This window comes from Silene latifolia, chromosome 8, assembly GCF_048544455.1.
Source record: "Silene latifolia isolate original U9 population chromosome 8, ASM4854445v1, whole genome shotgun sequence".
In the NCBI taxonomy this organism is placed as follows: domain Eukaryota; kingdom Viridiplantae; phylum Streptophyta; class Magnoliopsida; order Caryophyllales; family Caryophyllaceae; genus Silene; species Silene latifolia.
The window spans coordinates 40,975,983-41,048,071 of NC_133533.1; the positions used below are offsets into that span (position 1 = coordinate 40,975,983).

At 38.1% G+C, this 72,089-nt stretch overlaps 4 protein-coding genes and 1 long non-coding RNA gene across 5 annotated transcripts; 4 read left to right on the plus strand and 1 right to left on the minus strand.

Moving 5' to 3' along the window:
• Positions 1-23,717: 23,717 nt before the first annotated feature.
• On the plus strand, positions 23,718-27,280 carry LOC141596752 (uncharacterized). The gene is made up of 4 exons (XM_074416992.1): positions 23,718-24,165; positions 25,529-25,768; positions 25,913-26,130; positions 26,809-27,280. Exons 1-4 carry the CDS (start codon positions 23,812-23,814, stop codon positions 26,993-26,995), a joined length of 999 nt encoding a protein of 332 aa, XP_074273093.1. The 5' UTR covers positions 23,718-23,811; the 3' UTR covers positions 26,996-27,280.
• A 2,222-nt stretch (positions 27,281-29,502) lies between these two features.
• LOC141595079 (uncharacterized) lies at positions 29,503-33,504 on the minus strand. Its single transcript, XM_074415052.1, has 3 exons — positions 32,242-33,504; positions 32,029-32,136; positions 29,503-31,251 (listed from the first exon to the last, which is right to left on the minus strand). The coding sequence occupies exons 1-3, from the start codon at positions 33,502-33,504 to the stop codon at positions 29,503-29,505; spliced, it is 3,120 nt and encodes a 1,039-aa protein (XP_074271153.1).
• Positions 33,505-34,486: 982 nt separating this feature from the next.
• Positions 34,487-35,530, plus strand: LOC141595080 (uncharacterized). The gene has a single exon (XM_074415053.1). It carries the CDS (start codon positions 34,487-34,489, stop codon positions 35,528-35,530), a length of 1,044 nt encoding a protein of 347 aa, XP_074271154.1.
• A 2,091-nt stretch (positions 35,531-37,621) lies between these two features.
• On the plus strand, positions 37,622-38,254 carry LOC141595081 (secreted RxLR effector protein 161-like). Its single transcript, XM_074415054.1, has one exon. It carries the CDS (start codon positions 37,622-37,624, stop codon positions 38,252-38,254), a length of 633 nt encoding a protein of 210 aa, XP_074271155.1.
• Positions 38,255-63,465: 25,211 nt separating this feature from the next.
• On the plus strand, positions 63,466-64,378 carry LOC141594298 (uncharacterized). Its single transcript, XR_012522106.1, has 2 exons — positions 63,466-63,641; positions 63,932-64,378. It is a non-coding gene; the product is annotated as an uncharacterized LOC141594298 (long non-coding RNA).
• The last annotated feature ends 7,711 nt before the right edge of the window (positions 64,379-72,089 follow it).

Genomic DNA, 72,089 nt, shown 5'->3' on the forward strand with positions numbered 1-72,089 from the left:
ACTCCATACAAAATGCAAACGCTTGTTCGTTCCCAAGCGCCCCCGTGGCCCATGTCCACAGTTTGGCGACTCCGCTGGGGATAATACACTTACGTGTAGCCAAGGGTGAAACTTGAACAAAGTTAGGGAATAGTTTGTACAAGACAATTGTCGGTTTTCATAACTCGGTCTTCCTAGACCGTTTTATTCAGCCTTCCTAGGCCCAACCCAACCCATTCGACCAATCGTCCCGTCTAAACGGTCCTATTTCTTATTTGGGCCTAAGGATGGATAGCAATTGACGTCATCCATACCATGATGCTTACTCTTGTTTGTATCAAGGGCCTTCACTACTTGAGGAAATGGACTAAGAATCGGCCTTACTCTTGTTTGGCACGAGCCTCTCCACAGACTTCGGGTTTGATGGTTCGGTATGGCAACCCACCCTTTAAACCAAAACCTTTTCTAAATGCACTCAGCATACCGTTATAATGCTTGTATAAAAGTGTATACCTTACGTGATCACCATTTCTAAACAAAACCATGACGATTTTTCAAAAAAAAAAACCAAAACCCATTTTCAAGCAAAATTTCGAAATGGGCTCTTAATTAGCGCAGAATCCGGTCCAAACTCTGTCCATTTGTCGTGTCAAAATTCGGGCCACAAGCCCATTTCAAAACCTCACTTCGAGTCCACTCCTACAACTACACTATAGTTGACTAGGACACACATTTTCAAAGACCTTGTCTTTCTTCAAAACTCACTCAACACAAGTGGCACACACCCACTTCACAAGTCAAAACTTTTCCTCTTTTTAGCAAGTGTGTTAGAATGGTCGATCGTGTTTTGGTTCGTCGCTGATATCTTATCCAGTTTCCAAGATGCCCGGATCAAGTGATGAAGCAAACTTCAACCAACTTCAAAATAGTAATGATCGAATCCTAGCCGCGCTAGCCCAAATGCAATCTACTCAAGAACAAACCTATGACCGCCTTGAGCTCATCGAAGGCCGTATCTTTGCCGTGGAGGGAAGGTTGCCTCCTCATGAAAGTGAAGTACTACGTGACTCTGACAACGAATCCAAGGATGAAAATCCTCTCATGGGAATAACTGTAGCTGAGAAAAGACTCCAATACCTAGAGGAGCAATTGATGTACCTTAAGGGTGATGACATTTATAAGGAGAACAATCGCAAGTATGAGGCCGTCAATTCCAAATTGCCAACTAACTTTAGTATGACGGATATCCCTAAGTTCAAGGGACACGAGAACCCTTTGAACCACATTCGTGCCTTCAAGGATTACATGTCTATCAAAGGCATCAAACCCGAGATGTTCTTAAAGATCTTTCCTTCATCTCTTGATACCATCCCAAGGCAATGGTTCTACTCTTTAGATCACAAGAAGGTCGCTACTTGGGAAGATGCCGCAATCGAGTTCTCCAAGCAATATGCGGATAATGCCGAGATCCAAGTCAACATGCGTACTCTAGAGGTTCTTACCCAAAATGACAAAGAAGGATTCACCGACTTCCTAAGTAGGTGGAGGAAGACTAGCACTCAACTAGTAGAACGCCCAGACGAGGCTACTCTTGTGGAGAAGTTTGTGGATAATCTCAAGCCCATCTATGCCAATCATTTGAGATACCAAAACATCAAGACTTTCAAAGACTTGACCGTACTAGGGACAAGGATTGAAGACGACATCCGTAAAGGGCTCTTGTCCAAAACGGTAGGTCGAGGATATCAAGGGTCCACAAGTCGTTCATACGGCTCTACTAGTAAGACCGATGAAGTTAACCTTTTCGAGCCATCCAAGAAAACTACCCCACCAAGGAAATTCACAAACCTTGGGGACACTTACTCCAACGCTCTAAAGAGGCTAATAAAGCAAGGTAAACTCCAACCCATTGGACCTACTCCCGAACCCGAAAGGAAGTCCAAGTTTTGGGACGACAACTCATACTGTGAATACCATAGGGGCAAGGGGCACGACACAGAAAAATGCTACAAGTTGAAAAACGTGCTTCAAGACATGATTGAAGATGGTCGACTCCCAATACCACCGGGAGGTAAGCCCAACAACACTCAGAATCCTCTTGGAGTTCTAGTGATCACAAGTGATGAATCTACCTTAGATTGCTCACACCTAATTTCTCCCATCGAAAATGAAATTCATGCAATCGAGAATGAAGGGCTCTACTCTACTATCTCCCCTACCATTTCCGACTTCATCACATGGGCAAGGAGTGTAGATAGGCAAGTTTGGGAACTAGAAAACATGGTAACAACCTTACGAGATCCCAACGCAATATCCGAAGAGCGTGTGCCGCTAATCTTCTCTCAAAATGCCACTATGCAAGAAATAATCACCGTGGTTGATAAACTAGTCGATCAAATCATACGACTAGAAGATGATATCGTGAGAATGAGGGAACTAGCTGCAATCAATGGGGTTTGGGCCGATGATGATGAGGACAAGTACCTCATTGAAAACTCCCTAGTCAAGGAAATAGTCCAAAATGGTGAAGACCAAGATGTGGACCACCTAACCCGTTCGGGTCGCCCATATCAAAACGCTACTCAAAATGGTCCAACCAACGTCGTCACACCAAATGACAACGAAGATGACTCCACTGATCATTTGCTCAAGCAATTACAGAAAACAAAGGCTGATCTTTCAGTTTGGCAATTAGTAGCAAGCTCATTCCCACATCGCCAAGCTTTACTTCAAGCTTTGGCCAAACTAAACGTAGCACACAACTCCACTCCTGAAGATGTAGTCAACTTGGTCTTCCAAGAATCACCTAAGCTAAGTAATCCTATTACTTTCTCAGACGAAGACTTGCCACCTTTTGGCGCTAGTCACAACCTTGCTCTATACATCACTGTCATTTGTCTAAAGAAGAATGTGCCAATGACCTTGGTGGATGATGGCTCCGCGGTCAACGTCATACCCCTCAAAACGGCATACAAACTAGGCATGAAAGAGTCGGATTGGACCCCTACCAATCAAGGTGTGCGTGCATACGATGGTACACGACGAAAGGTAGTAGGACTTGCTAACTTAACCATAGCCACGGGACCAATCGAACGAAAGGTTAGCTTCCAAATAGTGGACATTGAAGCTTCATTCAACATACTTCTGGGAAGGCCTTGGATTCATGCTTCCAAAGCGGTAACATCCACCCTTCATCAAAAGATCAAGATCCCACTAAAACGGCAAAGTAGTGACGATCACTTCGTCACCCATCAAGGCAATAATCGAAAAACAGTCGAACAATCAAGTCCTTGCGGATCTCGTATACGAACTTGGGGGATTCCAAAGTGTAAGCGTCATAGAAAGTGAGTTGGCACCCTTATACTATAATCCCTACTCTAACTTGGTGGTCAACCACATACTCAAATCCCAGGGATACTTCCCTCGAATGCCTTTGAACCCTATTCTGAAGAATACCTTCGCACCATACAAGGAAGGCAACTCAACAAGGATACCACTTGGACTAGGGTACAAGCCTACAAAGGAGGAGGTTCTCGAAATGCTTGCCCAAGTCCAAAACCGCAAGCACGTAGGAGTCCAAATGAGGCCATATCTCCCTACTTTAAATGGGTACTTTGTTCAAGAAGGAAGTCTAGAACTCTTTCACGGATTTCCCGAACCTTGGCATTATCTCGAGAGGAAGTTAGCCGGAATCGAGATCTTTCACGATTACTACTTCATCCCTCCAGAAACGGTTCCTACCGTCAAAACCCGTCAAACACCTTGCTTAGACGAACAAGCTGTTAGCCTATTGTTTGGAGAAGATCGATTTGTTAGGGCCGCGCAGGATGAGATCATTACTATGATACTTCAAGACGATCGCTTCAACCCCACCGCGTTAATCACAGAAACCGACGCAAGACAGCAGAAAGGATGGAGAAAATCTATCAAATGGACCAACAATCAAGGAAGACTCTTCAAGCTCACCACTGGAGAAGGAGAGATGTTCAAAGGAGAACCGGAAGACGATGAGTTCGAGTCGGAGTCGGAGTCAGAGTCGGAGTCTAGAGAAGTCATTAGAGAGTCTACTCCCGTCGTCATCCCCACTCCCTTCGTTTCTCCTAGCTTAGTCTCGAGTAGTCACGATGTAGTTCGGAAATGCCCCAACCATCGTCCCTTGCCGCCACCGACCATGGATCAGTTGGCTTCTTTGTTTCAACTTTACTCAAATTTTAATATGAATAAATCGGTTACGCTTACTCTTTTTGTTATCTTGAGTGCAACTTCACATTTACGATGATACGAGGATGACCAAGACCCAGACTCAATCGAAATACCTCCCAACGTAGCCAAAGAAATACTACAGGGGAAGGGGAAGGGGACCAAGAATAGAAGACACCGAACCCATCAATATAGGAACCGAACTAGAACCCCAAGAACTTAGGATAGGGACTACCTTGAGCTCTACCGAAAAGGCCGACTTCATAGACCTCCTAAATGAATTCAAAGACGTTTTAAGCTTGGTCCTACAAAGACATGCCAGGGATCGACAGGGGATATCGCTGAACATAGGATTCCGATTAAGCCGGTTTCAAACTCAGTGAAATGAAGCTTCGACGAATGAGAACAGAATGGGCTCTAAAGATTAAGGAAGAAGTCGACAAGCAATTCAAAGCCGGGTTCATCAAAGTTTCCGAGTATTCTGACTGGGTAGCTAACATAGTACCTGTACCCAAAAAGGATGGGAGAATCCGTGTTTGTGTTGACTTTAGGGACTTAAACAAAGCAAGTCCAAAAGATGACTTCCCTCTACCTCACATCGACATATTGGTAGACAATACTGCGGACCACGCATTACTATCCTTCATGGATGGGTATGCGGGTTATAACCAAATCAAGATGGCCATGGAAGATATGCACAAGACCGCGTTCGTCACCCAATGGGGAACCTATTGCTATACGGTAATGCCGTTTGGATTAATCAACGCCGGAGCTACATATCAACGCACCGCAACTACACTCCTACATGACATGATGCACAAAGAGGTTGAGGTATATGTAGACGACATGATTGTCAAATCTAAGGAAAGAGAGGGACATATCGCGAACCTTCGCAAGTTCTTCGCAAGACTACGAAAGTACAACATGAGGCTCAATCCTCAGAAATGCACGTTCGGGGTAACATCTGGTAAACTCCTGGGATACGTTGTTAGCCAACGAGGTATAGAAATAGATCCTTCCAAAATCAAAGCTCTGATCGAAATGCCACAACCCCAAACAAAAAAAAAAAGTCGAGGATTCCTAGGAAAAGTGCAATATATAAGTCGATTCATATCGAAACTTACGATGATTTGTGAGCCTATCTTCAAGAAACTCAAGAAAACAGACCACACCATGTGGGATGATGATTGTCAAAAGGCATTCGACCGGATAAAGGAGATATTGGCTAAACCACCAGTGCTCATGCCACCACAACGAGATCAACCTCTTGGTTTATATCTCACAGTAACCGAAACGGCCATGGGTGCCATGCTGGCACAAATTGTAGGAAGTGAAGAAAGAGCTATCTACTACCTTAGTAAGAAGTTCTTGGAATACGAGTGCAAATACTCACAACTCGAAAAGACGTGCCTCGCTCTTGTGTGGGCAACGAAGAAGCTACGCCATTACATGCTTAGCTACTCCGTCAAAATATACTCCAAAATGGATCCATTCAAATACCTCTTCGAGAAACCCGTCCTCAACGGACGTCTAGCAAGGTGGACCTTGATGCTCTCGAACCGACCTCAAATACGTGCCACTGAAAGTTATAAAAGGTCGCGCCGTCGCCGAATTCTTCGCAGAAAATCCTATCAATGACGCACAAACAATAGATACTTGGTCATTTCCAGACGAGGATATACTCCAAACTGATGTAGACTCCTGGGACCTGTACTTTGATGGAGCATCAAACTTAAGAGGATTCGGAATAGGAGTGTTGCTCATTTCTCCTGAAGGTGAGCATACACCAATTGCTGTCAAACTCGACTTCGAGGTGACAAACAATGCTTTGCGAGAATCGAAGCTTGTCTCATTGGACTACAAGCGGCAGTGAGCTTAGGCATTAAAAACCTCCGAGTACATGGGGATTCATCACTAATCATTAACCAAGTTACAGGATCTTGGAAAATCCGAAGCGAAAGCCTTGCACCTTATCAGGCTAGGATAGACCAAGTCGCTCAATTCTTTGATCACGTAACCTACCTACACCTACCTCGGGAGGAAAATCAATTTGCAGACGCTCTTGCGAAACTTGCATCATTGATTAATATGCCAGATCACATGGTGGAAATGCCTTTGTGCATCGAACGACGGTCGAGCTGAAACTTATGTCCACCAAATCACCGATGAAGAGGAAATCGCGCAGGAACCCCGGTTCCAAGCAATCCTGAATTTTAAGCTTAATGGTACATATCCACCAGATATGGACAAGAGGGGACAACGCGCTATACGCCTACTAGCTTCCCAATACATTCTCATGCAGGGAGAATTATACAAAAGAACACCTCTTGGTGTAGTCCTACGTTGCCTTGATCATTCACAGGTACGAAAGGTGATGGAAGAAGTCCATGACGGAGAATGCGGTCCTCACATGAGTGGGCCCATGATGGCAAAGAAAATCACACGTTTGGGATATTATTGGACCACAATGGAATCTGATTGCATCAAATACGTAAGACATTGCCACAACTGCCAAATCTTCGGGAATGTACAACATGTCCCTCCTTCATTGCTCTATACAATGACATCTCCTTGGCCATTTTCTGCATGGGGAATTGACATAATCGGGAAGATAACCCCCGCCGGAACAGGAGGTCATTGCTTCATTCTAGTAGCAATCGACTATTTCACCAAATGGGTAGAAGCGGCTTCCTACACTGGTCTTACAGCTAAAAATGTGGCAAAATTCATACAAAACAACATCATCTGTCGATATGGTTGCCCACATGAGATCATTAGCGATAACGGATCACATTTCCAAGCTGAAACCGAGCAATTGCTAGCCAAATACAAGATTAAGCATCACCACTCTTCGCCCTATAGACCACAGACTAACGGCGCGGTAGAGGCGGCAAACAAGAATGTTGTCACGATTCTCAAAAAAATGATTGACAACTATAGAGATTGGCCAAGCAAGATACCCTTTGCCTTATGGGGGTATCGTACATCTGTTAGGACGCCCACTGGGGCTACTCCTTTCTATTTGACCTACGGCATGGAAGTTGTACAACCAGTCGAGCTAGAAATACCATCCTTGCGTATTTTACTCGAAAGTCAAATCCCGGAAGCCGATTGGAAGAGGGATAGATACGAAGAGTTCATCCTCCTGGATGAACGTAGGCTGCGCGCCTTGCATAATGTCCAAACATATCAAGCACGTATCAAACGGGCTTTCAACAAAAGGGTTAGGCCAAGGAACATCAAAGAAGGAGACTTGATGCTTAAATCGGTTAGAGCTCTCTTACCTGTTGACCCACGGGGAAAATTCAAACCTAATTGGGCCGGACCATTTCTAGTCAAATCCATACTCCCAGGGGGTGCGGTTAGGATCACAGACCTAGATGGGAATGAGTTTTCAAACCCAACAAACCTTGATCAACTGAAACGATACTATGCCTAGAATAGGAATGAAAACGCGCCTCGCGTAACCCCACGTGTCGCTCTTGTGGCACTAAATAAACGGCCCCTGGCCAAGCTGAAATAAGCTAAATGTCATTGTGCTCTTGCATTTTGACAAATTTGTCATCCTCGTATCATCAAACAAACTAAATTCGCACCATCGGAGTAAGCAAAACCTCGTGCTTATTTTCTACGTTCATTACAAGCTCTTGCTTCGAACAATTATTCTTTTACATTTACTCAAACTACGCGCAAAGGTTTGATTTCGCTTTTTAAGTGAATACGTAGGCAATCCTTCACGGGATTCAACCCATTATATCTAAAATGTAAATAGAAGGACATTTGCATCGCATTTGAAATTTGACAAGAATAATAAATAGAAAATCACCACGGTTTCATAACCACTTAACCTTTTCATTTCATTCATTCATCTTCTAATAATAATACGCTACATAATAAAAATAGAATAGGCTAGGATTCTAAAAATCCCTCCTTTTTATTGCAACAACAATAACAATAATAATAAAGAGACTTGGGCTATTCCTCCATCTTCCCCTTGCCCTTGTCATACTTTTTGTCACGACCTCGAGCCGGACGCTCTTGCGCCACTTCAGACCTAATCACCAACGGCCTTTCTCGAGGTCTAGCTTTTCCATTCTTGCCAATCACCATCTCTGCGACAGGAGTAGTCTTCGGTTTCTTCGAAGGATGAACAACTTGAAACCCGGCTTCTTCTTCTCCCTCTGTCAGATGCTTCTCCTTCTCTTTCTCTCCCTCGCGCACCTTGTAGTAGATAGGCTCGCGCTTCCTCAATTTCTCCCGCTCTTCCGGAGTTGTAGCCTTTCTCCACCGCAGATAAGAATCCGACACCCATAAAGCATTGGCGGAGAAATTCAAGAACCACATGTTTCTTTGGGCCCATTTGATAGCCTACTCTCTTCGGCTCTCTGTAGTAAGTGCCATAGCGTCATGGGATCGGTATCAAGCCTCGGGATAGTCTGTTTCAACCCAACTTGTCTCATCAGCCTTTCCGGAAAGATGCATACCATAAACTCCAATCCGGGAATGCGCACCGACCTAGTGGGATACAAAGAAGACACTCCAGTGACGGATTTGAGGTGCCACCACGGTACGACCCACCTGATCAATGGGCCATCATCACTCTTCAGCTTGTTCTTCCAATAATCACAGACCCGCGTGAAGTCCACCATATACAACCTTGTCCTCATCGCGATTGAACGGGCATGATAGGAAAGCGCATGAACTGGGGGCTCGATCAATCGGAGCCGCTCCATAAGCCAAACCTACCAAAAGCAGGTATTAGACATCAAAAAAAAAAAACGAAAAAGAAAAAAAAGTGTCTTTTACCTGCAAAATGACTGGACTCCCCAAGAATGGCAGATCACGGTTGGATTTTCTATTATCCAAACCCAATATGATCTCTCCTAAGCATAAGCAAGCTGGGCTCCTGCGCAGCTCCATCTGCTCAACAAGGCCCAAAAGACGGGGATCACCTCTCAAGTCTTCATCAACATGCCCTTGGAAGACGTACACATGCAACAAGCAAAAGCCAAATGCCCTCCGCCTAGCAACATGATAAACGGTGGGGTCGGCCCTATTGATAAATCGATCTATGAAGTCCAACATTCTCACACCTTTTGAGGTAACTAGACGGTCCACCTCAAGTCTATTCAATCCGAGCAAATCTCTAAATTTGCTTTTGTACCCTTGAGAAGTGGAAGTAATGGCAGGCAAATGTTCGGGGTCTCATCCACCAATAGCAGCAATCTCTTCAGGAAAGGGGCAAATATCACCTCCAGGTAACGCAAAAACATGGTAATTTGGGTCCCAATAGTCAAGGAAAGCATCCAAGAACGGTTTCACAACCTTGATGAGTTTCAAACTCAACAACGATCCAAAGTTATAAGAGCCCATATCATGCTTCTCCATATTTGAAAACTCGTTGGTCCATTCCTTCAAGCGGATCTCCAAAGTATTCATGATGAGAAAATTTATTTTGAGGAATTTTATGTATTTAGACGAAGATGAGACGGAAGATTTGTGTGAATAAAAGCTCCATCGACGTTTCTATTTATACTAATTGCTGTTTCCAAAAATCCGTCCAACGGAACAACACAGGAACAGGCGCGCAAAGACTGCCGCGCCTCTTCAAAGGGACGCATCTCATGCTGCGCCTCTTCCTGAGCTTCACTTCTGTGATTTTCCGCGTTGGATCTTTCCTAATTCCATAACGAATAATTTCGTATTCCTACAGGTTATTATTTTGGTAAATACGGGAAGATTACCATGTTTCAAGTTTCCTAATTTCGCGGGCACGCATTTCGAGGCGACATCGACATTTCTGCCACTATATCACACTTGTTTATTTTCATTTTAGGAAATAAATTTCATTTTCATTTTAATTTCAACTTGTATATATTGATTTCTATTCTTTAATTTCATTTCTAAACTTATAGATTTCTATTTTTTCTTTTTTTAGGGGGTAACCCTCCCTACCGTCCGGTCATTTCCGGCAAAATTTTTGCATTTTTCGCATTCTTTTGAGTCTCTCATTTTGCGCTAATTAAGGCCATATGTATATAAAAATGTATGCTTTGCGTGTTTTTCTATGTAAATTTTGGCAGCATGACGGCGTAAACCGTCATCTACCAAAGCTGTTCGAAACTAACCTGCAGATACAAGCAACACAACCCAAAGAAAAAAGGCACTCGTGCCATCATATATATACCAAACGAAGGAAATGTACAACAAACTGGGGGCTCGAGCCCCAAACAAAGTCCGAAAATGTTCAAAATCAACGTACAAATGTATACTGCTGGGCGCCCTCCAACTCTGCAACTCTCGCCACAAGAACGGCGATCTCGGCGTCCCGAACCTCGAGCTCCCTCAACAAGCGAGCTGTCTCCTCCCGAGATCGGGTCGCCTCTCGCTCCGGCCATGGTCACCCAGTAAACAATAAATTGGCTCATGTCAATTGTTTCAAGCAAAATCAGAAAATCAAAAAAATCAAAAAAGGATAGGCGTAAGGTTCATACCTGACGACCTCGACCGCCGACAAGTGCTTCGACGGCAGTAGCTCGCAGCCGGTTGGCCACCCTCCACAACGCCACAAACCGAGACGGCGCAACCTACATTTTCAAAAAGAAATTCTCAAACAATTGAACAAAACCGAATGTGTTCTTACACAAAGGTTATACAAGTTAGAGGCTCACCCTCCGAATCAGATGCTGCCAGTCGTCCAAGCCAGCATCCGTCACCGCTACGTCAAAGTCACGCAGCTCGGAGATCGTCGTCCTCCCGGTCGCGTCAGTGTACTCGAGGGACTCGGGGTACTCTGGGGGCTCGATGCCCGCCGCCTCGACCTCCTACAAAGACAAATGTTTCTCATTAATCGATGATCTTTCATCATAAATCTCATAATCGAATCAAGAGAAAAAATAAAAGATACTCACCACTACCGGCCAGTACGCCAACCTCCCGTAAAGGAACGCCGAGTAGTCCTCGCCAGGAAGAAGAAGGGCGTCACCACTGGCACCAGCCAAGTCCGCCTCCCTCTCAGCCTCAGAAGGCTCCCTAAACATCGTCCTAGGAGGATCGACGGGAACCGTCAACACGCCCCGCGAGCACTGACAAGCCAAGCGCTCGCCCAAGTACCACACAGGACCCATCGACGTCCTCAACAGCAGTCGGCCCGAGCTCCTAGGTCGAAGGACCTCAGCCACAAAAGGAGGCGCTCCAGCGTACTCCGCCCAAGGTCGGGGCACCCACTGTGACAAGATAAAGAAAGGATCATTCCTACGATCAATTAAAAGCAAATATAAGAAGCACGAGCAAATATAAGTAGGATACTCACACTGCTCAGCTGAAGAGCGTTCACGTCCCGCCGGTAGACGTTGTGAGAAGAACGCTTGCTCTTCGTCCGGTACATCACCCAATCCCTCACCACGGGATAGGCCCTCTCCAGCGGCTCCGTCCTCTTGGGCGCGAGGCTCGGGAAGTAGGAGTACACCCACGCCTACAAAAACAAAATAATCAATGACGATCTTTCGTAATTTGATAAAGAAAAGGAATTTACTTTGGTCTAAAGGAAGGTTCATACCTCCGGCGAGAGTCCGTCCGACAAAGACCAGGAGAAGTCCCCTTCTCCATCAACTCCGAACGAACCATGGCCCTCATGGAGCGGATGAGGACCGCAAAACCAGCAGTGACCCAGTCCCAGCGTCCCAGGGAACTCAGGTTAGAGAGGAAGGGAAGAAGCTTCGTCGACAGCCTCTCGCCCTTGTCTCCGAGGTAAATCGAAGACGAAACCACGAGCCACGGACGAGCCCCTCTGCTCACCAGACAGGGGAGGAGGAGCCGTCTCCCTCCCATCAATCGTCACCCGCCGGGTCTTCCCCGCAAAGTAGTCTCGAACGTAGGAACTGGGTATCAAACCCAAGATCGAACACCTTCGGCGACAAGTTCCGGCCGATCAATCTCCTCGCCTCGGCCGAGTCCGCCCTCATGGCGCTCTCCGCCACACCACCTCCTCGGTCCCCGCACGGCACCGTAAATCATGCCGTAGTCCTCCAAAGTGACTCCCACCTCACCAAAAGGCATGTGAAACGTGGAAGTCGTGTCCCAGAATCGGTCCAAGAAAGCGCGGACCAGGCTAAGGTTAGCCCGCAACTTCCTCTTCGCGATATCCCTCCAGACCTGAACCAAAGGACCGAACGCTCCACGCTCGATCATGGCCCTCTCCTCCGTCGACAGACGCTCGTAGCGCTCCATCGCTGTCGTGTAACCCGAGAACGACCTGATGTTCCCAGCCTCCTATTGTGATTTGAAACAAAGCTATCTTTAGTTTTGAAGGAAATTTGAAGGAAATTTGGATAAATGAACGAAAGAGGATGAGTAATGAGTAGTGAATTCCTATTTACCAAACTCTTCACCGTCCTGTAGGACAGGTGACCCTCTGCAGCCCACACCAGGTGCCTGCTCTCCCAAGTCTCAGCCCACGCAGGAGCTCCTCTCAGCTGACGACCTCCTCGTCCGACGTTGGCCCGTCTCGGGGCCTCCTCCTCCTCGACGGCCTCCTCTTCGTGAGCCTCGTCCCCAGCAGCCATCACCGCAGCGGTGAAGGCCTGCTCTAAAGCCTCCTCGACAGTGGCAGCGTCGATCTCCATGGGAGCTCTCCCAGAAGTAGAAGCCTCATCACCTGCAATATTAAAGCAAATTTAGGCCGCGTCACATGACGACAAACCTTGGTTAAGGGATTTTCGAGCCTTCGGAAGCCCTGAAGCCGATCTTTTCTTGCCATCCTTGGCCATATTCCCACGTACCCGACCACTCATGTGGTAAATTGGGACAAGTCAAGCCTAATTCGAAGCCTAGTTCCGGGTTCGAGTCGAAATTTCAACAACATTTCGCTATAATGGCGATTATGCCCTAGAAAGTGCCCTGAAAAAGCTGTCACAAACCAAAATTCCGAGATGGTAAAAAGTTTACCCATCATTCAAGGATCCCAAATATCAAGTTTCATCGCAAATGGGCAATCCTAAGGCTATTTTCGAAGCAATTTACGGTTCAGCTGTAAAACCGTCTCAAAATTCACTCAAAGGCTCAAAACTTGATGAAAATTCGAAACAAATACATGGTTATGTTCCTAATATTACCTACTATCCATTTCTAGTATCAATTTGACAAGGAAAATTCATTTGGGGGAAAAGCCCCAAATTTTCGATCGAAAGGGTCATAAACCCTAGATTTTTCGGCTCAAAATTGGACAAATGTAAAAGATTAATGCAAGATTGAGACACATACCTCGATTAGTCATGTTTAATGCAAGCTTTCGAATCAAACCTTGGCGGAAATGGTGAAGATTTGAGAGAGAAATGTGTGATTTATGTTTCGAATAAAAATGAACAAAGCCTCCTGATTTTCGCGTATTTACGCAGGAAAACCAAATTAGGGAATAGACGCAGCAGGCGCTGCGCCTCTTCCAAGAGACGCAGCTCTTGCTGCGCCTCTTCCTTTTGTTCCCTCCATACGAATTTTCAAAAATTCGTTATGAGTTCGTTATTTGTGGGCCCATCTTTGGTGCGCCTCTTCCCCGATGATATTTTCATTCTTTTGGTCCGTTTGACAATTTTCTTTCGTTCCGGCCCGCATTTCCAAGCCCGCAGCAGACTTTTGCGTATTATTCATTCATTCCAAGACCTTTTGCTTGTCGCAACGAGCATTCATTCCTTCACAGAATTCGACACGCCTTCATTATGTCTCCAGCGAGAGTAAGCGGATATACTTTCCCTCTCATGACGAGAAAAAAACAATTCCCAATCGTGTCTCTAGCGAGAGTAAGCGGACGTACTGTCTCTCTCAAGATGTAAGGATTGACAATCTACCTAAGCAGATTTCCTCCCAGTAGTTCCCGCCTGTGTCCTGCTACTTGCAATTATTTCCCGAAGACTACCCAAAGCAGTTTTCCTCTCAGCAGTTCCCGCCTGTGTCCTGCTACTCACAATATTTCTTGTTTCCCCGCGGAGTGCGACAAGGGTGTCGTTCTCCAGAAGTTCCCAAACCCCAAAGCCTTCTTTTTTAGGTTCGTAAACCCGAAATTAGGACTTTCTAACTATAGGATCCCAATCCTTTTAGGTTCATAAGCCTTCAAGTTCCCAAACCAATAGAGTTCCTATACCCAAGCTTTAGCTACCCTTAAGTTGAACTTACTTTAGGCCTCACTCCCGCCGATGCTTTCCTTTAGGGTCCCACACCCTAGTACCAATCCTTATGTATCCTTTAGGTCTTACCCTTAGCTCTCATGCTCAACCTTAGCTCCTACGCACCTCCAGAAGCATCTCGAGAAAGAAGTCTCAGGTATGGTCTCTCCTTATGGCTGGCGAGCCTCCTTACGTAGTCTAATGGACTTTAAACGACCCTCCCCGATAGTCGACAGACTCTAAAATGTTCCCGACGACAGGTCCTTGGCTCAGACCCCTTGAGCCGCCTCGCGTCGCCATAGTCGTCAGGTTGTAATCTTCGATTGACCTGATGGCTATACTTTGACTTTCGCCTTGTCCAAGCCTCAGTCAAAGTGGGGGCTCTGTAGATACCTCATTTCTGCACCTCCCGCAAACCATCCGGTGATGATTGGGCCACATGTTTGATACGCGGAACGATTTGTGACAATTCGTAGGATTATCGTCAAGTGATTGCTCAAATATTAATGTTTACCTCTTAGTTGTCATCTACGTCCCGATACGGTCGTTTTGACAGTAATTAGAGTACATTCGGAGTCCGGGCCTAAAACCGTCTCCATTTTCTGATAACCGTTAAAACCCGAGTCAGAATGTTCTGGAATATTCCGGATATTTCTATTCCATGTTTCATAAATTTTATCTTTTAGTAAGCAATTTCCCGTAATATTCACATAAGATATTAAGGAAAACCGAATTATTTCCGTCCTACCATAACTCAAACACGAAAATCTTTCTTCGACGGGAGAAACCCCTTGGGAAACGTAGACGCGGCCCAGTCTGCGCCTCTTCCAAGAGACGCAGTGGCTGCTGCGCCTCTTCCAAGGCCCTTTTCTGCATGTTTCTCGTATCTTTTTCATATCTTTCCGAGATTCACTTCCAAAGAGTCTCCGAAACCCTAATTCCTTCACGTGATTAGCATAAATAGGAGCCTTCGCTCCTCATATTTCTCACGCGAGTGTCCGCCCTTCTCTTCTCCCTTTGCATTCTAAACTTTGTTCTTACTTTTTGGCGTCTACGTGCTTGAACATTCGACCACGTAAGCTCGGATCCTTCTGAGTACCAGCCTCTCCGTTTGCATGACCGACCAATTTGACCAACTCCACATAATCAACTTAATTAATTAATCGTTTTACTCTTACGAGGGCACTCTCTTTGCATTCGCGTCGAGCATCACTAATCAATATCTTAGTCCTTCTCGTTTCGTCAACATGTAAGTCTGAGGGTGTATAATTCTCTTTATTTTATTGTATTTTAATTATTGTAATCATCATTGTAAGGTTTATGTCGAAAATACCATTAAAACCGATTTCTAAAACCATGCTTTAAAATCTCTTTTTACGGATTTCCGATATAATACAGTCGAAAAGGACGCAAAGAATCGTTGCGCCTCTTCGAAGGAGCGCAGTTCCTGCTGCGCCTCTTCGTGAGGCTGCCACAGTTTCTGCTTCCTTTCTTCTTCGTTTGTCCTCTGTTATTCGTCCCAAAATCCTTTCTTTTGTTTCGTTTGTGTGTTAATTCTTCATCGTGGCATATAATTCACATGTATATTATAATTATCGTCATTAATATGTTTTATTCATCATAAATCCGACTTAAATCCCAAATAATCCAATGTTTGCGGGTTTTCGTCATTAAATTCAATTCCGGGTTTTAGAGATTCAATTCGTTCATATTGGGTTTCTGGGATTCGTCTTTGATATAGTTTTCATCCGTCGTTCGTTTTATTCATCGCATATTCGTCATTAATCCATCATATCTAGCCTAATTAATTGAATTAATTTGTTGGCTCATTAATATTTTTCACTTCTGTCATTATTCCATCTTCTGTCAATTCGATTAATTCCGTCTCATTCATGTTTTACTGTTTTCACGACCCATTCATATGTTAAATAACATGTTAATCACTTTCATCCGAGTAAATAATTTAATTAATCATTAAATCACCAATTAACATTAACGGCTTGCAATTACGGCTTCGGCGGGGCGAGCCAAGGAACGTACGCAGCGTGCCATGGTTGCGCCTATTCCCGGAGGACGCAGCTCTGCTTCTTTTGTTTCTGGCCGAGTTACGTCCCTCGAACTCCGTTTACGCGCTTAACCTAGTTTAATTAGTTTACGTATTAACTAACTATTATCCGTAATATCGCGCTAATTCCTGTTTATTAATTTACTTTTATTTCTTTATTCTTTTTCTCAAATCATCCGTTTTAAAGGTATTTTCGACGTAAATCGCCTATTCCTTTGTAATTAATGTAATTTTCATTATTGTAATTTATAATTATTGTATTTCTTTTATTGCTTGTATGTTTTCACATGTAAATGAACATTAAAATCCAACCTCGACATTAATTGTTTGCTAATTAATTGTTCACCGACTTAGTATTAATTCTCGCATGCTAGGATTAAAACTTGGATGTTGCATTGCATGCATATAGCCGACGATATATCAAGTACGAATAACTTCCCTAATCATTAGTAGAGGCCGCTATCGAGGCGGGCGGGATTAGGTGTTCGATCAAAAGAGCTTCCTAATACGTACCCTCACCCCTTACTCCAGATATCTGTGAACACCCGTGTTCATTGGCATCCACGAGAATCATTCTAGACATAGAATGCTAAGGGTAACGATTGCTTAGTGTTCATGTCTCTACTTTGTGTCTTGACATGACGCGAGGTACTCGAACGGTTCCAATTTCCCATAAAAATTGGTGGCGACTCCATACAAAATGCAAACGCTTGTTCGTTCCCAAGCGCCCCCGTGGCCCATGTCCACAATTTTATACTCCCTTCTATTCACTATATTCTTCCCCTTTCCTTTTTGCACAAGGAATAATAAACCGATTTTGGACCACACAAAACACACTACCCCACATGTAATTTAATTTGGACCACACAAATCAACCCGAAAAAGAAAATAGGGAAGAAAACCCGAATAATCCAAATAAGGAAACAAGGAAGAAAATGGTGAATAGAGGGGGTATAAGGTTTTTACCTCATTTTTACACGTATTTCTGTGTTATTTACGTGGCATCTAGCTACAAATGCCCCCGAATAGTCTACTTTGGTTTGTCTTGTGTAAATTACAGGTATGGACCAGAAAGTAGCAAAACTTGTCCTATTCGCATGCATTTTGGAGAATAAAGAATTGGAGCTCGGAATCCAACACTTAGAGATGAGTGAAGTAGCCTCGGAAGGTGCCAAGGGGTCCATACGTGCTAATATAACTCGATCGACTAGTTTTGTTACACTATTTGGTCGATCGAATGCTTTGTCCATCAAGAATTCCTCGATCGAGCTGTTCTGTTACTCGATCGAAATGGCTGATGTAAGGAGTACTCGATCGAACTCCATATTCATTCGATCGAGAGGTTTTTCAAGATTTGTCATCGATCGAGTGGTTTTATTTCACTCGATCGAGAGACTTTGTGTTCTATGCGTGTTTTTGTCTATTCGAGTTGGGCTTTGTAATTGAGATATAAGTTAGGTTAGCAGTACGAGACACTTACTTCTTCTTTCCCTTGCTTCGATACTTTTCCTCTCTACTCTCTCATACTCTTATCTTAGAACCCTAACTTAGATTGCTTGTATTTGGTACTATTACTCCTTTCTTAATCTTAATTCTTTATTGCTCTTTATTGTTTTCTCCTCTTTAATCTTTAATTGTTATCATTAATCTCTCTTTATTCTTGTTATCATGCTTAATCTTTATTGATTATGTATGGTTGTTGCTTCTTCAATGATAATGCATAGCTAATTCTTCCTTGCTATGACATAGGAGAGCCATGATCTTAAGGAATTTGTGAATTAAGTGATTAGGTTTAATGCAAATTTGGTCTATGTTGTTAATCGCTATATATAACTGTTCTTGTCTAATTGAGTCGACACAATTAGTTAATAAACCGCGGTACACCTTGACCTAGATCGGAAGATTGGAAAAGGTAAGACCTGTAGCGAACATTAGGGCACTTTAGTGAGGGCGGAAGCTAAGCTAATAGTGTTTTAGGGCAAATTGAGACCGGAAGGAGATATTCATTGCTCCGTAGATTAAACTTGCATTGACCTGAGACCTTAGATTACGTTACTTGAGAATCATGGTGAACCGACTGTTTTAGCTGCTTTCTCTCTACTTGTTCACTTTTTATTCTTTTACCCTCTTTCTCTCCCTTGACCTTATTAGTTTAGAACAAACAATCAAACCCCAAAGAATTGGTTACCTTGACGGACTTAGTTAAAGCTGACATTTTCCCATCTCCCTGTGGAGATCGACCCAACTTGCCACTGACTTCTGTTAGTTGTAATAGGTATTTATTTTTGGTACCTGACGACGGTATCAATATACGATAGTACGTGAAAATTGAGTAATAAGTAGACAGGGTAAATGGATTATTCGGATCGATTTATTTCAGGTTCAATAATTAGGTCATTCCGAGTCTTTTGCGTCAGGATTTTGCTTAAAATAAGTCGATTAGGTCATTTCAGGTTAATACAAGTCGGATAATTTTCGGTCGGCTCACTTTCGGCTCGGGTCTATTGGATCAATAGTAAACGAATGGTAGCACAAATAATTGTGTGCGGAATGTTGTGGTTAATTCGAGTTTATATATTAAAGGTTTGTTCAATGTATATCTTTATCTTCATTAATTGTTGGATAGTTGATTTTGTTTGATCGGGTTGATAATTAAACATTCATACTAGGATATAGAGTTGGCAAGTCTGATCCAATCCTAGCATACTCGACCCGATAATATTACAAACCGAAATCGACCTGGCCCGGCTGATCCGATTGTCATAAAGACAAGTCTAATTTATATAAAAAATAATATTATGGAAGAATTTACAGTAAACGGAGTCATTATAGTATACCCACAATTCAAACCCAAATATCGCGTCTTTGACTGAGCCAAACTTTTAAGATTTCTAACAGGCTATAGTACATTAGTATCCATTAAAATTTTAAATTATTTATATTTAATAAAACAAGGTATACGTAATTTATTAGATCACTTATATAATCTATAATTAGACTCAGATTTAATAGTAACCTAAATCATAACAATATAAAACATTATTTTCTATATTTATACATTTAGTTAAATTGTTGAATATTAAACCCCGTGCAATTTTGCACGGGGTTAAAACTAGTTAATGTTAATAAGAGAACTCTTTCCTAAGAGGTAGTTATTATTTTTAATTAATCTTTATCTTTTTAGTTAGTTTTTTAACTTATTCATTGGTTGTTTCTTATTAATGTAGTGAGAGACTGTATCTAGAAGACTTAAGTCCGGTTCTTTCTGACTTAATTTCAACTCATTTTAGTTCAGCTCAGCTTTATTCAGTTCAGTTTTATTCAACTCAGACAGTTTTGTTCAATTCATCTCTTTATAAAATTAACTCTTACTTCCGCTATATTCAGTTCAGTTCAATTTCATTCAATTCGTTTAAGCAGAAAAAAACATGATGCCTTACCCTTTTCTAATGGTTCAAATCTTACTTCTATTAATACAAAAACATTTAACACAATCTCTTTAACCCACGTCATCTTATACAAGGATTTCTTTTTGCATTAGTGGGGGACATAGTGGGGTCACTTGAAAGCAAGTAATTTATTTGTGTCAGCTAGTGGTAAATGTAATTTGCAACTCATTTGATATTCATATATTTGTTCATTTTTTAAATTGCCATAACAACCAAATTTGATAAAATATTTATTTTAAATGGTATGTATTATTACAAAATGCAAAAATAAATTGAAAGATTAACAATTCATTACATATAAAAGTTAAATTATAACTGACTACTTTAATCTTATTTATTAAAGCAACAAATGTATCCCTCTGTGGTTGAAAGTCAACAATTCAAAGGCTATTTTTTCTTCCCTGAATTCTAGGGACCACATTTCTTTAGGGAATTAATTACAAATAATTTGATTTGATACTTTTATGAATTGTTCAATTGTACAATTACAATATTATTCCACCTGCTTAATAATATTGAATGACATAAATATTGAAAATACAAACATTAAATATACAAATTTACATTTTTATAATTAAAAAAATTATTTAAAATAATTAAATCGGTCACTATTAAACTGTAGATGATTGTACTTTGGTATGAAAATTTCAAATATATCGGAAAAATAACATAAAATAATAAATAATAATAATTGAAAAACGAAAAAAAAAGCAATTAATTCTTAATATTTTTATCAAATAGTTATCCAGTATTAGTAATATGTTTAATGAAAACCTTTAACACTTATTAAGATCTTCATCAATTCATTGCATTATGACCTTCACCATTAATTCAACTTCATGAGATTAATAGTTTTATTTTCTGAAAAATGTAATATATAGTATAAATTTGAACATATCAAATTAATTCTAGAAAATAACTAAAATTAAGTTTTTCAAATTTAAAAATATAATGTCAACTTATAGATTTTGAGATGCAAATATAACATCAAGACTTTTTAATTTGTTTAATGATACCAAAAAATTCAGGAAATAAAAAAATTGAAATTGAAATAAAAATTGAAATTGAAATTATGATTAAAGTAAAAAAAAAATGCCAAATAATAAAGTTGCATACCAAAAAAAATCTTTACTGTATTAGTCATAACATGAATTAAACCACTAAAATTACTTGATCTTTCTCGCAATATTATCAAGTAAGCCAAATTTGTGATTTGATTAAAAGGTTTTTTTAGGAAAGAGGGAGAGAGGATATAACCATGGGATAAACTGTAAAACTAAAGGAGTTGCGGCTAAATACCAAGTACACTAAAATGAAAGTCATTTAGGGTTTACAATTTAAAGCTATGAATGTATGTTTAGTGTGTGGCTAATATTACGGATCATAGATTATATGGGCTTAAACATATTTTGTTAACACAGTTGTACACAATTCTTATTTAAGACGGGTGTATCGTCTTAAACTTAAGAGGGTCATTTAGTATAAATAAATAAATAATAAATAAATAAATAAATAAGACATACAAAAGCATAATTCAAAGGAAAAAAAATAGATTTGTTTTATATACTTCATTGATAATGCTAAGACTGATACCTCTATCTCTAGGAAGACTGACGTATAAGAGTATATGTATATTGGGCATGGTGCTTGGCAGAATGTCAAATAATGTTTTGGATAAATTAAGTTTTTGGGCGATGAGATATGTAAAGGTTCAGTTCATAGACTATACATATGAGGTAATACCTCTTATTGTTTATTTTTTGAGTTTTATTTTAAAGTTTTTGAGTTCTGCTTTAGCATAAAGTTTTTGCGCACATTTACTAAAACATTACACTAAAAAAATATAATATTGCTCAAAAACTATATTTATAAATGGTAATATGCTCAGAAAAAAATGTGTATATGCTCGAAAACTAGAAGGCCTGAGGTACTACCTCAGATGCGTAATCCTTTTTTCTCGTAAAAGTTAATTTATACTCGCTTCGTTTGGTTAAATATCATACGAATACTTTTTGCACAGGGTTTAAATTAAGTGGTTAAATCTAAAAATAATACTCGAAGAGTAGTTAAAATAAGGAGGTTGCTAAAAATAATACTCGAATGAGAAAGTATGAGGGCATATTGGTATTTTAAGTGGTAAAAGTAAACAAAATAGAGCGTATAAAATCAAATTGAAACTGTTTATGGACTATACAACCAGTTGTATGTTGTGTAGAATCCAAGATTTATAACAAACTAGTTTTACTCCCGTGCAAAAAAAAAATGCACGGATCGGTTTTAAATTATCATATACTGACCTTGTATGAATATAATTAGATATATTATTTACTTTATCAACAATTAAATAAAAAAAAATATTAATTGAAATTAAATTAGGGAATTGACATTGAATTAGATTGAAATTTAGTGATAATGAATTAAATAAATTATCCGAACACTTGTAGAGAATTTGTTGAAAATTTTAATTAATTGTTCTTAAGACCATGGGTAAGCCGTAGGTCCCACATTAAAAAAATTACTTTTTTACTTCTAAAATCAGCATCCAATCACAATTCACCAAAAAACTTGGCTTTTATACTATGTAGATTTTACTTGTTTTGTTTATATGAGTTTTATTGTAAAATTTATGAGTTTATCCACTTAAACATAAAAGAAAAAAAAACATGAAAAAACTCAGAAAAAAATACATATATAAACTCTCATATAAATGTATCTTGGTTGTACATATACAACTAAATGCATAATCTTATTTGTAAAATTGAACATCCCGAAAAGAAAAATACATGGAATTCAACTAAATATCAGAATTTCAATAATATGATGTTTAAACATCATATTCATTATTCATATTTAATATTGCATAACAACATCAAACAAAATTTACAATATATTAAAATTTTAATTTTAAATTGGTTTTAAATATTTGAAGTATACATTTTTCAGTAATTAACGTGATTTACGAGTTGATCCAAACTTTAATTTTAAGTTAACAGGTTGTTTTAGGTTCGATTAAACTCGAGCCATGGGTAAAGATTTACGGGTAAATAACCCTTATAAAATGGGAAGGTCCATATTCTATCGTTTTGTAATAAGTCTACACACGTGTGGCAGGTCAAATATGTATATTCACGAGTTCATGTGACGGGTCGAATAGGTAAGCTATACGACATTGATAATGTTTTACAATAATTGTCATGAACCAAAAAAATTTATCGTATGCACTAAAAACGTAGATAAAGTATCGTATTGTAAATCGTGCACTCAAAAGGAAGAAAACAGAAAAATAGAAGTAACGATTTTTTTGGTAAATCAAAGCGCACTTAGTCGCATTCTGATAGAGGGGACGGGGGATTCGAACCTGGATCTATTATCCACAATACCTCCGTCCTAACCACTGACTCAAGATATCTTGATGAAGTAATGATATTTAAAATAGCATATTTGTGCAATTTGCACGGATTTAAAATTAGTTATATTATACTCCCTCCATACCCCACCAATGATAACATGATAAAAAATGAGTTTTTTTTAAGAAAATAAGGTAAAAGCAGGGGTAAAGAGGGAAAAAAATAGGTGGGGTATGTAAGAAAATAGGGTAAAAGCAAGGGTAAAGAGGAAAAAAAATAGGTGGAGTATGTAATGACATTTTGGGTTTAATTTTGGGTTGATAGATGGGGTATGTAATGACATTTTGTGTAAATATCAAAAGGTATAAGGATGGTGTGATACGCCATATAAAGTAAGTGTTACCCGAGTATTTAACAATCTAACAAGCAATTATTTGATTAGATTAGATAGAGAAAAAGGAATGATTTTAATATACTTCACTAGAGAGCGAAAAAATGGAATTATGGAAACAGTCCGTGTTGCAAGAGTCCAACACGGAGTAGAACAAACAAGAAGAGAAAGTACTAGGCATATTCCCCCTTCCTAAAACCAGAAACATACATTAAATACAACAATGGAGGATGAAACCTCAATTTACGAAGCTTCACCAACACGTCTTTCAATTCCACCTAAAATGGAGCCCGTTAATGGCGATTTCACTCGATTAAACCGCCATTATCAATGTAATACTACTACTTCACTTCCTGCCGAAGAACAATCTCCTCTCCTATCATCATCTTCAAACCCTAATTTCCCTAATCATAATCATATCGATGATAATAATAACACTAATGATACACTTTGCTTTTCTTGGATGAGGATTGAATCTCGATCGAAATTATGGTTCCTCAGAGTAGTTTTTTGTGCGATTATCTCGGTTTCTGCTGTTGTTCTTGTCAAGCGATACGGTTCTGATTTCGTACACAAGGTTCTTTTCTTTTCTTTCCTATTTTGAATATTGTTGTTGCTTAATTTGGATGAATTTCTAGGTTAGATTGATTTTTGATGAATTTGAGTTTGTTCTAGATTGCATCATTGACTTTGTTAGGTTTAGTTTAGTTATGGAAATTTTATATATAATGTTAGTTTCTATATTAGATTGATTTTGATGATTTGATTTCGTTCTCGATTGATTGAGCTTGCTAGGTTTCTTGAGTTAGAGAATTTAAACAATAGGTAGAATGTTTGGCAAAGGTTGAGACGGTTTTTCTAACGTGGGCACACGTTAATGATACTAAAATGCACGTATCGGGAGATAAGTTAATGAAAAATTGGAGTATTGAATTAAGCACTTTGCTTGATTTTGAAACTTTTGGTAATTGGACGCCTTTGAAGAGGTCGAACTTGAAAAGTCATCTACCTTGAAAGTCATAGACCTGTAGATGACTTAGATGGTAATAGGATATTCATTGAATCCGTGGTGGGGGTATATCCTGACAATATGCGGTTATGATCCATGGGGAAATGAAGTAATGCCCTAGTTACAGTACCTTTTTCATGAATATGTGTAATTGAGTCTTTACCTCTATGAATGTGACACACGACCTCAGAATATGAGCTCAGGTGCGCCTACCTACCTAATAGGCGTTCCATTGTCGTTTAGGGCTTAGAGTAGCTTGCTATTTTGCGACAAAAATGCTTCTTTCTTGCTTGTTACTGGAATAGTTATATTTGTGCTACTGTCTATGAGCTTCATTGAACTATGCTTTGATTGTGGCATCCTCTATAACGACTCCTTTTGCATATCGGACATTCATTCAGAGGAGCATAAGGTAGTAAATTCTGGTTAGTTATAGAAAATACTCCCTCAATCTCAATGCGTTTATGGTTCATCCCAAAATGATTGACACATTTTTATATAAACTTCCTATATTATCCCTACTTAAATGATGTACTCTTGTGCTGCTGGAATTCTAAAGGTAAGGTGGTACTCTTAAGTCAAAAGGTTGCTGGTGCTATTCTTTTGCAGGAGTTTGCTTTAGTAGTTTCATGCAATGTTATTTCTATCTATTAATGATTTTATTGCTAGGAAGAGTATTAGTATTTGTTTCTATATTTTATTGTAGAATCTTCTGTCCCATGCGCATCTCTGTCCCCTGGAATCAGGCATTTATTTAGGGATATGAGATAGAACACTAGTTGATGTAATTTGGTTTTGTTCCCTCTTGATTCTAATAGGATGTCGTTTTATGCCCTAACTTCAGTCATACAGAAACATGATGATAAATATCAGTAACCTGGGAAAATGCCTGCTGCCCTGCTCATATTTTTCTGTGATATGTGCTTTGCAGGAACTTATTCCAGTGATACACTGGCTTGTCGAAACTTTTCGTCCTCCCGTGCTTGCAGCTATTTTGTTTGCTGCAAATGCCTTATTGCCCGTCTTACTCTTACCATCTTTGCCGTTCAAGTGGGTGGCTGGAATGACATTTGGCTATGGTTTTGGCTTCTTGCTTATCATGGCTGCAGAAACTATTGCCGTTTCCTTGCCTTATTTTATTGCTAACCATCTCTTTCTTCCCAGACTCAAAGTAAGCACTTTTGACGTTTTATAAATTTGTTGCATCATCTTCAAGTTCTGCCTTTTGTAGAGAGGGGTTAATATTTAATTATTTACTTTTCCATGACAACTGTTTCTTTTTTTCTGTTCTTAATAACTATTCTGCCAAACCTAGAAATGGCTGGATAACCATCCTAGAGAAGCTTCCATCATTGGACTTGCTGGTGACGGTGATTGGTTTCATCAGTTTAGAGCTGTTGCTCTGATACGAGTTGCCCCTTTTCCGTACGTGTTGTTCAACTACACTGCCGTTGCCACTGGTGTTGAATATAGCCCCTACCTGGCGGGATCCTTGTTAGGCATAATTCCTGAGACATTTGTCGCCATTTATAGGTAGGGTTTTTTCATTTTCTTTTGAGAATTTAATCTAATCTTGTTACACTTGCCAATTTGCAATGCTAGAATTATCTGCATTTTTTTTGATGAAAAAAATTGCATTCCTTTTGAGACCTAAAAAAAATTGCCAGTTTGGTTGGTTTCGATAGCCTTCCTGTGGATTCTTTTCATATTACATTGAAAACATGATAAAACTCTTCAACATAAACTATTCGTAGGAGAAATTTCATGTTGGAAAATCACACTATCATTTTTTTAGTCTGGCGAGTTATTGGCCTGTCTACATATTGTTGTTTATTACATGGATTTCCTGAGCCTGTGAGCTAACACTTTACCTTTTCGAACAAAGATGTCTCCTCTATGAGATAAACATACTGAAATCACTCTCGAGACATTGACACATTGCAGTATTTTCTTGTTGATGTTACTCTTACTCGGATGTTCAGTTTGATCATTGCTGCGTTTCATAATGAGGTAGTAACCTTTTGAAACCTTTATAATTTGGTCGCTAGACAGTCTTGCAGTTCGATATTTAAGGAATTCTTCTCTCCCCACCCCCGATTAGCCTAAATTCAACACACAGCTAAATCTACTACTTTAATTAAGATACGATTGATTTGCTTCATGGAGTAATAAGTTTAAATGATGCTAACATATTGTGGTGTTTTCGTCTAGTGGGATTCTGATAAGGACGGTAGCAGAAGCAATGGAAGATCATACTCCAGTTTCAAAACGACACATACTTTTAGATGCTATTGGCTTTTGTTTGACTCTGGCTGCGACGGTTGTTATTGGGTTATATTCGAAAAGGAGGTTGAAACAACTTCAAGAAGATGAGGAACAACCTTGGCAACCATTGTAGTTAACTGGGTTGAAAAGTGGCAAGAGATTTCCCTTGCTTTGATTGAAATGTAGGTCAGATAGGTTACGTAAATATTAAAATCCACTGTAAATAAGCTATTAGTGATTCAATTTTGCGTAGAGTTTCATGTTATGCTGGATTTCAGTTCCTAGTTACAATTATGAATACTGGAAGATCCATATATAACGGTACATTAGGAAATGAAGTTGCATTTCCTGCAAGGGATGGAGTTGTATTTCCAGCACGAAAACTGATGAACCAATTCGCCCGCCTGAATTCCTATAATAACAGCGTAACATATAGTTCTAAACTTCAGATCCGAGCTTCATCGCTTCCATGTACGGATTTTTACCATCTTTCAATTCTTTTTCTGCAGTTTGTTTTCATTTTTCACTGTTTGATTGTTTGTCAACACCTGGTTTCTTCTATATTCTTTAGCACATTGGAGATTAATCTGTATTTGGTGTGCAAGATGCAAGTATTAACAAAAGATTCACTGCGAACTGTAGGGAGGTCATTTGAGAGTTGGGGATCGCGGTTATTTTGTTTAGGGATTCTATGTACTGTGCATTTCGGTTACATGTACCCTTGAGTCAATAATAAAGAAGAAACCATAATTCTATGTTATTGATAATAGAATGTATATTGAGGTTGAATGTTTTAAAATTGTCGGTTTAATTGATTGCAAGCCTCCGGAAAAATGTAAAATTCAACTATAGAAATCCAACAAATTGGGTAAACAAAGCCAAAGAACCACAACTCTAATCTGGAAACTTAAGTAGTAGTCACACTCAAACCAAACTATCCACTTTTCGAAATTCTCTTTATATATTTGTACAGCGCGTCTTGCTTCAGACGACTGTTTCTCGTCTGAAACAAGACAGACAACATGTCATTTTATAATAAAATAATGTTATTTTCTGGTAACATGTTAAACATTATTTTTCATAATCATTTTCAGGGTAAAAAGTGACACCTCTAGTGATAACATTTTGTGGATTAAATGGTTACATTCTCTTAAAAAATGGCAATATTTTGTCTGTCTTATTTCAGACGGGAAAACAGCCCGTCTGAAATAAGAATTTGTGATATTTGTAAGCTTGTAGGCCACAAGTACACGATCCTAATTGGTGATAGCCGGAGTACAATGCATGGGAAGTCTTGTTATTAACATCTATCCCAAACAAAATAAAGAACTGATCGAAAACAATGAAATATTTTCAATTTATCAATATTGCATGAGAAAAGTGTATAATTATACTGATTTATCTGTGTATCACATTATTGTACACCTTAATTAACGAGATTTATCTGTGTATCACATTATTGTACACCTTAATTAACGAGAAAACTGACAATAATTTCAACAAATAACAAAAGTAACAGTTAGTCTTGCTGAAGACGGGTCGGAGCAAGTGACGGGTAATGCACTCACAAAACGGATAGGGGGGACAAGGTGAGGCACCCTCATGTGCTTCCCTCTCTCCTCTATTTGGGTCATTTGTAAGAGGAAATGGTATCCGTCACTTCAAAGTGACGGATACGTGCCGTCTTCAATGTGGGATTTGAAGTAACAATGACTACACACACAATATCAAATGTGTGAATCAAATCTACTTTTTTGTGAGTTAATAATCATAGGATACGTACACTTCTTCACGCAGACTCATGTTTTATCTCAGTACACACAGTCTTTGAAGTATTCCCTTTTGGAAAGAAAATGAACAATTATTTAATTAACGCGATTTTGTGAAAAAAGAGTAGTTTAGGTGAAGGAGTCTAGTACTTTAGTACATTCACAAGGACAGGTTAGGGGACAAGGCGGCTATAGGTGCCGAGTTCACTACAAGAGAATACTGATTTAGCTACAAATTTAGCAACTCACGAAAAATTAGTTGCTAAATAGGAAGTATATCACTTGGTGACCGATAAACTGTAAAGGGATTTGAAGAATTGGCTTAAGAGCCTTGAATTAATTGGTGAAGTGAACGTGATACAAGCAAGGCAATATATACAAAGATTACAAAACTAGGGCAAAGTTAGTTCCTATGAAAAAGGAAACAGATAATTACACTAAGGAAACCGAATAACAATATATCGTAATCAAATATTCCGAGCATATCCCACATAGCCCGAAATATCCGAAGGATATATTTCCTTACTCCCCCTTAAGTTGGAACATTAGGTGACCTAATGCCCAACTTACGACTTAAATATGCAAATGCTTCTCCACCAAGGGCCTTAGTGAAAAAGTCCGCGATTTGCTCATTACTTTGAACGTGGCTTGCTGCAATGTTCTTGCTCATCAAATGCTGTCGAATGAAATGACAATCGACTTCAATATGTTTCGTACGGTCATGAAAAACCGGATTCTTTGCAATGTGTAAAGCCGATTTGTTATCACATAGAACTCGCATGGAATGTGTATGATCAATACCAAGTGAGAGGAGGAAAGATTTTAGCCAAATTAACTCGCTTGTCACTGCTGCCATAGCTTGGTATTCTGCCTATGCAGTGGACTTCGCTACCGTTGGCTGTTTTCGAACCTTCCAAGAAATCGGAGTTGTACCTAATGCGACAAAATAGCCGGTGAGAGACCGTCTGGTTAAAGGGCATCGAGCATAGTCAGAGTCGGAATAGCCATTGAGTTGCATCACTGAGTCCTTGCTCATAACTATCCCCTTCCCAGGATCGCCTTTGAGATAGCGCACAACACGGAGTGCGGCTTCCAAATGCTCCTTCCTTGGTGCTTGCACGAATTGTGATAAGGTATGGACAGCGTATAACAAATCCGGCCGCGTGATTGTGAGATAAACAAGTCGTCCTACCAATCTTCTATACATAACAGGGTCTTTTAACAAAGCACTAGTGGAAAGTGCTAGCTCATGATTTTGAATAATGGGTGTTTGGACTGGTTTCGCGCCTTCCAACTTAGCTTCCTTGATGATTTCCAGAGCATATTTTCGTTGGCAAAGAAACAAACCCGATTCACCATGTGCTACTTCTATCCCCAAGAAGAATTTTAATCGGCCATGATCTTTTATCCCAAACTTTGCATCGAGAAATTGCTTCAAATTATCACTTGCTTTGGAATTATTACTTACAATGATCATGTCATCCACATATACTAATAAACCAAGAAAAATTCCCGACTTGTTCATTGTAAATAAAGAATAATCTGCGAGCGATTGAGTGAACCCATATCCCCGTAATGCATCCGTCAATTTAGCAAACCAATTTCTCGAGACTTGTTTTAAACCATATAGAGATTTTAATAGGCGACATACCTTTCCTGTCGTTTTGGCTTGGAAGCCTTGCGGCAATCGCATGTACACTTTTTCATCCAAATCACCATGAAGGAAAGCGTTGTTTATGTCTAGTTGAGAAATATTCCACTTCTTAGCCACCGCCACTGCTAGTAGCAGCCGAACACTGGTCATTTTAGCCACGGGCGCGAATGTTTCATGATAATCAATACCCTCTATTTGAGTGAATCCTTGAGCCACTAACCGAGCTTTATGTCTTTCGATCGTTCCATCCGCTTTGAGTTTGGTTTTGTAAACCCACTTGCATCCAATTGGTTTCTTTCCGTCAGGGAGGTCTACAATTTTCCATGTCCCATTCTTTTCGAGCGCATCAATTTCTTTCCCCATGGCTTCTCGCCATTCGGCTTGTTTAACAGCTTCATAGTAACTTCTAGGTTCGCGAATGGCATCGACCGCTCCAATGAAATTTCTGTGAGGCAATGAAAAACAACTACTTGTGGCATAATTAATTAATGGATAACGAGTACCTTTCGTGGATGACGGAGTGTTGGACGAGTGCGTTGCTTTGGTTGGAATGACACGAGTGGATTGGCAAACATAGTCTTTCTTCCATGCGGGTTCAAACCTTTGTTGTGCTCCTCTTCCTAACTGTGATTCCTCCTCGGCTGGACCTTGCTCCCCCTCAACACTATCACTCCCGACTACCTCATCCGTGACAGAGACACCCTCGGGAAAGTCATTGGCAGCAGGTGTCTCGGTTTCAACTGTTGCCTCGGGTGCAATGGTACCTGTGTCCGGTGGTGTGCCCAAAACTAAGGATGACCCAGGAATGTCATCAAGGAATGGGAGTGAGTCATTAGTACCAGCCGTGCTACTGTCAGCAGGAGTGTGTTCGGACTCAAGAGCAAAAGGAAAAACGTTCTCATAAAAATGCACATCACGAGAAACAAATTGCCGTTTTGACTTCAAATCATAAACACACCATCCTTTCTGTGTTTTCGGGTATCCAATAAAAACACATCAAGTTCCACGTTCCTTAAATTTCTCCTTAGGTCGTTGCTTATTGTGAGCGTAAGCGAGACATCCTAAGACTCTTAAATGGTCGAGATTGGGTGCGTGGCCATGTAGCAACTCATAGGGTGTCTTCCCGTTTAAAATTTTCATGGGAGTCCGATTTATAAGGTACACTGCCGTTAAAACACATTTCCCCCAAAATTCGATGGGTAGGTTGGCTTGAAAACGTAGGGCTCTAGCTTTTTCCAAAATGTGTCGATGCTTTCTCTCGACACGACCATTCTGCTGCGGGGTGTCAACTACACTAGTTTGAAACAGCATACCATTCTCCTTATAAAATTGTGTTAACTGGCCCGACAAAAATTCAGTTCCGTTATCACTTTGTATGACTTTAATTTGCTTGCCAAACTGTGTATGTATCATTTTACAAAAGTATTTCATTAAATCACACACCTCCCTCTTATCTTTCATAAGATGAACCCATACGCTTCTGCTATGATCGTCAACAATATTTAAGAAATAATGTGCACCGGATAGACTACTCACACGATATGGTCCCCATATATCACAATGAATTAAATGAAATAAAGTATCATGCCGCTTATTATTAAGCTTAAAACTCAAACGGGTTTGTTTTGACCGGCAACAAGAATCACAAATAAAATCCGAATCAACTGACAAAGGTTTCGAAATCAAGCTGCTAAAACAAGGAAAGACATTATTTGAAGGATGACCAAGTCTTCGATGCCATACCCGTGCCTCATTCACTCCAACACGCGCAACAACTTCTCCAACTCGTGTCATGTAATAAACTCCATCTCGCAACTCACCCCGTCCAATCTCCGTCTTCGTAGATTGGTCCTGTATTATGCAAAAATTAGAATTAAAAGCCACTAAGCAATTATTTTCACGAATGAGTTGAGGGATAGAAATAAGATGACACTTTAAATTGGGGACGTATAACACATCCTGCAAATGAAATTTCTGCGTGAGTTGGACTTTGCCATGTTCATTAGCAACAATAGTCGACCCATCAGGCAACCCAACGGTCGAAGGAGCACCCTGCCATAATTTAGAAAGGGCATCTCGACAACCTGTCATATGGTGGGAACACCCACTATCGAGCATCCAATTATTCAGATTAAGAGAACGGGTACCTTGTAATTTTTCATGAGTGTCACCTTTACCACTGAGTAGAGTCCTCAATTGTTCTATTTCATCCGCCGTCAAGTCTGGTTTGGAAGCAACACCTTCATCAGCGGTTGTTGTAGCATTTGCGGTCTGATTGTTGCTTCCGAAACCGCGTCCACCACGACCACCGCGTCCTCCTCTCCTTCCCCTCCCACATCCTCTGCCGCTAAGTCCCAATTTCTCCCAAAATGTGGCCTCCGTGTGGTACCACTTTTTGCAATGGGTGCAACGTGGGGGTTCGTATTCCTTGGAATCAGGCTGGATGGTGCTACGGTTGCTATCTGCCCGTGCACTCATGGCGACTTCAGTAGCTGGTTCGTCACGAATGCGAATGACTGCTTTATGTCGCTCCTCCCTCAAGACGATTCCATAGACACGATTTAGGGAAGTGAGGTCGTCATCCATCAATAGGTTGAAACGAATGTTATTATATAAGGTATCGTTTAGTCCCATAATGAATTGATGAATTTTTTCTTCTTCTTTTTCTTTAAGGAAAGCAGTGGCAGCACCACAGGTACAGTCGGGAACGCGACTGTAAGTTGCTAGTTCGTCCCATAAGGACTTTAAATTAGTGTAATAATCAACAACAGATCGATTACCTTGCCTGCATGCTGCGAGGTCGCTTTTCAATTGATGAATGCGAGCTGCATTCCCGGCTGCGTATCGTTCTTGAAGTTCCTTCCAGATTTCGACTACGGTCCCAGAAAAGGCAATGCTTGGGTGCAATTTTTCGTCTATGACACTGCGCAACCAAGCCTTTATCATGGCGTTGCATTGACGCCAAGCCACAACTTCGCAATCCTCGTCCTCTTTTCCTTCAGGTTTCGGCACAGTCCCATTAACAAGCCCTAATTTATTCTTTGCTTCGAGCCCGTTCTTAACTGCATCAGCCCAGAGATCATAGTTCTCACCATTGAAAATGATTGAGGTAAGTTTGAGACTCGGACTTTCCGAAGGATGTAAAAATAATGGTGAAGAAGACGGAATCGTTTTGGTGTTAGAATTGGTTGAATCGAATTGACTTCCGATTTTTGTCATTGTAAGACTGATATTTGTGTGTTTGAAAAAAAAAAGGACGGATGCTAGGATTTAAACTTGCTCCGATGATACCATGATAAACTGTAAAGGGATTTGAAGAATTGGCTTAAGAGCCTTGAATTAATTGGTGAAGTGAACGTGATACAAGCAAGGCAATATATACAGAGATTACAAAACTAGGGCAAAGTTAGTTCCTATGAAAAAAGAAACAGATAATTACACTAAGGAAACCGAATAACAATATATCGTAATCACATATTCTGAGCATATCCCACATAGCCCGAAATATCCGAAGGATATATTTCCATAGTGACCAATGTTGAGATCAATCTTTTTTTTTTCTTTGGGTTTTTAATTAGGAGACTAAACTGAACTAGTAGCTAATTATGTCATTATTATAGAGACTAAATAAAGCGCATGGCGAATTTGGTACCAAATTTAAGTTTTTAGATATAGAAATCCGTTAATTCAGTTATACAAGGGAAATGTTGAAGTGTGAGACTTTTCTGGAGTGTTCTAGAAGGTTCCGGAATATTCTAGAATAATGTAGAAACTTCTAGAATGTTCTAGAATAATGTCGAAGTTACTAGAATAGTCTAGAATACTCTAGAAGGATCATGAATGGTCTAGATGTGTGTAGAGAAGTCTAGAACCTTCTAGAGATGTCTTGTATGTATAGAGAACTCTAGAGACGTACTAAGTCTAGGTCACTCTAGAATGCTCTATTCTAGAGAATTCCAAGAATGTAGGAGAAGGAGGAGGAGCACTATAAATAGAGGTCCTCCCCTCCCATTTTGATGTATCCCAAAAAATTCACAACAAATCAATACACAAACTAATTCCTTTAAACCAAACTCCAACTAATCAACCTTCAACTAATCAACTAAACAAACAACTAATCTCCACTCTACTTCTTATACTCCCCCATACACCAACAAGTGGTATCAGAGCTCTAAAGATCTCAGGGCAACAAAATAAAACTATGGCTTCCGCATCAAATACTCTATCGTGTACCCTTCCAATTTTTGGAGGAGAAAATTACGACTATTGGTGCATTAAAATGAAGGCTCTCTTAAAATCAAATGCACTATGGGAGATTGTGGAAAATGGTCCCGAAAAGCAACAAGAAGGTGTTCAACCCACCGAAGCATCCTTAAAGAAAATAAATGAGGATGAGATAAAGGACGCCAAAGCCTTGTCTTTCATCTTTAATGCTGTTTCGGAGACCATCTTTCCAAAAATAATGCGGGCTTCTACCGCAAAAGAAGCATGGGATTCACTCCAAAAAGAATTCCATGTTGATGAAAGGATAAGAACAATACGTCTCAATACCCTAAGAAAAGATTTCGAAAATTTGAAGATGAGGGAGAATGAAGACATACAAACCTATACTTCGAGAGTAACGGAGATAGTTAACCAAATGAAAATATATGGTGAAGATATTACCGACACGAGAATCGTGCAAAAAATTCTTGCGACTTTAACCAAAAAGTTCGACATGATTGTCACTGTTATTGAAGAATCAAGGGATCTTTCAAAGCTCAAAGTAACCGAGCTACTTGGATCCTTACTCGCCTATGATCAAAAATTCAAGACTGAAGAATCTTCTTCTGAGGATGCGTTCAAGTCATCACAGAAAGAAAAGCGGTCCGGAGGGTGGAAGAAGAAAAGTGACGATGGTGGCAATAAACAAATGTCACAATCAAAGGGAAAGTTTCCTCCTTGTGGCATTTGTGGAAAGAATAATCATGCAGAAAAGAATTGCTATTTCAAAGGCAAGCCCCAGTGTCACCATTGTAAGAAGTATGGGCATATTAAAAAAGATTGTATACAAAAACAAATAGAGTCCAAGGACCAAGCTCATTATTCAAGTAGCGTTAATAATGAGCACCTCTTCTATGCCGGCCAAGCAAAGAGTTCAAGCAAAGAAAGTAGGTGGCTAATTGACAGCGGTTGTACAAGTCACATGACAAATGATTCAAGCATCTTCAGCGAGTTGGATACTTCTGTCCAAACTCCGGTATGAATGGGGAATGGCGAAGTTCTGACATCAAAGGGCAAAGGTACGATCATTGTTCCAACTAAGCGGGGTACAAAATATATTAAAAATGTGCTGCTTGTCCCGGATCTTGCTGAAAATTTGCTAAGTGTGGCACAAATGATCAAGAATGGTTATTCAATAGTCTTTGCGAATAATCATTGCACCATATATGATCCCGGAAATAAGGAGATTGCTAAAGTTGCCATGGAAAATAAAAGCTTCTCCTTGAAATGGAAGTATGGCCTAGAGTCATCATATCGAGCTCACGCCGCGGAGACCTGGCTATGGCATAGAAGGTACGGACATTTCAACTTACGTGCACTAGCCGACTTACACAACCAGAATGTTGTGCGGGATTTTCCAATGATTCAAGCAACTAAAGAACTATGCGAGCCTTGTCAACTTGGAAAGCAACACCGCCTGCCATTTCCAAAGAGCCAAGCATGGAGGGCAAGTAAAAAGCTAGAGCTTGTTCACACAGACGTATGCGGTCCTCAAAGAACCTTATCTCATCTTGGAAACAGGTACTTTATCTTGTTTATTGATGATTTTACTCGAATGACTTGGGTATATTTTATGAAACAAAAATTAGAAGTATTCCAAGTCTTTCAAAAATTCAAAGCTCTTGCTGAAAATAAAAGCGGGTGCAAATTGAAGATGATTAGATCCGATCGCGGGAAAGAATATACTTCTTCACAGTTTGACCAGTTTTGTGAAGATGAAGGTGTAGAACATCAGCTCACCGCAGGATATACTCCACAAAAAAACGGGGTATCCGAAAGAAAGAATAGGACCGTGATGGAGATGGCCAGATGCATGTTGGCTGAAAAGAAAATGCCGAAGAAATTTTGGGGAGGTCGTCTACACATCCGTATACCTGCTCAATGGACTTCCAACAAAGGCGATTAAGGAAAAACTCCGAGTAGAAGCTTGGAGCGGTAAAAAGCCTACAGCTAAGCATTTAAAGGTGTTTGGCTCGATCTGCTATGCTCACATCCCAAGGCAAAAAAGGAGCAAGCTTGATGATAAGGCAGAGAAAGGTATATTTCTTGGCTACGACTCAAAATCAAAGGCTTACCGGATTTTCAATATTAATACGGAGAAGATTATGATAAGCCGAGACGTGGAGTTGGATGAAGATGCAATATGGAATTGGGAAGAAAAGAAGGTGGAAAGAAATGTGATCCTAGTTCCTGATCACCAACATTCAGAAGATGATGATGATATGATAAATAATAATGATCCTCCTACACCTCCATCAAATCCAATGCATGCACACTCTCCATCCTCAAACGACGATTCGGAGAATGCTACGGGACCTCAAGGTAAGAAAGATCTCTCCAAAATTTATGCAAAATGTCCCGTTATTAATCTGAATGAAGAGGAATGTGAGAGATGCTACTTCGCTTTTGAGGAGCCAAGAGACTATGATGAGGCTTCCAAATACAAAGAGTGGCAAGACGTAATGGAGACAGAAATAAACATGATAAAGAAGAATAACACCTGGGAATTAGTGGACAAACCCAAGGATCGAAAGGTGATTGGAGTGAAATGGGTCTACAAAACAAAGTTGAATCCAGATGGCTCAATCAATAAGTACAAAGCAAGATTGGTCGTGAAAGGGTACTCCCAACAAGCTGGAATAGACTACGGAGACACATTTGCTCCAGTTGCTCGTCATGATACGGTAAGGACTCTTATTGCTCTACCTGCTCAAGAAAGATGAAAAATTTATCAACTTGATGTCGAATCTACCTTCCTTAATGGAGAACTCGAGGAGGAGATATACATCGAGCAACCTCCAGACTTTGTCACACAAGAAAATGAAGAAAAGGTGTGCAAGCTGAAAAAGGCTCTATATGGCCTCAAACAAGCTCCAAGGGCGTGGTACGCAAGATTGATTCTTACTTCCTTGATCAAGGATTCACGAGGAGTAAAAATGAGCATACACTATACGTAAAGAAAAAACAAGGTGATCTTCTCATCGTTTCTCTCTATGTTGATGATCTCCTTGTCACAGGAAACAATGCCCAAATGATCCTTACATTTAAGGAGGAGATGAAGAAAAGGTTTGAAATGACGGATTTGGGCTTAATGAATTTCTTCCTTGGCATGGAAGTCCATCAAGCAGAAGATGGAATCTTCATTTCTCAAAATAAGTATGCTCGGGAAATCCTCAAAAGGTTCAAGATGGAGAACTGTAAGCCGGTTTCTACTCCTTTGGTCTTGAATGGGAAGCTATCCAAAAATGATGGGTCAAAAGAAGTTGATCTCAAGCAATACCGAAGCTTGGTTGGAAGCTTACTTTACCTCACAGCTACAAGATCTGATCTTATGTTCACCACAAGCTTATTATCAAGATTTATGAGCAAACCAAGTGAGGTTCACATGGGTACAGCGAAGAGAATACTTCGATATCTAAAGGGTACTCTAGAGTTTGGAGTATTTTACCAGCCTTGCGACAATCCAAGATTAATAGCGTACTCCGACAGTGACTGGGCAGGATCGGTAGATGACATGAAAAGTACTTCAGGCTATGCCTTTACTTTCGGCTCAGGAACATTCTCATGGAATTCAAAGAAGCAAGATATCGTAGCTCAGTCAACAGCCGAAGCCGAGTACGTTGCAGCTTCAGCCGCAGTCAATCAAGTAATATGGCTAAGGAAGATACTTCAGGACTTAGGCTACAAGCAAGAAGGAGCAACCTAGGTTATGGTGGATAACAAGTCAGCAATCGCCATCGCGAAGAATCCAGTGTGCTTCAGCAAGACAAAGCACATGAAAGTGAGGTTCTATGCACTTCGAGATGCCGAGCAAGAAAAGGAAGTGGAACTTATCCATTGCCCATCCGAGTTCCAACTAGCTGACATTTTAACCAAGGCTCTACCGACAGCAAAGTTCGAGTTTCTAAGATCAAAGTTGGGCGTCACTCCAAAAGTCTCAAGGAGGAGTGTTGAAGTGTGAGACTTTTCTGGAGTGTTCTAGAAGGTTCCAGAATATTCTAGAATAATGTAGAAACTTCTAGAATGTTCTAGAATAATGCCGAAGTTACTAGAATAGTCTAGAATACTCTAGAAGGATCATGAATGGTCTAGATGTGTGTAGAGAAGTCTAGAACCTTCTAGAGATGTCTTGTATGTATAGAGAACTCTAGAGACGTACTAAGTCTAGGTCACTCTAGACTGCTCTATTCTAGAGAATTCCAAGAATGTAGGAGAAGGAGGAGGAGCACTATAAATAGAGGTCCTCCCCTCCCATTTTGATGTATCCCAAAAAATTCACAACAAATCAACACACAAACTAATTCCTTTAAACCAAACTCCAACTAATCAACCTTCAACTAATCAACTAAACAAACAACTAATCTCCACTCTACTTCTTATACTCCCCCATACACCAACAGGAAAATACAATCCCAAATAAAGTTTTCATTACAAAAGCATCCATCTCTAAGAGAATGGTGGCTAAGAGCAGTGACGGAGTCAGGAGTTGACCCTAGCAGGGGCGAATGGGTAACGGTTTAAGGGAAAATCGAAAAAAGTTGGAAAATTTTAACTAAAAACTTTAAAATTTGCGAACGCCAGTGGAAGCGAGCGCCCTTGCTAGAAAAAAGTAAAGTTTAAACTTTAAACTTTAAACTTTACCAGTAATGGTTTAAGGGAAAATAGAAAAAAGTAGGAAAATTTTAACAAAAAACTTTGAAATTTGCGAACGTCAGAGGGGGGCAGGGGGCGAGCGCCCCTGTTAGCCCCCTCATCGGTCGAGAGCATCAACAACCATACCTGGACATTTGGAGACATCTCCTTGAATGCATCTTCAAAAAATGTGACTGTGTGAGATCTGTAATTGTTCCCTACACCAAAGTTATGTTAATCAAACGACCACAATGATATTAACAGTGTTGGCCGTTGAGGCAGTCAGAAACTCGAAACTATAAGGCAAACATTGAATTTTAAGGTAGGGAAATCAATCCCATATCTAATGGCTAGTACACAAAAGTCTCCTTAAGATCCTTTTGCAGGACCATTCATGCTTCACAATTGTTATTAAAAGTTGATCATTTGAATTCAAGGTCTTCAAAATACCAATATCTAATTCTTAGGCACTTTCTATATAACATCTTCCTAGCATTTTGCAACCTAATCTCATTAATTCTTCACACCACAAAACTTAACTATATTACCGATACAAAATTAAAAAAAATGGGGACGATAGCGATGAAAAACTCACGGCTTTCGACGTAGTTTTGATCGTTATGAAGCATGTCATGTGGCCTTTAGCACTTGCTATTGGAATTCATGTCCTTACCTCAGTAAGCTCAGGAGCCATTGGTGTTAACTTCTTAGGCATAATAACAATCGTCGTGTCAGTCATGCTATTGATTTTATTTTGTATCGACTGTGCCACCCTTGATGACAGTAAGGACGTGTTCCTAGCTGAGAGCATTTGATGTGGGGTACCGTTGTATTTTCTCATGATTGCCTTAGGCTTTTTTGCCTTGGCTGTTAGCCACCCGGGTAAAGGACAGTCTTTACCCGGGATTGCATACAAGGAGTACGATCTCAGTTCGTACTCCAAGTGGATGCAAAACAAGGTTAATGATACCCACCGTTGGGAGAAATATTACAAAAGTAGGCTTATTAAACATCATGTATGTAAAGATATGACTACTGAATATAGGCTTGACACCATTGATATGTTCCACAAAAGACCACTCAACTCTTTCGAGGTACGTTTTTTTTATTTTCGTAAGTATATTACTCCGTGCATTTCATTTGCATTGTTTATATTTACTAAATGTACGTAATTTGGTTTGATAAAAAAGAGTAATAATGTCGGAAAATTATGTAATTGTCAGTCTGGTTGTTGCAAGCCCCCAGAAGCATGTAAATTCAATTATATAAGTCCAACAAATTGGACGAAGCTAGAGAACCACAACAACTCTAATATGGATTGCTATACATGGAGCAATGATCCAACAACATTATGCTACAATTGCCAATCTTGCAAGGCTGGTTTTGTTCAAGATGTGAAGCACTGGGATTTTCCGGCCATCGTCGCCGTTGTTGTTCTCGCCAAACTCGTTCTTGGAACTTTAATATATGCCCTCTGTTATTGTTGCAATCCTGATATGTAATAAGCATTACATATGTTAGATTGTTTAGATGCTAAGTTCTTATAGAAGTTTATGTATGTTATTTATATTTTTAAGTTCAAAATTAGCTACGGAATGTGTGAAGATGTCTTAGCCTAGTTGTTAAGACTGAAGTAAACTTTGAATTCTCATTTCCATTATATTTATATATGTGTTCCATCTATTTTGACACTTAATAGCAATTGGTCATTGTAATTCAATTCCAATCAATAATCTCGATTAACTAATCATGAATAACGAATTATAATTCTCCTTCTGATTTGGTAAATTAAAATGTAACACACTCTCAATTATCTCTATATAAGAGAAAATGTTTATCGTACATAACGAATTATAATTCTCCTTATGATTAGATAAAGGGAGGTGCTAGGACGACACCCGGCCGGTGTTACCGAGCCTAATAAAAAAATAGAAAAAAGTTAAAAATTAAAAATTAATTTTCGTTTTTGCGCCAATATCGTAGGGATAAAACCGTAATCAATCTATTATATTTATAATAAAATAAAATATAAAAGATACTAATCCAAACTAAACTCTATCTAATATTCCTATCACACAATACGATAATATCTTCTCTGTAGATATCATAACAAACCCATCTTCATTTTCCTTATATCATACGCTTTACCAATTAACAAAAATAAAAGAGAGAATTTTATTGTCAAACCTAAAACGATAAATACTTTACGGAAAATTCCTTTACTGAATTCATAATTATTAAGGTACACTCGTTATATGAACCTCGAGAACCTCCGCTACGTACTACCTCACGCAAGTCATTCGACAAAGAATAAAAATGATTTATATGAACAAAATGTTGAATCATTGTCAAGATGATTGTTGTTTTTGGTGCATATGGTCAAGATGATTGTGAGTAGTGATTTATATGCTACTAGTCATCAACATGTATTGTTCCACGCTTTCACCAATATCGCACAAAAACATATTGTTGTCAAAAGAAAAATATCGCATGAATTATCGGACAAAATCCTTCATTTTTTGAAAAATTTATTATTATCATTATTGAAAAATTAAATGATTAATAAGTTCCTAAACTACCCATTAACACAAATTAGTTTGAAATTTAAATTTTGATTGACAAAAACAAAATAAATAAGTAAATTACAATAATATCCCGGGTGTCGCTCAATTTGAGTAACATCCGGTATCGCCATCTCATTTAACTTAAGTTAACGGATGAAGATGAAAGATGAAAAAGAATTTGTTCATTTAATTTGTATAGTTACTTTTATACGAGGTTCGATACTTTTAGGGACGTGCTAAATCCCGCACATCATTTTACTCAATCCCGCACTTATTTCCATCTTATTCCGAGAGTACCCCTCTCATTTCTCCCCTCCCAAGAAAATAAGAGAGAGAAACATGAGAAATGGAAAAACCCCAAATCTCAATTTCAGCGCTCCTCCGCCACCACACTCCCTCTACTACGGCATCCTCCCTCACCGCTTTGTCCCAGTACTGCGACCGACCCTCTACGCGACGACCGTCCCTTCACATCCATCTCCTCGCGCCGACAGCCGACCATCCCGGAGTCGGCAGCCACCATCCCCGCCAATTTCTCATCTTCTTCTTAAAGTCTTACCTTCTCGAATTCAATGTTGGTCATGGTGCTCATGCTGCAATTTTTTCCAAGAGACATTTGAAGGGAGACAAAGCTAAATCACTGAGTTCAATTTCTCAAACTGACCTTCGTGAATTCAATGGTTTTCGCAAACTATTTTTGGCTATTGGTATCGCCAATGTTACCAAACTAACTCCGTCTACATATCGTTCATGGTCTCGACAAATTAAACACCTTCTTTTTTATTACACTTTATTCAAATATCTGGACGGCTCCCATCGATGTCTGTCTCAATTACTGCAAACATTAGTGCCTCACTTGTAAGCTATAAGACTTACAGCCAATATTTTCACTTAACTAATGTCACATGTGCAAGGAAGACCGTTGTAATCTAAAAATTGGTGATGCGAAATGTCGGACAACAAGTTATTGTTTGTTTCACGGAGTTCAAGTGATTTTGTGAAATTCGGAAAATAGGGTTGTCACTGAACTTATAAACAACATCACGAAGAAATACTATTTCCTTTGCTTGTTCAAGTATATTTCGTCTAATAAGTAAATGTTGAATTTGGACAGTAAATACTGAGCCATCAGATGAATTTGTTCAAGTCTATTTTCCCTGGTTTCATCTCTTTCATCAATGGATGGAAGGAATACGCTGTGTAGTAGCCATCAGATTAATGATTTACCAAATGCGACAGATCAAAGGTCTGCATTCTCATCAAAAATTTTAGAATACCCTAGTACAGTAGTACCCACAAACCCAACCCCAGACAATCCTTCCCCGACCCCTCTACCTCGCCGCCGACCACCTGTCCCACCGCCATCCAAGCGCCGACCATCCCTCCACACCCCCTTAACCGCGCCTACCACTCCTGCACATCCCCGTACCCATTTCGACAACCCCTCCCCAAAGCCAACTACCCATCCCCCGCCTACAACCTACAACCACCGCCTCTCGACGACACATACACTAGCACTCGACGCTGCCTTCTCCGACCACCCTACTTCGGCCTGACGTCCTAACAACCACCCCTTCAACAACCAAAATTAATCCAAACCCTAATTATTAACAAACCCTTTTTTTAATAAAAAAACATCAACTAAATCGACTAAAAGACAGATTCTTCATAAAATTATTGATAAAACGACGAAATTACGTTTGATATGTGCGAATTACCATACATAATAGTCGAACGATGGAGGGAGTGATTTAGAGAGAGAAGTCTTTTTAATTTTTTTTTACCGAAGGGTAATTATGGAATATTAAGGTAAAATGTGTAGGATTTAGCAAATTAGCGTGCGGGATTTAGCTTATATGTACTTTTATTCTCGAAGTACAGTTAACATTAAATTACTCCATATAATGTGTCAAGACTTGAATCATAAATGTAGTCTCGAACCTCCGACTACCACTACAACTCATAAGACTCAAATGCCATTATACCCAGGTGATTAGGTGCTGATGTTTTTTTTTATAGTCACTAATACAAAAAAGTAACAGGACTCTGATCTAAATCAAAGACTATCCAAAAGACGAGAAATGTACTAGAATTGTTGAACAAAAATGGCACAGAATCTTTCAAAATCTATTTTTTTTTTTAATTTATTATAATCATTTTTGTTTGTTAGAAATTTGTGCCTTGAATTTGTGTCGAAGGCGGACTAAGCTAATACGTAGAGTAAAGCAAAAGAACAAAGTCCAATAAGAAGAAGGAAGCAGCAACAGGTGGTACGCGAGTCGCTTGCATTCCTTGTAACACCTCGGCCCAAACCTAGGGTCGGGAGCGATTACTTATGATGGCTCACCAGGCTGTGTACATGGCTCACAGATCAACACGGGTCCTTTATAGCGCATTTTGTCCTCACTCATGCGCATCCCAGGAACCTTCCCAGGAGGTCACCCATCCTAAGACCACTCCCAGCCAAGCATGCTTAACTGTGGAGTTCTTTTGCATGGATGACCATAAAAGAAAGTGCACTTTGTTTTTATGAGTAGTACTTGCAATCCCTTTAAGTACTAGTCATTTAAGCCTATCACTGAACCTCTTCAATTAACGTGGGGTGTTATATTCATGATGTTTTACGTAGTACGTTGTTGTAGAAGGTTCATGCTTGTGTACGTACATGACTTGGCATTATCGAAAGTTAGTGGGAACTTTTTGGTTTCTTATTTGATTTGGCTTTAGGCCGTTAATTGTTTAAGGCAATTAGCGTTTCGTTTGTATTAGGAAATTATTACGGAGTATGTAATTTCTTAATAGTTTTTTTGTTTCCTAATTAGTTTAGATCTCTTATTAAGGGTGGAATAAATCTATATAAAGACCCTTATATCAGTCTAGGTTAATTAAGGAGGTGGAGATAATATTTGTGAGCACATCTTATGAGAGTCGATTTGTGAGGTTCCTTCCGAAAGAAAGTTTCAGTTTGTGTAATACTACGGTTTTATGTGTCTTGGGGTACTCTATCGATTAGGGCTTACTCTATCGAGTAAGTATGGTTTTACGCAAAACAGTAGTCTGCCTGATGGGTACTCTATCGATTAGGCCTTCGTCACTTTTATTAAAACACTTTTCAAAACCTAAAACCTTCAAGTGAATATTAGAAGTTACGTTGAATCATCCTCGCCGCATTATTAGCAAATCCCGGAGCTAGGAGTGTCGGTTTTCGTTGTTCTCGACACCTTTGTGATCCTTGCGTCATGGGTAGGCTCTACATATCTTTTTTATATCGTTTGGTTAATGTTGGTTAAACCCTAATTGGGTGATTTGAGGGCTTTGGTGGTTATGTGATTATGGTAGTAATAATATGTATGTATGTATAGGAGGAGGGTTCGTTGAGGAGAGATTCTGATTTAGCTGCTTGATTGTCTGATTCCGTGTTGCTTTCCAAGTAGGGTTTCCCTACTCAGTATTAGTTACATAGTGTGTGGTGGTGGTTGTTGTGATTAAAGATTGATTGCATTGTTAAGTTGTTAGACGATTGTTGTTTTCATACTGTTGATTGGTTTGTATCTGTCTGTGATCTTCGGGGCGCGTCCCTGGATGAGTGGAGTCACTTGCGGGAGTGACTTCACGCCCTTGGTTCGCCCTCTGTGGAACCCGCCACAGGAGGGGATGTGCACATTAATGAAACTTGGGTTTATCGCTCAGTGGTGATGAGCGGGATTTGGTGGGTACGGCTGCGTTCCCCCACTGGCGGTGTGGAGTACTTGTTGCGATGGGTACTCTGGCAGGGCTACACACTTTAGTGTGTAGTCAGTTGTGTGGAGATTGGTTATGGAGACTGGGGAATTGTTGTGCTGTTGAGTTGTTTATGCACTTGTTCGTTGTGGCTTTGTTTTATGTAATTAGTACTGACCTCGTTAATTGTTTTAAAAACTGTGGTGATCCACTCGGGGATGGTGAGCAGTTATTGAGCAGATATGATATGATGCGTATAGGATAGCTGTGATGAGTTATCACGTGGCAGTTAGAAGTCTTCCGCTGTGTCAGACGATATTTTGTTGTTTTGATGGTTTTATCAGTAGACCGTTTTGAGTACTTTGTATTTCAGTTTAGCAGTTTTGGAGTTGACATGTAATCACTTTAAACCGTATTTACTTTTAAATATGTTTCGTTATTGTCTTATGATTATCATTGCCTCGGGTAACCGAGATGGTGACGTTTCCATACCTTAAGTGGTCCTGGTAAGGCATTTGGAGTATGGGGGTGTCACAAAGTGGTATTGGAGCGACGATTTTGGAACCTGTAACTAATGAACCCAATGAATCTAGAGAGTCAAAATAAAATGAACCCGGGTAGGAGTTGTTAGGAGCTAATGCAAAGACTTGGGAGACATCCTAAAGTCGCGAACTTGCCCAACAACTTTGAACTGGTCACTATGGGGTGTCATGGGATCGCTATGTGTTTGCTAATGTTCTATCGCGTATGTTGAATGATGTATTGTATAGAAATGTTGCAAAATGATTGTGGTGGAATGGGGAATGTGGTAAATGATAAAGTGTTGTGAATAGGCATGTTTCATGATAGTCGATCCACAATGTTGTTTGGTATTGCTGGAAAGGTATATGAGAATGATGAATGATGTGGAGGAAAAAAGGAAGTAGTTCATATATGATAATATGTAATGAATAATGATGTTGCAGGATGAATGTTTTGTAATGTGGCTATACTAGTAACATGTGATTAGGGGGTGTGATATGAATTTTTCATAATTTTGTTTGCGTAAAGTTATATAATAAGTTCATATAATTGTCTACTGTTGTATCATATACACTTGTTAGATGAAGAATGTGATTGAACTAGATGAATTGATTGGAAAATATGAAGTGGCAATTGCATGAAAATATGAATTTCTAGATTATGAATATGTTTAGGTGACGAAGTGGATTTGTAATATTGTTGTATTAGTAACATGGAAATATGATTTGTAAGGTATGGGTATGATTTGTGTTATGAAAAGTTATAAAGTTAAAGCATGCGGGTAGTACATGATTGATAAGTTGAATGTTATATGAGCATGATAGATGTTATTGTTTGACTTTTGGTAAGTAGTAACATATGGTCGGGGATAGTGGTTTTACAAGTATCGAGTCGTTTTTGTTCACTTTGTTGATGTTTAAGTTGTTTGAAAGAGAAGATCAAATAGTTATGTTGTTCGATTATAGAGAGGTTGTCTTTAAAATGTTATAACTTGATATGCATAAATGATTATTATGTGATTCTAATTGGAGGTGATAGCTTTTTCTTTTACGATTCTAACGAAAGGTCACACGCCCAAAATGACCAAGAAACGAGTGAGATATGACCGTTTTACGAAAATTGGACAGTGCTGAGAAATGCGTAGGGTACTCGATCGAGTGGCCCTCACTCGATCGAGTGCACCTCTTGTTACTCGATCGAGTAGCCCTGGTAATTTGTTTTACGTGCCTCTGACCTTCATCTACTCGATCGAGTAAGCCACTTACTCGATCGAGTGGACTGTACTCGATCTAGTGACCCCTGCTTTGGGTCATATGCTTATCTTTTGACTTGGTTGCATATTATGTTTAATTCAAAGGTGTTCTTTGGCTTCTTAATGCATTGTTTTACCTATGTGTTGGTCCTGATGCGTAAGTTACTCAATCTTATGGTGTAAGGAGTGACACCTGTGGTGAGTAAGAGTTCGGTGAGTAGGACATGAGTTATATGTGGTTGTAGTTGATAGTGGAAAGAGAAAAAGGAAGATTGGCAAGGCTTAATTGAGGCATAGGGCATGTTTTGTGAGATGAAATAAGTGATATGATTGTGTGTTGAGTAATGAAAAAAGTAAGTGAATGTGGGCAAGGGATAATGTAAGGCTAAGGAACATGAGAATGAATAGATTGAAAGGAAGGATGTGGATAGTAGCAACTTGAGATGCGTAAGGAATTATGGAGGTATTTGGTTAGGAATTGTGTTGGTTAAGAATATAAGTAATGAAAGTGCGTGTAGATGTGGACAATGGGCCACGGGGGCGCTTGGGAACAAGCGTTTGCATTTGTGGAGTCGCCACCAATTTATTGTGGAAAATTGGAAACCGTTCGAATACCTCGTGTCATGTCAAGACACAAAGTAGTGACATGAACACCAAGAACTCGTTACCCTTAGCATTCTATGTCTGGAATGACTCTCGTGGATACCAATGAACACGGATGTTCACAGAGATCTGGAGTAAGGGGTGAGGGTACGTATTCGGAAGCTCTTTTGATCGAACACCTAATCCCGCCCGCCTCGATAGCGGCCTCTACTAATGATTAGGGAAATTATTCATACTCGATATGTTGTCGATTTATATGCATGCAATGCAACATCCATTAGATTAATCCTAACATGTGAGAATTAGACTAAGTCGATGAACAAGTAATTTAACATATAATTAATTGGGGTCGAAGTGAATGTTAGATTAATTACATGTGAATGCCAAGTAAATAAATCATACATAATAAACACGAATACAAAATAAAGAAATAAATTACAATTGATAAACTTGAATTTACGTCATAAACATGCCTAAAAGAGTTTTAGAAATAAAATAAAAGAATAAATGAAAATTAGAAAATTGGAAAAAATAAGGAAATTGGAAATTGGAAATTGATTTAAATTAGGAAAATTGGAAAATAAGGAAATTTGAAGAAAAGGAAAATTTGGAAAATAAGGAAAATATGAAGAAAAGGAAAATTGGGAAAATAAGGATAATAAGGAAAATAAGGAAAATATGGAAAATAAGGAAAATATGGAAAATATGAGAATAATGGTTAATTAAAATCCTAATTAGAAACCCTACGTCAAAAAGAGAAGAGTTCAGAGGCAGAAACCACCTTAGAACAGGCGCAGCACTTCCTGCGTCTGTTCTTAAGTTGGGTTCTGACTGTGAAAGTCAGACTCGCGGTTTTTTAATGTTCGTTTGTTGATTTACATTGATTTATTGATTGGTAACTCGAGTAGAAGTGATTAATTGATTTACATGCATCTGGGATCGTCATGAAGTGAAAGAAAACAATTTAAAACGAATTATTATAAGTTAGATATTATTTACGATGTTGGAATTGATTTATTTATAAACTTGAAGTTAATGGTGGAAACAAAGATTACGAATTGATGAAGAAAACAGATTTAAAACATGTATCAAAGACGAAATCAAGGGACTTGATATGAACGAATCGAATCTCTAAAATCCGAGTTTGAATTTGCGACGAAAACCCACAAATATTAATTATAAGGGATTTAAGTCGAAAATTATTGAAAAGGATTCATAAAAACTAATTTGAAAATTACTAGGTGAAATAAGGGAAAGAACGAAGAAAGAAGAATAAAAGACGAAAGGAACAAAAACCCGAGGAAGAAGAAGAAGTGCATCAACTGAAAGCAGCCCCTGGAAGAGGCGCAGAGATCTCGCGCCCTTTTCCTAAGGCGCATCAATTGATGCAATTCTTCCCACGTCGATCCGTGTTACTTAGTTAAAAGGGTTTAAAAAGACGGTTTCGAGCATGCTTATGACATAAATTCTTACATTAATAATAATACAGAAAATAAATACATTAAATAAAATACATTAAATAAAATTGGGATTTTACACCCTCAGACTTACATGTTAGCGTCGCGAGATTTAACTAAATCGGTTTTTAGTGGTAACTCGACTCGATTTATAATGCAAATATGAAAGTGCCCTTGAAAAAGGATTTAAAAGCAAATTGAATTGATTAATTGATTATGGTGTAGTGGAGTTGGTCAAATTGGTCGGTCATGCAAAACGAGGCTGGTACTCGGAAGGATCCGAGCTTACGTGGTCGAAAGTTCAAGCACGTAGGCTCCAATAAGCAAGAGCGTGGTCTTAGAATGCAAAGGGAGAAGAGAAGGGCGGACACTCGCGTGAGAAATATGAGGAGCGAAGGCTCCTATTTATACTAATCACGTGAAGGAATTAGGGTTTTCGGAGAAACTTTGGAATTGAATCTCGAAAAGATACGAAAAAAACGCAGAAAAGGACTTGGGAAGAGGCGCAACAGTCAATGCGTCCCTTGGAAGAGGCGCAGCACCTGCTGCGTCTGTTCCCAGGTGGTTTCCTCCTGCGGAAGAAAGATTTCCGTGTTTAATTTATGGAATAACGGATTAATCTTATTTTCCTTAATATTTTGTATGAATATTACGGGAAATTCTTTACCAAAGATTAAAAGATTGTGAAATATAGAATAGAAATATCCGGAACATTCCAGAACATTCTAACTCGGGATTTAGCGGTTATCAGAAAATGAAGGCGGTTTTAGGCTCGGACTCCAAATGTACTCTAATTACTGTCAAAACGACCGTATCGACGCGTAGATGACAATTAAGAGGTAGACACCAGTGTTTGAGCAATCACTTGACGATAAACTTACGAACTGTCACAAATCATTCCGCGTACCAAACATGCGGCCCAATCATCACCTGGTGGTTTGCGGGAGGTGCAGAAATGAGGTATCTACAGTAGAGGGATGGAGAAGAGTGGTATATAGTGAACTTAATGGAGACATGTCGCGACGTGGATTTGCAGATAATGAGTGAGTTTGAGAATTTGTATTATCAAGAGGTGAAACTATTGTGTGATTTCCTTGGGCAATTCACGGTATGAAATGATTTTTGGGTTTCTAGAGGAAACTGATTGATGATAAGTGTGAGTGATAGCATGATAAGAGAAAATCCATGGTAAGGAAGAGTGAGATGGTAATGATATGAGATAATGAGATGTGAGTTTTGGAGCAATGAGAAGGTAGCCGGAGCACTAAAGAGTTAGGTAGAAGTAATAAGGAGTTGAATGGTTAATTGATTTTGTCGAGTGTAAAAAAAAGGGAGTAAAACTAGGAAAATATTCACCGGAGTTATGTGATATAAAAGTAAGGAATCATCGAGATGTATGATACTGTCATGAGGATTTGAGTTAACGGTTATATAGGAGTCCCAGGACGACATGATAATCATGAGTTTCGAGGAATTAAGGAAAGTAAAAGCGGGGTAAAGAATTTGCACGATATGAGGTCTTGGTGGTGAGTTGGGTGACGATACAATTAAGGACGGAATTGGAAATAATGTTGAGGTAATTTTTGTTGATGGGTTTGATGTTCGTTATTTGGGATGTTAACCAGAGATAGGAAAGAATCCGTGATGTTTAGAGATGAGTGTAAGAGGCTTGATGTCCGAACGATGGTAGTGTTAAGGTATTGTCACTAGTGGTTAAAGGTGATGATAAATAGGAAAGATGGCCATTCTAAAGAGGTTGATTTGGTAGAGACCAGATTGATATGTACGGTTGTGAGAAAGTATAAGACGTGGTCTTAGGAGGCGGTTTCTAGTAGTTGAGTATTAGCTGTATGGTTATATTTGGCAGGGGGTGATGGTTATGCGAATGGGAGAAGCTGTTATGAGAGGCATACGAGCTAAGCTCGGGCGAGAGGTAACCTTTATCAGGTGGTAACTTACGTGATCAGGATTGACTAGTTGGATGTGATTACGGGTCTATGATGTGTATAAATGTTGTGTGAGGTTCTGACCTCACGATAAGTGGTATGGTGTGATAGTTATAAAGTTGTTATTTGAATGTTCTGTAATGCATGTTGAGTACGCTAACTTAATGGAATGATATAGATTGGGCGATCTAACATTGCAAGTTATACTTGTATGTGTATTTATGATATATGTTTATTCCGTGATATGATAGGGGGATGATATTCATGAGGTTCTTATCTGTTTATTCCATATAAGATGTTGCGTTGCGTTGTGATCTAGTAAAGTAGTTTTGAAAAAGTTTTCTTATCTGGGAAGTTATACCGAGTCAGTGTTTATGGGATTGTGTAAGTTGCGATGTCTATCGATGTGGTAGTGGTGCCTCGGGTGGTGATCTGGGCACGATACGTCATGTTGTGATGCGGGTATTTTCGCGCTGCGGTGCGGCTGTTGGTGGCGGTGTTGCGATGCCGTCACCGTTTGTGGTGGAGTAGGCGGGATGATTACGATTCGAGTTTCGAAAGTACATACCAGTTATACATAGTTGTTGTTTTGTTTGCTGTTGTTTCTTGTGAGTTTCAGTTTGGACAGATAGACGGTTGTTTTGTTTATTGATGTTTCTTACGAGTTTCAGCTTGGGAGTGAGGGTAGAGTATGATATGGATGAGAGTTTTGTATGCTTCTGTTGCCGGCTTTGTATAACGATATTCTGTTGATGGGACACAGTTGTGAAAGGTTGTTACAGTAATTTTGATCTTGTTTTAAGATGAGGCATTGGTAGACATAATGGTAAGTGAGTTGTTGAACATGTGTTGTACTGATATGAAAGCTGCAAGTGGTTCATAATCTTTTATTGGGACAGTGAGTATAGGGCGTTGGAAATTAGTGTCATGTTAAGTTATGTATGAGTTTTGCGGTAATAAAAGAAAAGAACTTGAGGATCTAGTGTGAGTATACGTAACAAGTGTGGATCGTGAGTTATGCTTTTGGCGATAGTAGTTTTATATAATTTATATAGAGAGGTATGTCGTGTTGCGGTAATGTGGAAGAGTTGGAGTGTTGGTTATGATAAGTATTTCATGGTATTGGTTAGATGAAGTGCAGAATAAGTTGAAGTATGAGAACTGTTTAAGTAAGAGAGCCTTGGAAATAGGAATGGTTATAGGTGTGAGGGTATAGGCGGTTATCTTTGACATGTGGTGGTGATGAAGATGATGAGAAGATATAGTTAAGGATCTAGTATTACTGAGTTACGAGGATGTAACATTTATCTTAAGAGGAGTAGGATGCGGCAAAGAGTGTTTGATGGTTGTACATGTTGTAGTATAATTGGAAGTAGAGTGTTGGTGTAGTATAAAGAATGGATTTGTATATATTGTGGTTGATATTGTTAAAAGGTCATGGCCGTGCTTGTAGTACTTCGATGTTTAGGAATGGGAGAATATTTCGATAGTGTTGACAGTTGGATGATGATGTTATGAGTGTGAGTAAACTGTTGGAGTTATATGCCTCACCTTTAATTCACTCCTAGAGAGTTAATGTGAGATTGTGATGTTTTATGTTAACTTCATGCAATTGAAGTTTGGAGTTAAGGAAAACTTATGCAACGGATGCTAAAATATGCATTTGATGGAGTAATGAAGAGTATGTGTAACATATGGTGAAGTAACGCAAATGAAGACAATTGATGGAATTGCTACAAACGCATTTGCTCATTTATTTTTAATACACTATAAATACATGCTCAATCCTCCGCAAAATAATCACACAACAAAACTACAACATAATACATTCTTCTCTTCCTCCTTTATTACTACTCTCCATAATCATTTTGGGTGTTAATATTTAACACCTCTTGAGAGTTTATTACCTTGGCTATTTCAATAGTCTTTGAGGAAATTATCCTTGTACTCCCACATCATTATAGTGAAATACTTGGCTCTCTCGCCGGTGGTTTTTTTACCTCTATTTCAAAGAGGGTTTTTCCACCTAAAAATCTTGGTGTTATTTTTATTGTATTTTATTATTTCTCTTAATCTTTGGTTGAATTTATTCGCTTCCGTACTCTGTACCCCCAAAAAATTGGCATCATAGCCATATTATTTTCAACTGAGATTTTTCCATAATGTCGACAAAATTTGACATAGAGAAATTTGACGGTAAAATTAGTTTCGCCATTTGGAGAGTTCAAATGCGAGCTGTTCTTATACAAAATGGTTTAAAGAAAGCTTTAGATGGTAAGTCGAAGAAACCATCCACTATGACAGATGAACAATGGGATGAAATGGATGAGAAGGCGTTGTCCGTGATTCAACTTTGTTTATCACGTGAAGTTTTACGTGAGGTCATTAAAGAGACGTCCGCTGCTAGCATGTGGACTAAATTGGAATCTCTATACATGACCAAGAGTCTAGCAAATAAGCTTCGACTCAAGGAACGTTTATTCACTCTCCGCATGTCAGAAGGTACTCCCGTAAAAACACACTTAGATGAGTTTAATTCTATCATAATAGATTTGGAGAACCTTGATGTTAAAATCGATGATGAAGATAAAGCTGTCCTACTCATTGTCTCATTACCACCCTCATTTAAACACTTTAAAGAAATTATGTTATACGGTAATAATATTACATTATCCTTTGAAGATGTCAAGTCTCACCTCCTATCAAAAGAAAAATTTGATACTGAAATTAATTCTGAACAATCGGGTGAAGATTTGGTTGTTAGAGGGAGAACATTTGAAAGAGGTAGTAGTAGTAAGAGTAAGGCCAGGTCAAAATCAAGAGGTAAAAACTCCAAATTTTGCCGATATTGCAAGAAAAAAGGACATGAAATCTCTGAGTGTACTAATCTGAAAAAGAAGCAAGAAAGAGATGATAAGGGTAAAGGTAAACAACCCGAACACCATGCTGAAGCTAGTGTTGTTGAGTCTGAGTCTGATGGGGATGTTTTAGTTGCTGCTGATATAGAACAAAGGTCTAGAAATGAGTGGATACTTGACTCCGGCTGTACTTTCCACATGACTCCTAATAAAGATTGGTTTACTACTTATAAATCAATTAATGGTGGTCTTGTTTTGATGGGCAATGATGCACAATGCAAAGTTGTTGGTGAAGGTACAGTAAAAATTAAAACACATGATGGTGTTACTAGAACCTTGACTAGTGTCAGACATGTCCCTGACTTGAAGCGGAATCTCATTTCCTTAGGCACCCTAGAATCACTTGGGTGTAAGTATTCAGCTGAAGGTGGAGTTTTAAAACTGTCCAAAGGTGCTCTTGTATTAATGAAGGCAAATCGATCTGGTAGCTTGTATGTGCTTTGCAGGGTTCTCTTTATGTGCATCGGTCAGCTGAGGTTGTCTCATCTAGCGATGACACCAAATTGTGGCATATGAGATTGGGCCACATGAGTGAAAAAGGAATACATTTCCTTAACAAGAAAGGATTACTCGGAAAGCATTGTACCGCAAGGTTGATTTCTCGCGAACATTGCATTTTTGGCAAGCGAAAAAAAAGTTAGCTTTTCAAAGGGTATTCATAGAACCAAGGGTACTTTGGATTATATCCATTCTGATCTTTGGGGTCCTTCAAAAGTTCCTTCAAAAGGAGGTTGTCATTATATGATGACCATTATTGATGATTTTTCCAGAAAACTCTGGGTCTATTTTCTCAAATACAAGAATGAGGCGTTTCCCACATTCAAAGAGTGGAAAACTTTGATCGAAAACCAGACTGGAAAGAAAGTAAAAAGATTAAGAACTGACAATGGTCTTGAGTTCTGTTCAAATGAATTCAACATTTTCTGCAAGAAGGAAGGTGTTGCCAGACATCGTACCATTCCAGGGACTCCACAACAAAATGGAGTAGCAGAACGTATGAACAGAACTATTATGGAGAGAGTTCGTTGTATGCTCTCTCATTCTGGCTTGGGAAAAGACTTTTGGGCTGAAGCGGCGTCTACAGCATGTTACTTGATAAACCGCTCCCCAAATAGATCTCTTGATTGCAACATTCCAGAAGAAGTTTGGTCAGGTAACCCTGTTGATTATTCTAATCTTAAAATATTTGGTTGCCCTGCATATTCTCATGTGAACGAGGGAAAATTGGAGCCTCGTGCTAAAAAGTGCATTTTCTTGGGTTATGGCTTAGGGGTTAAAGGTTATCGTTTATATGACCCCGAGTCTCGGAAAACCTTTCATAGCAGAAATGTAACTTTTAATGAAAATGCTATGTTATCTTCTGGAAAAGAAGTTGTTTCTTTTTATCCTGGTACAGATAATCAAGAGAATACTAGAGAGAAGGTGGAGTTTGATGTCAAAGTCTCAAAGTCAGAGGAGGATGTCTCTACTTCCTCTACTCCGCCAAATTCCAACGAACAAACCGAGATCGTTGAACAAAGAAGTCCACAACAACCACGCCAACCACAAAGACGAGGTTTACCAGATCCATGGTCCTTGGCTCAAAATCTTCCCGAACAGAGGCCAAGAAAATTGAATCCAAAATATCTTGACCAAAGCGCAAATATTGCTTATGCTTTGGCATTGCCAAGAGATGAATGACTGCAATGAACCTAGAAATTATTCTGAGGCTATTTCCAATGCAGATTCTTCAAAATGGGTTGCAGCGATGCAAGAAGAAATTGAGAGTCTTCACAAGAATGAAACTTGGGATCTGGTGAAGTTACCTGCGGGTAAGAGAGCTATTAGTTGTAAGTGGATATTTAAGAGAAAAGAAGGCATCCCTGGTGTTGAAAGTACAACATATAAAGCAAGATTCGTTGTGCGAGGATTTAATCAACAGGAAGGCATTGATTTCAATGAGGTATTTTCTCCTGTTGTTCGTCACACCTCAATTCGTGTATTACTTGCTCTAGTTGCTTTGCATGATTTGGAGTTAGAGCAGTTAGATGTGAAAACTGCATTTCTTCACGGTAATCTCGAAGAAGAAATTTATATCCATCAACCAGAGGGTTTCATAGTTCCCGAGAAAGAGGACTATGTTTGTCGTCTAAAAAGATCTCTTTATGGTTTGAAACAGTCTCCGAGACAATGGTATAAAAGGTTTGATTCTTTTATGGTTGGACATGGCTACTCAAGGAGCAGTTATGATAATTGTGTTTATTTTCAGAAGACATCTGACGGGTCGTTTATATACTTATTGCTTTATGTCGACGACATGCTAATTGCTGCAAAAGATAAGTCACTTGTTAGCAAGCTAAAGGCCCAGTTGAGCAGTGAATTTGATATGAAGGACTTAGGTCCGGCAAAGAAGATTCTTGGTATGGAGATTAACAGGGATCGTCGAGCAGGGAAATTAATACTATCACAGAAGAGATATATTCTGAAAATGCTCGACAGGTTCAATATGCAAGATAGTAAACCTGTCAATACTCCTCTTGCCGCTCATTTTAAATTGTCATCTGAACAGTGTCCACAGACGGATCATGACAAAAGACGAATGTCACATGTCCCATATTCAAATGCCGTTGGGAGTCTTATGTATGCCATGGTGTGCACTCGGCCTGATCTGGCTTATGCTGTTAGTGTGGTTAGCAGATTTATGCACAATCCAGGCAAAGAACATTGGGAAGCCGTTAAATGGATTCTTCGCTATCTGAAGGGTTCTTCTGATATTGGTTTGGTATTTGATAAGCAAAGAGCTGATCCCGGAGGTGTAGTTGGTTATGTTGATGCTGACTACGGTGGTGATTTAGATCGAAGAAGGTCACTCTCAGCCTATATATTTACACTTTCTGGCTCTGCTATTAGTTGGTATTCTTCATTACAAGCCATTGCGGCTTTATCAACAACTGAAGCAGAATATATTGCTGCAACTGAAGGTATGAAAGAGGCGATATGGCTTCGAGGTTTGGTGAGCGAGCTTGGTTTAAAACAAGATATTCTTGTAGTATTTTGTGATAGTCAAAGTGCAGTCCACTTGACTAGAAATAGCAAGCATCACTCAAAAACCAAGCACATTGATATCAAGCACCATTTTATCCGAGATATTGTTGATGCAGGAAATTTAACCGTTGAAAAGGTTCATACAACTGAGAATCCTGCAGATATGTTAACCAAACCACTCACAGCAGCTAAGTTTGATCATTGCTTATACTTAGCTGGTATTATTCACACTTAAAAAGGATTCATTGGCGAGAGAGATTATTTCAGTGGGAAGGCGAGTCAAGGTGGAGATTGTTGGAGTTATATGCCTCACCTTTAATTCACTCCTAGAGAGTTAATGTGAGATTGTGATGTTTTATGTTAACTTCATGCAATTGAAGTTTGGAGTTAAGGAAAACTTATGCAACGGATGCTAAAATATGCATTTGATGGAGTAATGAAGAGTATGTGTAACATATGGTGAAGTAACGCAAATGAAGACAATTGATGGAATTGCTACAAACACATTTGCTCATTTATTTTTAATACACTATAAATACATGCTCAATCCTCCGCAAAATAATCACACAACAAAACTACAACATAATACATTCTTCTCTTCCTCCTTTATTACTACTCTCCATAATCATTTTGGGTGTTAATATTTAACACCTCTTGAGAGTTTATTACCTTGGCTATTTCAATAGTCTTTGAGGAAATTATCCTTGTACTCCCACATCATTATAGTGAAATACTTGGCTCTCTCGCCGGTGGTTTTTTTACCTCTATTTCAAAGAGGGTTTTTCCACCTAAAAATCTTGGTGTTATTTTTATTGTATTTTATTATTTCTCTTAATCTTTGGTTGAATTTATTCGCTTCCGTACTTTTTAAGATTAGAAAATGCACTTTTTAGCACGAGGCTCCAATTTTCCCTCGTTCACATGAGAATATGCAGGGCAACCAAATATTTTAAGATTAGAATAATCAACAGGGTTACCTGACCAAACTTCTTCTGGAATGTTGCAATCAAGAGATCTATTTGGGGAGCGGTTTATCAAGTAACATGCTGTAGACGCCGCTTCAGCCCAAAAGTCTTTTCCCAAGCCAGAATGAGAGAGCATACAACGAACTCTCTCCATAATAGTTCTGTTCATACGTTCTGCTACTCCATTTTGTTGTGGAGTCCCTGGAATGGTACGATGTCTGGCAACACCTTCCTTCTTGCAGAAAATGTTGAATTCATTTGAACAGAACTTATTTTTTGTTGTAAATTTTTTCTGTTCATACGTTCTGCTACTCCATTTTGTTGTAAATTTTTTCTTTTTGCCTTTTGTTCTCGGCAAACAAAAAAAAACAAAACAGAAAATATTTTTTTCTTCAGCAATTCCACAAAAACCGAAACAAAAACAGAAAATATATATATATATATATATATATATATATATTTTTTTTTTTTTCTTCAAATTTGTTTAAATCAATTTATGAAAATCATCAAAAATAATTTCGTGGCCTTTGCTCTGATACCACTTGTAGGAAATATCGGTATACTTCCTTTAAGATTATTAGGATTATAACGAAATTATGATTATGAAAAACTAGTCATAAATAAAATTTACATAAACAAAATAGAAAGATTAAGAATCAACCTTTGGTCCTAGCAAATTAGGCCTAAGAACAATATCAAAATGATATTCTCCTTATTGTTGCACCCAAGATGCTCCGAGAAATGCCCCTCAAATTGCTAGAATGAGATCCCCAAATTCACTAATTAATTTAGGGTTTTGTGTTTTGTTTGATGAGAGAATATAGGTCAAAGAGGAATAAGAAAATGATCCCCAAAATCCTCTTTTAAAACCGTGTGAAAGGAGAGATTAATGGGAAGATATTTTCTTTCTTTTATTCTCTTATTTCGGTTTTACCAACTACCAAGAATAAGGAAATTAAATCTTCTTATTTTGGTAGTATACAAAATGTTTATAAAGTGTATTATTTATAAATTGTCATTTATTTTATTCCATATTAATAAGTCTACACACAACATCTTGCAGTCGATTTATTAATGCCGGTCTGTAATAATTTATTATGATAATATCGTATAATATATACTTTAACTATAAATATCGCATATTTATAATTAGCTAATTAAATATAACCAATTACGTTTAATTACGAATTAACATCTTAATTCGTTCAAGCTGACATTATATACATTAATTAAATATAACAATTTATATTCAGTTTACGAATTGACAGTTAATTCGTCTCAGCTAATATTATTTAATTGAATTAAATAACCGTCTCATCATCACATTGACTAACTGTTTAGTCAAATACATGGACTAACCTTTTAGTCATATAAGGCATCAATGTGATTACATTTCCATAATCACATCTCTCAAACACATCCTTTAGGTGTGACTTTTAGGGACCAGTTGATCACCGCCATCAGTATGATAATAACGTCAAACTTTCTAGCAAGCCAACCGTTATTAAGTAATCGTTAATCAACTGATAAAATACGAAGTATACCCTTGTGAACCTATAAGAGATTTATAAATGTTATCACACTAATTGTGGAGGACACAAGCTCCAACAAACTTCTAGGACGAAGTTCCTTTTAAGGGTGGTAGAATGTAACATTCCGTTTGATGTTTATGAGTGTCTTGTTATTGGAGTTTCTAGTGGATAATATGTTAGTGAAACGGAGCTAGCGGCGTCTGTGGATGGTAGTTGGTAGTGTATGGAGTTAGTGTCGAGAGAGACTATAATGTAGTTGATACGATATCACGAGCCATTTTGTGGAGGTAGGCTTAGTTGGTGGAGTTGGTGTTAAGAGTTCATGTTTGATAGGCTGAGGTTTTGTTTTGAGTCCTTAGTTGCATTGTTGTGTCTTAATCGAGTTAGTATGTTTGTTTTAAGTATGGGTTGAACTTCGGGGATGAAGTTCTTTTTAAGGAGGGAAGACTGTAATACTACGGTTTTATGTGTCTTGGGGTACTCTATCGAGTGGGGCTTACTCTGTCGAGTAAGTATGATTTTACGCAAAACAGTAGTCTGCCTGATGGGTACTCGATCGAGTAAGCTTGGTACTCGATCGAGTAAGGGTCACTCGATCGAGTAAGTGATTTACTCGATCGAGTAAGTCGGTTACGGGTTTTGTTAATAATGCGGGAATGGTATATAAGGCCTTCGTAACTTTTATTAAAACACTTTTCAAAACCTAAAACCTTCAAGAGAAGATTATAAGTTACGTTGAATCATCCTCGCCGCATTATTAGCAAATCCCGGAGTTAGGAGTGTCGGTTTTCGTCGTTCTTTACACCTTTGTGATCCTTGCGTCGTGGGTAAGCTCTACATATCTTTTTTATATCGTTTGGTTAATGTTGGTTAAACCCTAATTGGGTGATTTGGGGATTTTGGTGGTTATGTGATTATGGTAGTAATAATATGTATGTATGTATAGGAGGAGGGTTCGTTGAGGAGAGATTATGATTTAGCTGCTTGATCGTCTGATTCCGTGTTGCTTTCCAGGTAGGGTTTCCCTACTCAGTATTAGTTACATAATGTGTGGTGGTGGTTGTTGTGATTAAAGATTGATTATATTGTTAAGTTGTTAGACGGTTGTTGTTTTCATACTGTTGATTGGTTTCTATTTGTCTGTGATCTTCGGGGCGCGTCCCTGGCTGAGTGGAGTCACTTGCGGGAGTGGCTTCACGCCCTTGGTTCGCCCTCTGTGGAACCCGCCACAGGAGGGGATGTGCACATTAAGGAAACTTGGGTTTATCGCTCAGTGGTGATGAGCGGGTTTTGGTGGGTACGGTGGTCCCCATCGGTGTGGAGTACTTGTTGCGATGGGTACTCTGGCAGGGCTACACACTTTAGTGTGTAGTCAGTTGTGTGGAGATTGGTTATAGAGACTGGGGAATTGTTGTGCTGTTGAGTTGTTTATGCACTTGTTCATTGTGGCTTTGTTTTATGTAATTAGTACTGACCCCGTTAATTGTTTTAAAAACTGTGGTGATCCATTCGGGGATGGTGAGCAGTTATTGAGCAGGTATTATATGACGCGTATGAGATAGCTGGGATGAGTTATCACGTGGCAGTTAGAAGTCTTCCGCTCATTTTATTCATCCCTCTCTCCTATCACCAAACTCCACCTAACTCACAATTCCTTATTTAATTCCTAATTATTCATTTCTCTCTCCAATTCACAAACCCCACCATCTTCCTTTATTCATTCTTTAATCATCTCCTAAAATCTTGTACCCAGATCAAAGGGGAAGAAAACCCCGAATAGGAGGGAGTACAATTTATATGTATAGATTATTTAAGTTGTGATTTTTTTAATGCATTTATTTTTCTGTTACGAAGTTAATAGTAAGAATGTGTCAAATTATATATTCTCTACAGTAATAATTATTGTATTGCTGAAAAATTTAGCAACTTATAGTTTATAATTTAATATCAATTTTATTTTATTTTAAATAAAAAAATCATAATTATGAATTTATTTAAAAAATTAGAGTTTATTTATAAGAATATATTCATTGAAAAGATAATAATGTAATAAAAGACTTATTTAGTTAGATGCTTTTTGGAGGGAAAACTAAGAGAATTTTTATTCTCTTACTAGTAGGGGGGATGTACTTTATTATTTATATTATTTAAAACTGTCATATTCTTAATTTTTCATATTTTTATATGAGGACAAAAATTGAAATGGAAAACTAATAAAAAAAATTGAGTAAAGTCATGAAATGTGTATTTTAATGAAATTTCTTACCACAAAACTAATGATTTCAATTTATAAATTTTCTCAAATAATTTTAAAGTTTTTTTTTGTCACAAAATCAATAATATCAGTTCATAATTTTTTTTATACGAATTAAGTACGTGGTAAGTTTTTTTATACGAAGCTAATAATATTCAATTATCGGTTTTTCATATACGAATTTTATATTTATACCAATTTTGTTTTATTTTAATTAAAAGATTATAATTTAGTTAAAAAAAATTAATGATTCAAGATTATATCTTAATTAAAAGATAATAATTTAATAAAAATAGAGCCTTGTTTCCTTATTTAGCAGATTTCTTTTAAAGAGAAAATTATTGAGAATTTTTATTCTCTCAGTAGGTAAAGGGATTTGGATTTTTATGCAGGGAAAACAATATGGCTAAAGAATTTACAATAATATCCCGAATATCGCTCAATTTAAGTAACACCCGGTGTCATCTCATTGGTATGTGTTATTTTGTAAGCAACTCAAACCCTACAAATTATAAGCTGAGAAAATGGAGGTTCAAAAAGATGTGAATCATAAATGAAAAAGTGAAAACGCCAAAAACGAAAATGATACTATCTCTGTCTTGCTACTCACTACTTTCAAATTTTCTTTTCATCTATCGTCTTCTTTCTTCTTCTCACTGGTAGCTACCGTTCTGGCTTTTTGTCATCATTATTTTTCTATTGCCATCATTGTTATCATTTACTACTCCTTAGAGAGGTCCCAAATTTAGAAATTTTGATTTTGATTATAAATTTTTTAAAATAGAAAACAAGATGGCATAGAAAAATCTTTATATATAGAACGGTTTTATAGTAAAATCAGTTTAAAGGATGATTCATGTCAGCTGACCCCAAATCATTTTGGGATTAAGGCTTTGTTGTTGTTGTTGTTGTTGTTGTTGTATAAGTACAGTTTTTTATTTTATTTTGTTTTATTGTGTGCTCATTGAACAACGTAAGTAATTCGAAAATAGACATTATGTAAGTGAGAAAGAACTTGAATATTTATTCTTTTCAAGCAATTTCTCATGAGAGTATTTCTAAATATTTTCATTTTGGATCATTAATATGTGTTGTGTTCCAACACGTTTAAAAGACTATTAGACCTAATTTCATCTATTAACCTACTTTTTATTGCTTGTTTTACCATAAAACAGTGTCATAAGCAGTGGTAGAGTTAGGAGGTAGCATTGTAGCAAGGGCGTTTGTCTCTTGACGTATGAAACTTAGAAATACTTGGTTAAATTTTTCGGATTTTCTTCGGTGTATTTTATATCATTACGGCATTACCCACTCGTCCCTTTAAGTTTTTCGTAAATCCTGACTCAACCACCACTAATATAAGGAAATAACTAATTTGTACTCTTTAACTAATTTGTACTCCTTTTGTTTCAATTCTTTTATTCACCTTTAATTAAAATACATCTCACAAAATAAAAACGACAAATAAATAACTGTGATAAGTACTCGTACTGGCACTCTAGTCTATATATGCACACATACATTACAACATATACTACCCAGTACCCTCATAACATAGAGAAAAAAAGAGCTAAATGTTTGTCACATAGTCTCAGTCTTTACCCCACGCGACCACGCACTAACTTTTATGCTAAAGATGTGCAGAAGCTTCAAACACATGACCCGCTTCAATAACTTCTTACATTATAATCGTCGTCGTCAAAGGTAACAATATTCAAATACTTCCATATGTAACCAACCATTTATGCAAGTCCTTGTTTATGCTGTTTTTTTTTACTACTTTTAATACATTATCGACTTGACTATTTTTTCGATTGTTAATGAACGTGGTTTTTTGGTGGTACGGTATATATATTTCGGGTTGTTTCAGTGTTGACGGGTTTCAAACACTGATTATGAGTATCACCCATCAGTATTTTCATCTGGAACAACTGCGAGTAGTTGTTCAGCATATACGATGCAAACACGACTAACTCATTTTTTCCCAAAAACAGGAAGAGATTATTATTATTATCATCGTCGTCATCATCTATAGCAAAAAAGTTGAAAACAAACATGTTGTTGATGGAGAAGAACTTGGAGTTGTTTTTAAAGAATCAAGGTATATTAATGAAGAATTCCAAGTTGAAAGAAGAAGCTAATCGTCTTAATGAAGAGAACAAGGTGTTATTGTCTCATCTACAGAAATTGGCATCACTCTATCATACGTGAAATGTGTCACAGGGTTAAGATATATGCTCTTGTTGATTTTATCTGTTAGTCCATAATAAACAATTATAAAATAAAAGGGCAAATTTGAGACTGAGGTTTAAGTATGAATAATTGTGGATTAGTCTAGATTTACGGTTGTGTATGTCAAATTTTTAGTTAATTTTGTTTGTATTGTTGAATAATGATCACTTGAATTAGCTAGGAGAAATAGGATTTAAGTCTTAATTATATGTCTACAATTAAGTTGATCAACTCAAAGTTTAGTTTTATGTTGCTTTGAAATTCATTGAGTTGCCCCAAGTTCGAATTTAAATGGATTGAACTATAGCAAATGTTCATGATAAAGGAAATAGAAAACTCCTGGATATACGTGATAGCCTGCAAATCACGTTGTAGAGTTTCACATATCCTATGAGCCAGGATTAATTACAAGTATTAAACAAACTAACATAATAAATAACACGAATCGTTATATACCTTCTAGCGCAACGGAATAATAATAAGTATGTAAAAGCTTGTAGAAATCCGAAACCCGAGAAGAATAATAAGCACCTAGATGTGACGCCTCTACCGGTATCCACACAGGTACTGATCTAGTGCTCTGCTCCTTGTACGCTGGTTCTGAAGGGAAGAAGAAAACTCCTTTTCCCTCTTGTGTTTTTCTCACTTTATTGTCAGACTAAACTGAATGGAATGAATAGGTTTGTCAGACAAACACTTTCTTACATAAGTGAGATACATTGCTAGTCTTATTTAACCTTATCTTCAATGCAGCTGGGCCTAATCCATATTAGAGCCATATTAGTATAATTATAAGTCAGGCTTATAATTACACTAATTTAGTATCTTTTGTGTGTGACCCAATAGACCCACTTAAGACTATTAGACACATAAACCATTTAAGTGTCAAACAGACATTGATCACTATCTAGGCATATCGATTGCATAGACTCAAGCGGGATAATTTGTATAGAACAATTGGCATAACTCCTTCAGTCTCCCACTTGTACATGTCCTCATAACAACCAAAATAAGTCTTTTTGCTACTATTATCTCCAATTGAGAATGAAGTAGGAAAAATGTTTGCCTCATATATCCCAATCGATTTTCTCAAATCTCTGACTTGACTTGTAAAAGAGAAGATAAATGACAATCATCCCATCTGAGCGCGGTCACGCATTTACACAAGTTACACTCTTCGAGAGGCCAAGAAACAATAAACTCCCTTCATAAGGGAGGAGCATATATATCCCCTCTTGTCCAACCACATCCCATCACACGCTCTATGCACACCAAATGATCAGCCATGATCCCCTTTTACGGCGGACTAGGAATGATGTCAAAGTATACACTTCACATTTACATAATGGTCAAAACTCGGGTCTAAAGACCAAAACAAGTCAACAACTGGCAAAGAACATTAATGACACTAAGCGAATCCTTAGTAATGTCCTTTTCAAGGGTCTGCCTAATATGTATTCTCCAACACACATCCATGCACCTGGCTTGGTATTTCCATACCTATGACTTATGGAACATAGCCTTCAACTAGCGTACTTACTAGTCATTTATGAGTATTCAAATGTCCCAGCATAATATTCTGACTAGAGGCACAAATAATAACATCATTCAAATGGAGTTCCACAATTAAACCACTTACTTAGTGATCCATTTCATCAAAGGAAATTATTTTGGGACAAACCATTCAAACAAGATTGGAATAAAATTCAATTTTATTAAATAAATGCAATAGTTGTTATAAAATATCCAGCAAATTAAAATACTTCCACTAAAACAAAATTTTCCTAATAGGACTAAGACACCTCGCTAATGTGTTTAAGACATATCGCAGTCTTATGACTCTCAAACTTACACTGCTGAAGCAGTTTTGTTACGTGATCAGCCACATTCTGTTCTGGTGGCACTCTACAATTCTTTATATCGCCTCTGTCCTAAATCTCTCTGATTAGGTGATACTTTTTGAGCACATGTTTAATTTGGATTTTTGATGAGACCATGATTCCTTAGCTTGCGCTATGGCACCATTATTGTCACAATAAAGGTACATAGGCCTTGAAATGCTAGGAACGACTCTGAGTTCCTCGATGAAATTTCTAATCCAAACAACTTCCTTGGATGCCTCTGATGCAGCAATGTACGCGGCCTCTGTTGTGGAGTCAGCTACCGTGCCATGTTTGGAACTCTTCCAACTCACAACACTACCATTCAGATAGAACACAAATCCAGATTGTGATCTAGAAGCATCCTTATATGTCTGGAAGCAAGCATCAGTGTAACCGTTTACAACCGGTTTCTCCTTACCTCTGTACACCAAGAGCAAATCCTTGATCCTTCTTAATTACATTAGGATGTTCTTGACGACTATCTAGTGATTCTTATCTGGATTGGACTAGTATCTACTCGTCATGCTTAAAGCACATGCTATATCAGGACGAGTACACAACATGACATATATGAGAGATCTTGTAGCCAAAGCATATGGAATCCTACTCAGTCGCTTCAGCTCATCAGGCTTCGAGGGTCACTCACTCTTGCTTAGAGTTACACCATGCGAAATATGTAGAAACCCTCTCTTAAAATTCTCCATATTGAACCTTTTCAGGACCTTATCAAAATAATTGCCTTGACTTAGTCCAATAAGTCTCTTGGATCTATCTTTATAGTTCTATACTCCTAAGGTATAGGCAGCTTCACCCATGTCTTTCATGGAAAAATAACTACCTAGCCAATCTTTAAGAGATTGCGACAAGGGATTGTCATTTCCAATAAAGAGTATGTCATCGACATAGAGAACCAAAATAGCTACTGCACTCCCACTGCCTTTCTTATATACACATTGCTCTGCTTTATTTTTAAGGAAACCAACCTATTTGACTGCCTCATTGTGGACACAGTCACTCGCGCGTTGGTTTCGAGGCGGCGACACTTTTCCCACCGAACTCCGGCGCGAGGCCGAGGCACGTCATGGGCCGTTACCGATTTGAAAGGCATTGAAACCGTTGAAAGGTTTGACAAGCCTGCATTTGTGGAGTCGCCACCAATATTTATGGAAAATTGGAACCGTTTGAATACTTCACGTCATGTCAAGACATAAAGTAGTGACATGAACACTAAGAAATTCGTTACCCTTAGCATTCTATGTCTAGAATGACTCTCGTGATGCCAATGAACATGGATGTTCACAGAGATCTTGAGTAAGGGGTGAGGGTACGTATTAGGAAGCTCGTTTATTTGAATACCTAATCCCACTCGCCTCGATAGCGGCCTCTACTAATGATCAGGAAAGTTGTTTATACTCGATATGTCGTCAGTTGTATGCATGCAATGCAACAAAGACGGATTAACCCTAGCATGTGAAATTAGACTATGTCGGTGGACAAGCAATTTAGCACTCAATTGGATCGAAGTTGGAAGTTAGATTAATTACATATGAATATGCCAGAGAAATAAATCATACAAGATAAATATGAAATTTTACAAATTATAATGAAATTACAAGGGACAAACGATCTATGTCATAAACATGCCAAAAGATTTTCGGAAAGAAATAAAAAAGATAAAAGAAAAAGAAACAAGGAAATTAAAAAAATAAGAAATTGGAAAAATAAGGAAATTGGAAAAAATAAGTAAATAGGAAATTGAAAAAAGGAAATTGGAAAAATAAGGAAATTGGAAAAAATAAGGAAATAGGAAAAACAACGAAATAGGAAAAAAATAAGGAAATAGGAAAAAATAAGGAAATTGGAAAAATAAGGAAATTGGAAAAATAAGGAAATTAAGAAAAATAGGAAATAAAATAAATAAAAATAAAATAAAATAATATATATATATATATATATATATATATATATATATATATATATATATATATATATATATATATATATATATATATATATATATATATATAGAGGAAGGATCAACTAAGGCCAAACATATATTTGAGTCCATAAGTTCTATTATGAGCCATTGGATGGAGGGAGATGGAGGGATGAGATGAACCCACCCAAAGTCATTATAGAAGCTAATTAACACACTTTACTAATCCACCCTAATTAACCACTAATTTACTATATATTTGTTTTCTACCCACCCATTTCTCTCTCATCTCACACATTTCATTCTTCTCTTCTCTCAAAACCTCAAAAAAAAAACCCAAAAAATCCAATAAATAAAAAAAAACCCAAAAAATCCAAATAAATAAAAAAAACCCAAAAAATCCAAATAAATCAAAAAACCCAAATAAATCATTCATTCCTCTCTTCCTCAATCACCACCACCCACCACCACCCCACCCGACACCAACTAACCACCCACCAACCCGCCGCCGCCACCCCACCGCCGACTTTCTTTTTTTTTTTTTTTTTTTTTTTTTCAACTCGTTTTTTTTTTCTTTTTTCTTCTTTTTGTATGAATTTGTATGTTTTTAGTTGTTTTTTCCATTTATTATTTTTTGTCTTTTATTTTATTTTAGTTGTCTTTTATTTTGTTAGTTATCATTTTTTATTCATTTTCTTAAATCTTTTCTTGTTATACGTTTTTTTTTTAAGATTTCGTGTTTTAAATCTCGTTTTTTTTTTGTGAGATACTTTTTTTTTCATCTAAGACAAAAATGGAGTAAAGTTATACAAAAATGAACCAAAGTTATACAAAAATAGACCAAAGTTATACAAAAAAAAGACTAAAGTTATACAAAAATTGGACTAAAGTTATACAAAAAATTGGACTAAAGTTATAAAAAAATGAACCAAAGTTATACAAAAATGAACTAAAGTTATACAAATATGGATTAAAGTTATACAAATATGGGCTAAAGTTATACAAATAAGGACTAAAGTTATACAAAAATGGACCAAAGTTATACAAAAATGAACCAGAGTTATACAAAAATGAACCAAAGTTATACAAAAATGCATCAGAGTTATACAAAAATGCACCAAAGTTATACAAAAAATGGACTAAAGTTATACAAAAATGAACCAGAGTTATACAAAAATGCACCAGAGTTATACAAAAATGCACCAAAGTTATACAAAAAATGGACTAAAGTTATACAAAAATGAACCAACGTTATACAAAAAATGAACCAAAGTTATACAAAAATCGACCAGAGTTATACAAAAATGCACCAAAATTGTATAACTCTGGTGCATTTTTGTATAACTCTGGTGCATTTTTGTATAACTTTGGTTCATTTTTGTATAACTTTGGTTCATTTTTTGTATAACTTTAGTCCAATTTTTTGTATAACTCTGGTGCATTTTTGTATAACTCTGGTCCATTTTTGTATAACTTTGGTTCATTTTTGTATAACTTTGGTTCATTTTTGTATAACTTTAGTCCAATTTTTTGTATAACTTTAGTCCATTGTTGTATGACTTTAGTCCAATTTTTGTATAACTTTGGTGCATTTTTGTATAACTCTGGTCGATTTTTGAATAACTTTGGTTCATTTTTGTATAACTTTGGTTCATTTTTTGTATAACTTTAGTCCAATTTTTTGTATAACTCTAGTCCATTTTTGTATAACTTTGGTTCATTTTTGTATAACTTTGGTTCATTTTTGTATAACTTTAGTCCATTGTTGTATCACTTTAGTCCAATTTTTGTATAACTTTAGTCCTTTTTTGTATAACTTTGGTCTATTTTTGTATAACTTCAGTCTTTTTTTGTATAACTTTAGTCCATATTTGTATAACTTTAGTCCATTTTTGTATAACTTTGGTCCATTTTTATATAACTTTGGTCCATTTTTGTATAACTCTGGTTCATTTTTGTATAACTTTAGTCCAATTTTTTGTATAACTTTAGTCTTTTTTTGTATAACTTTGGTCATAAAATGTATAACTTTAGTCGTAAATAGTAAAAAAATCAAACAATAAATATGAAAAATATGAAAAAAAATAATAATAACAAAAACCAAAAAAACTCATAATAACAAAAACCAAAAAACCAAATAACAATAATAAAACCAAAAAACCAACAACCCAACCAAACCCGAAATCTAAAATAAACCAAATAACAATAAAAAAAAACCAAATTTAAATATCGTGTGTATAACTCTAATGCACGCAGTGTATAACTTTAATAGACAAGATGTATAACTTTAGTCCAAAAAATCAAATAACAATAACAACCAAATAAAAACAAAAACAAAAAACAAAAACAAAAAACAAAAACAAAACAAACAGAGAACACAAAAACACAAAAAAACCCACCCTTAGCCACGCAAATCTGAAAAAAAAAAAACAAAAAAAAACTGAAATACTAAAAATTAATTAACCAACACCCAAATAAACAAAAAAAAAACGAGATCTAAAAATACCAACAAAAAAAATAACAAAAACCAAAAAACAAAGAACAAAATAAAGTAAATCTGAAAAATTAAAAATATGGACAATGAAAATAAAACAAAACCCATACAAAAACCCATATAAAACAAAACCCATATAAAAAAAACAAAAAAAAAACAAAAAATCAAAAAAACAGAAACAAAAGGGAACGATGGATTGAAAAAAAAAGAGAAAGGAAGAGGAAAAGGGGAGGAAGGAAGCACGGGAGGAAGGAGGACCCACACGACCCACCGAGACCAACACCAGCCACCACATGACCCACCGAGACCAACACCAACACCCGCATCCACCGACACAAACACCAACCCCTTTAATTTTTTAAAAAAAAATGAATCTGAAAGGGCGGTTGGGAATGAGGAGTCGGTGTTGTTGTTGTTGTTGCTGTCGTGAGATGGGAGAAAGGGGAGGTGTGACGGTGGTGGTGAGCGATGAGGGGATGACGTTGAGATCTAGTGGGTTTGTCGGGTGGGTTTGTCGGGGGGTAGTCGGGTGGGTTTGTCGGGTAGTCGGTTGGTGATGGTGGTGACGGGTTGTTGTTGTTGTCGGGCTGTCGGGTTGTGTGTGTAGTGGGGGGCGGCAGACGAGAGAGGGAGGGAGGGAGGGAAGGAGATGTTTGAATATGGTGAATGGTGGTGAAGTAAAGGTGGGAGGACGATGAAGAAGTTGTTGTTTTTTTTTTTTGGTTTTTTTTTTGTTGGGTTTTTTTTTTGTTGATTTGGTTTTTTTTTTTTTTGAGAGAATGAGAGAAAGATGAGAGAGAATGAGTGTATGAGAGAAGTGTGAATGAATGAATAATGAGGATGTGAGTTGGGAGATTAGAATGGTGGTAGAGTTGTACGTACAAAATTAGGTAGAGTTATACACAATTAGGGAAGGAGATTAGGGAGGGAGAATTGTGACCCTTCAATGAGATGTAATCTCATCCCTCCATCCCTTCCATCCAAGGGCTCTTATAAGGACTTAGGGACTTATTAGATGTAGTGGCCTTATAAGAACCCTTCTCTATATATATATATATATATATATAGAGAAGAGATCAACTAAGGTCCTTACATATATTAAGTCCATAAGTCCTAATGTGGACGGTTGGATCAAGCAAAGCAATGGCCACGATTTGGCAGTCAAACCCCACTAAACCCCATTAAACTAATATTTTTGATTTACCTCTCTCCTCTTACCCACTAACCCATGCATGCAACACTGTTTGTCCATCAGTCAATGATCATTTCCCTCCTCATTTTCTAGACAATTCAAAACAACTTGCGGGTATTTTTCCCTCTATTTCCTGTCATTTCGTCTTCCTTTTCTTTCTTCACAATTCTGATAACTCCATTTTCATCACTACCAATTAACTCCATCCTAACAAACGCCATTTTCATCACTACAAATTAATACCAACTCGCAAACTACTTTGTCTCCATTTTTTTATAAGGTATTTTCTCCATTCCTTATTCAAAGATTTGTAGTTTGTTTTTTTGTTAATTATTGCCTTTGTTAAACTATCATAAAAAGAGTTCATTTGATTTTTCAATTTTCAATTATGGGTTTGTTGATGTTTATTTGTTCA

Bases quoted from the DNA above. Each gene is read 5' to 3' on its own strand.
- LOC141596752 (XM_074416992.1), top strand. From the start codon at position 23,812: ATGGAGGATGAAACCTCAATTTACGAAGCTTCACCAACACGTCTTTCA. The intron at 24,166-25,528 runs GTTCTTTTCTTT...TGTGCTTTGCAG, and splicing joins GTTCTGATTTCGTACACAAG to GAACTTATTCCAGTGATACA. The intron at 26,131-26,808 runs GTAGGGTTTTTT...GTTTTCGTCTAG, and splicing joins ACATTTGTCGCCATTTATAG to TGGGATTCTGATAAGGACGG.
- LOC141595079 (XM_074415052.1), bottom strand. From the start codon at position 33,504: ATGACAAAAATCGGAAGTCAATTCGATTCAACCAATTCTAACACCAAA. The intron at 32,137-32,241 runs GTGTTATACGTC...TGCATAATACAG, and splicing joins AGAAATTTCATTTGCAGGAT to GACCAATCTACGAAGACGGA. The intron at 31,252-32,028 runs GTATGGCATCGA...CCGAAAACACAG, and splicing joins TTGGAGTGAATGAGGCACGG to AAAGGATGGTGTGTTTATGA.
- LOC141595080 (XM_074415053.1), top strand. From the start codon at position 34,487: ATGGCTTCCGCATCAAATACTCTATCGTGTACCCTTCCAATTTTTGGA.
- LOC141595081 (XM_074415054.1), top strand. From the start codon at position 37,622: ATGACGGATTTGGGCTTAATGAATTTCTTCCTTGGCATGGAAGTCCAT.